This window comes from Lissotriton vulgaris, chromosome 8 (genome assembly GCF_964263255.1).
Source record: "Lissotriton vulgaris chromosome 8, aLisVul1.2, whole genome shotgun sequence".
Lineage (NCBI taxonomy): Eukaryota > Metazoa > Chordata > Amphibia > Caudata > Salamandridae > Lissotriton > Lissotriton vulgaris.
Window position 1 is genome coordinate 646,839,140 of NC_141696.1, and position 70,342 is coordinate 646,909,481.

Below are 70,342 nucleotides of genomic sequence, written 5' to 3' on the forward strand. Positions count from 1 at the left end.
GAGGTGTGATGATGTTGCGTTTTGCGCTGTTTCCTGTCGCAGGCTATAGGCAGACCCAGGCAAGTGAGGTACCATTTATTTCGAGAGACATGGGGGAATGCTGGGTGGGTGGACATTTGTTGATCCACGCAGATTCCAGAACTTTCCTCCACAGAAGTGTGAGGAAAATGCGTTTTTTTGTCAATTTGTTTAGCTTTGCAAGGGATTCTGGGTAACAGAACCTGGTGGGAGGCAGTCGAGTCACCCTATCTTGAATTTCCCTGGGTGTGTAGTTTTCAAAAATGTATAGGTTTGCTATGTTTCCCTATGTGCTGGCAGAGCTAGGGTTCAAATATGAAAGGTAGGCTCTTTGCCAAAAAAGGGCACTTTTCACTGCAAAATTGAGGTGCGACCACGTTGCATTTTGTGATGTTTCCTGTCGCAGGCACTAGGCAGACCCAGGCAAGTGAGGTACCATTTTTTTCAGGAGACCTGGGGGAACGCTGGGTCGGTGGAAATTTGTTGATCCACGTAGATTCCAGAACTTTCTACCACAGAAATGTGAGGAAAATGCAGTTTTTGTCAATTGTTTAGCTTTGCAAGGGATTCTGGGTAACAGAACCTGGGGGAAGCAGTCGAATCACCCCATCCTGAATACCCCTGGGTGTGTAGTTTTTAAAAATGTATAGGTTTGCTAGGTTTCCCTAGGTTCCGGCAGAGCTAGGGTTCAAAAACGAAAGGTAGGCTCTTTGCCAAAAAAGGGCACAGTTTTACTGCAAAATTGAGCTGCGACCACGTTGAGTTTTGCGCTGTTTCCTGTCCCAGGCACTAGGCATACCCAGGCAAGTGAGGTATCATTTTTTTGGGAGACCTGGGGGAACGCTGGGTGGGTGGAAAGTTGTTGATCCACGCAGATTCCAGAACTTTCCACCACAGAAATGTGAGGAAAATGCAATTTTTTTGTCAATTTGTTTAGATTTGCAAGGGATTCTGGGTAACAGAACCTGGTGGGAGGCAGTTGAATCACCCCATCCTGAATTCCCCTGGGTGTGTAGTTTTCAAAAATGCATAGGTTTGCTAGGTTTCCCTAGGTGCCGGCAGAGCTAGGCTTCAAAAACGAAAGGTAGGCTGTATGCCTAAAAAGGGCACATTTTCACTGTGAAATTGAGGAGCGATGATGTTGCGTTTTGTGCTGTTTCCTGTCGCAGGCACTAGGCAGACCCAGGAAAGTGAGGTACCATTTATTTCTGGAGACCTGGGGGAATGCTGGGTGGGTGGAAATTTGTTGATCCACGCAGATTCCAGAACTCTCCTCCACTGAAATGTGAGGAAAATGCTTTTTTTTGTAAATTTGTTTAGCTTTGCAAGGGATTCTGGGTAACAGAACCTGGTGGGAGGCAGTCAAGTCACCGCATCTGGAATTCCCCTGGGTGTGTAGTTTTCAAAAATGTTTAGGTTTGCTAGGTTTCCCTAGGTGCCGGCAGAGCTAGGGTTCAAAAACGAAAGGTAGGCTCTTTGCCAAAAAAGGGCACTTTTTCACTGTAAAATTGAGGTGCGACCACGTTGCGTTTTGCGCTGTTTCCTGTCACAGGCACTAGGCAGACCCAGGCAAGTGAGGTACCATTTTTTTTTGGGAGACCTGGGGGAACGCTCGGTGGGTGGGAATTCGTTAATCCGCGCAGATTCCAGAACTTTCCTTCACAGAAATGTGAGGAAAATGCGTTTTTTTTGTCAATTTGTTTAGCTTTGCAAGGGATTCTGGGTAACAGAACCTGGTGGGAGGCAGTCGAATCACCCCATCCTGAATTCCCCTGGGTGTGTAGTTTTCAAAAATGCATAGGTTTGCTAGGTTTCCCTAGGTGCCGGCAGAGCTAGGCTTCAAAAACGAAAGGTAGGCTGTATGCCTAAAAAGGGCACATTTTCACTGTGAAATTGAGGAGCGATGATGTTGCGTTTTGTGCTGTTTCCTGTCGCAGGCACTAGGCAGACCCAGGAAAGTGAGGTACCATTTATTTCTGGAGACCTGGGGGAATGCTGGGTGGGTGGAAATTTGTTGATCCACGCAGATTCCAGAACTCTCCTCCACTGAAATGTGAGGAAAATGCTTTTTTTTGTAAATTTGTTTAGCTTTGCAAGGGATTCTGGGTAACAGAACCTGGTGGGAGGCAGTCAAGTCACCGCATCCGGAATTCCCCTGGGTGTGTAGTTTTCAAAAATGTTTAGGTTTGCTAGGTTTCCCTAGGTGCCGGCAGAGCTAGGGTTCAAAAACGAAAGGTAGGCTCTTTGCCAAAAAAGGGCACTTTTTCACTGTAAAATTGAGGTGCGACCACGTTGCGTTTTGCGCTGTTTCCTGTCACAGGCACTAGGCAGACCCAGGCAAGTGAGGTACCATTTTTTTTTGGGAGACCTGGGGGAACGCTCGGTGGGTGGGAATTCGTTAATCCGCGCAGATTCCAGAACTTTCCTTCACAGAAATGTGAGGAAAAAGCGTTTTTTTTGTCAATTTGTTTAGCTTTGCAAGGGATTCTGGGTAACAGAACCTGGTGAGAGGCAGTCGAGTCACCGCATCCTGAATTCCCCTGGGTGTGTAGTTTTCAAAAATGTTTAGGTTTGCTAGGTTTACCTAGGTGCCGGGAGAGCTAGGGTTCAAAAACGAAAGGTAGGCTCTTTGCCAAAAAAGGGCACGTTTTCACTGCGAAATTGAGGTGCGATGATGTTGCGCTTTGCACTGTTTCCTGTCCCAGGCACTAGGCAGACCCAGGCAAGTGAGGTACCATTTTTTTGGGAGACCTGGGGGAACTCTGGGTTGGTGGAAAGTTGTTGATCCACGCAGATTCCAGAACTTTCCACCACAGAAATGTGAGGAAAATGCGTTTTTTGGTCAATTTATGAGCTTTGCAAGGGATTCTGGGTAACAGAACCTGGTGGGAGGCAGTCGAGTCACCCCATCCTGAATTTCCCTGGGTCTGTAGTTTTCAAAAATGTATGGGTTTGCTGGGTTTCCCTAGGTGCCGGCAGAGCTAGGGTTCAAAAACGAAAGGCAGGGTCTTTGCCAAAAAAGGGCACGTTTTTACTGCAAAATTGAGGTGCGACCACTTTGAGTTTTGCGCTGTTTCCTGTCACAGGCACTAGGCAGACCCAGGCAAGTGAGGTACCATTTTTTTTGGGAGACCTGGGGGAACGCTCGGTGGGTGGGAATTCGTTAATCCGCGCAGATTCCAGAACTTTCCTTCACAGAAATGTGAGGAAAATGCGTTTTTTTTGTCAATTTGTTTAGCTTTGCAAGGGATTCTGGCTAACAGGACCTGGTGAGAGGCAGTCGAGTCACCGCATCCTGAATTCCTCTGGGTGTGTAGTTTTCAAAAATGTTTAGGTTTGCTAGGTTTACCTAGGTGCCGGGAGAGCTAGGGTTCAAAAACGAAAGGTAGGCTCTTTGCCAAAAAAGGGCACGTTTTCACTGCGAAATTGAGGTGCGATGATGTTGCGTTTTGCGCTGTTTCCTGTCCCAGGCACTAGGCAGACCCAGGCAAGTGAGGTATCATTTTTTTGGGAGACCTGGGGGAACTCTGGGTTGGTGGAAAGTTGTTGATCCACGCAGATTCCAGAACTTTCCACCACAGAAATGTGAGGAAAATGCGTTTTTTGGTCAATTTATGAGCTTTGCAAGGGATTCTGGGTAACAGAACCTGGTGGGAGGCAGTCGAGTCACCCCATCCTGAATTTCCCTGGGTCTGTAGTTTTCAAAAATGTATAGGTTTGCTGGGTTTCCCTAGGTGCCGGCAGAGCTAGGGTTCAAAAACAAAAGGCAGGGTCTTTGCCAAAAAAGGGCACATTTTTACTGCAAAATTGAGGTGCGACCACTTTGAGTTTTGCGCTGTTTCCTGTCCCAGGCACTAGGCAGACCCAGGCAAATGAGGTACCATTTTTTTGGGAGACCTGAGGGAACGCTGGGTGGGTGGAAAGTTGTTGATCCACGCAGATTCCAGAACTTTCCACCACAGAAATGTGAGGAAAATGCATTTTTTGTCAATCTTTTTGCTTTGCAAGGGATTCTGGGTAACAGAACCTGGTGGGAGGCAGTTGAATCACCCCATCCTGAATTCCCCTGGGTGTGTAGTTTTAAAAAATGTATAGGTTTGCTAGGTTTCCCTAGGTGCCGGCAGAGCTAGGGTTAAAAAACGGAAGGTCGGCTCTTTGCCAAAAAAGGGCACCTTTTCACTGCGAAATTGAGGTGTGATGATGTTGCGTTTTGCGCTGTTTCCTGTCGCAGGCTATAGGCAGACCCAGGCAAGTGAGGTACCATTTATTTCGAGAGACATGGGGGAATGCTGGGTGGGTGGACATTTGTTGATCCACGCAGATTCCAGAACTTTCCTCCACAGAAGTGTGAGGAAAATGCGTTTTTTTGTCAATTTGTTTAGCTTTGCAAGGGATTCTGGGTAACAGAACCTGGTGGGAGGCAGTCGAGTCACCCTATCTTGAATTTCCCTGGGTGTGTAGTTTTCAAAAATGTATAGGTTTGCTATGTTTCCCTATGTGCTGGCAGAGCTAGGGTTCAAATATGAAAGGTAGGCTCTTTGCCAAAAAAGGGCACTTTTCACTGCAAAATTGAGGTGCGACCACGTTGCATTTTGTGATGTTTCCTGTCGCAGGCACTAGGCAGACCCAGGCAAGTGAGGTACCATTTTTTTCAGGAGACCTGGGGGAACGCTGGGTCGGTGGAAATTTGTTGATCCACGTAGATTCCAGAACTTTCTACCACAGAAATGTGAGGAAAATGCAGTTTTTGTCAATTGTTTAGCTTTGCAAGGGATTCTGGGTAACAGAACCTGGGGGAAGCAGTCGAATCACCCCATCCTGAATACCCCTGGGTGTGTAGTTTTTAAAAATGTATAGGTTTGCTAGGTTTCCCTAGGTTCCGGCAGAGCTAGGGTTCAAAAACGAAAGGTAGGCTCTTTGCCAAAAAAGGGCACAGTTTTACTGCAAAATTGAGCTGCGACCACGTTGAGTTTTGCGCTGTTTCCTGTCCCAGGCACTAGGCATACCCAGGCAAGTGAGGTATCATTTTTTTGGGAGACCTGGGGGAACGCTGGGTGGGTGGAAAGTTGTTGATCCACGCAGATTCCAGAACTTTCCACCACAGAAATGTGAGGAAAATGCAATTTTTTTGTCAATTTGTTTAGATTTGCAAGGGATTCTGGGTAACAGAACCTGGTGGGAGGCAGTTGAATCACCCCATCCTGAATTCCCCTGGGTGTGTAGTTTTCAAAAATGCATAGGTTTGCTAGGTTTCCCTAGGTGCCGGCAGAGCTAGGCTTCAAAAACGAAAGGTAGGCTGTATGCCTAAAAAGGGCACATTTTCACTGTGAAATTGAGGAGCGATGATGTTGCGTTTTGTGCTGTTTCCTGTCGCAGGCACTAGGCAGACCCAGGAAAGTGAGGTACCATTTATTTCTGGAGACCTGGGGGAATGCTGGGTGGGTGGAAATTTGTTGATCCACGCAGATTCCAGAACTCTCCTCCACTGAAATGTGAGGAAAATGCTTTTTTTTGTAAATTTGTTTAGCTTTGCAAGGGATTCTGGGTAACAGAACCTGGTGGGAGGCAGTCAAGTCACCGCATCTGGAATTCCCCTGGGTGTGTAGTTTTCAAAAATGTTTAGGTTTGCTAGGTTTCCCTAGGTGCCGGCAGAGCTAGGGTTCAAAAACGAAAGGTAGGCTCTTTGCCAAAAAAGGACACTTTTTCACTGTAAAATTGAGGTGCGACCACGTTGCGTTTTGCGCTGTTTCCTGTCACAGGCACTAGGCAGACCCAGGCAAGTGAGGTACCATTTTTTTTTGGGAGACCTGGGGGAACGCTCGGTGGGTGGGAATTCGTTAATCCGCGCAGATTCCAGAACTTTCCTTCACAGAAATGTGAGGAAAATGCGTTTTTTTTGTCAATTTGTTTAGCTTTGCAAGGGATTCTGGGTAACAGAACCTGGTGAGATGCAGTCGAATCACCGCATCCTGAATTCCCCTGGGTGTGTAGTTTTCAAAAATGTTTAGGTTTGCTAGGTTTACCTAGGTGCCGGGAGAGCTAGGGTTCAAAAACGAAAGGTAGGCTCTTTGCCAAAAAAGGGCACATTTTCACTGCGAAATTGAGGTGCGATGATGTTGCGCTTTGCACTGTTTCCTGTCCCAGGCACTAGGCAGACCCAGGCAAGTGAGGTACCATTTTTTTGGGAGACCTGGGGGAACTCTGGGTTGGTGGAAAGTTGTTGATCCACGCAGATTCCAGAACTTTCCACCACAGAAATGTGAGGAAAATGCGTTTTTTGGTCAATTTATGAGCTTTGCAAGGGATTCTGGGTAACAGAACCTGGTGGGAGGCAGTCGAGTCACCCCATCCTGAATTTCCCTGGGTCTGTAGTTTTCAAAAATGTATGGGTTTGCTGGGTTTCCCTAGGTGCCGGCAGAGCTAGGGTTCAAAAACGAAAGGCAGGGTCTTTGCCAAAAAAGGGCACGTTTTTACTGCAAAATTGAGGTGCGACCACTTTGAGTTTTGCGCTGTTTCCTGTCACAGGCACTAGGCAGACCCAGGCAAGTGAGGTACCATTTTTTTTGGGAGACCTGTGGGAACGCTCGGTGGGTGGGAATTCGTTAATCCGCGCAGATTCCAGAACTTTCCTTCACAGAAATGTGAGGAAAATGCGTTTTTTTTGTCAATTTGTTTAGCTTTGCAAGGGATTCTGGGTAACAGGACCTGGTGAGAGGCAGTCGAGTCACCGCATCCTGAATTCCTCTGGGTGTGTAGTTTTCAAAAATGTTTAGGTTTGCTAGGTTTACCTAGGTGCCGGGAGAGCTAGGGTTCAAAAACGAAAGGTAGGCTCTTTGCCAAAAAAGGGCACGTTTTCACTGCGAAATTGAGGTGCGATGATGTTGCGTTTTGCGCTGTTTCCTGTCCCAGGCACTAGGCAGACCCAGGCAAGTGAGGTATCATTTTTTTGGGAGACCTGGGGGAACTCTGGGTTGGTGGAAAGTTGTTGATCCACGCAGATTCCAGAACTTTCCACCACAGAAATGTGAGGAAAATGCGTTTTTTGGTCAATTTATGAGCTTTGCAAGGGATTCTGGGTAACAGAACCTGGTGGGAGGCAGTCGAGTCACCCCATCCTGAATTTCCCTGGGTCTGTAGTTTTCAAAAATGTATAGGTTTGCTGGGTTTCCCTAGGTGCCGGCAGAGCTAGGGTTCAAAAACAAAAGGCAGGGTCTTTGCCAAAAAAGGGCACATTTTTACTGCAAAATTGAGGTGCGACCACTTTGAGTTTTGCGCTGTTTCCTGTCCCAGGCACTAGGCAGACCCAGGCAAATGAGGTACCATTTTTTTGGGAGACCTGAGGGAACGCTGGGTGGGTGGAAAGTTGTTGATCCACGCAGATTCCAGAACTTTCCACCACAGAAATGTGAGGAAAATGCATTTTTTGTCAATCTTTTTGCTTTGCAAGGGATTCTGGGTAACAGAACCTGGTGGGAGGCAGTTGAATCACCCCATCCTGAATTCCCCTGGGTGTGTAGTTTTAAAAAATGTATAGGTTTGCTAGGTTTCCCTAGGTGCCGGCAGAGCTAGGGTTAAAAAACGGAAGGTCGGCTCTTTGCCAAAAAAGGGCACATTTTCACTGCGAAATTGAGGTGTGATGATGTTGCGTTTTGCGCTGTTTCCTGTCGCAGGCTATAGGCAGACCCAGGCAAGTGAGGTACCATTTATTTCGGGAGACATGGGGGAATGCTGGGTGGGTGGACATTTGTTGATCCACGCAGATTCCAGAACTTTCCTCCACAGAAGTGTGAGGAAAATGCGTTTTTTTGTCAATTTGTTTAGCTTTGCAAGGGATTCTGGGTAACAGAACCTGGTGGGAGGCAGTCGAGTCACCCTATCTTGAATTTCCCTGGGTGTGTAGTTTTCAAAAATGTATAGGTTTGCTATGTTTCCCTATGTGCTGGCAGAGCTAGGGTTCAAATATGAAAGGTAGGCTCTTTGCCAAAAAAGGGCACTTTTCACTGCAAAATTGAGGTGCGACCACGTTGCATTTTGTGATGTTTCCTGTCGCAGGCAAGAGGCAGACCCAGGCAAGTGAGGTACCATTTTTTTCAGGAGACCTGGGGGAACGCTGGGTCGGTGGAAATTTGTTGATCCACGTAGATTCCAGAACTTTCTACCACAGAAATGTGAGGAAAATGCAGTTTTTGTCAATTGTTTAGCTTTGCAAGGGATTCTGGGTAACAGAACCTGGGGGAAGCAGTCGAATCACCCCATCCTGAATACCCCTGGGTGTGTAGTTTTTAAAAATGTATAGGTTTGCTAGGTTTCCCTAGGTTCCGGCAGAGCTAGGGTTCAAAAACGAAAGGTAGGCTCTTTGCCAAAAAAGGGCAAGTTTTACTGCAAAATTGAGCTGCGACCACGTTGAGTTTTGCGCTGTTTCCTGTCCCAGGCACTAGGAATACCCAGGCAAGTGAGGTATCATTTTTTTGGGAGACCTGGGGGAACGCTGGGTGGGTGGAAAGTTGTTGATCCACGCAGATTCCAGAACTTTCCACCACAGAAATGTGAGGAAAATGCAGTTTTTTTGTCAATTTGTTTAGATTTGCAAGGGATTCTGGGTAACAGAACCTGGTCGGAGGCAGTTGAATCACCCCATCCTGAATTCCCCTGGGTGTGTAGTTTTCAAAAATGCATAGGTTTGCTAGGTTTCCCTAGGTGCCGGCAGAGCTAGGCTTCAAAAACGAAAGGTAGGCTGTATGCCTAAAAAGGGCACGTTTTCACTGTGAAATTGAGGTGCGATGATGTTGCGTTTTGCGCTGTTTCCTGTCACAGGCACTAGGCAGACCCAGGAAAGTGAGGTACCATTTATTTCTGGAGACCTGGGGGAATGCTGGGTGGGTGGAAATTTGTTGATCCACGCAGATTCCAGAACTTTCCTCCACTGAAATGTGAGGAAAATGCTTTTTTTTGTAAATTTGTTTAGCTTTGCAAGGGATTCTGGGTAACAGAACCTGGTGGGAGGCAGTCAAGTCACCTATCCTGAATTCCCCTGGGTGTGTAGTTTTCAAAAATGTTTAGGTTTGCTAGGTTTCCCTAGGTGCCGGCAGAGCTAGGGTTCAAAAACGAAAGGTAGGCTCTTTGCCAAAAAAGGGCACTTTTTCACTGTAAAATTGAGGTGCGACCACGTTGCGTTTTGCGCTGTTTCCTGTCACAGGCACTAGGCAGACCCAGGCAAGTGAGGTACCATTTTTTTTGGGAGACCTGGGGGAACGCTCAGTGGGTGGGAATTCTTTAATCCGCACAGATTCCAGAACTTTCCTTCACATAAATGTGAGGAAAATGCGTTTTTTTTGTCAATTTGTTTAGCTTTGCAAGGAATTCTGGGTAACAGAACCTGGTGAGAGGCAGTCGAGTCACCACATCCTGAATTCCCCTGGGTGTGTAGTTTTCAAAAATGTTTAGGTTTGCTAGGTTTACCTAGGTGCCGGGAGAGCTAGGGTTCAAAAACGAAAGGTAGGCTCTTTGCCAAAAAAGGGCAAGTTTTCACTGCGAAATTGAGGTGCGATGATGTTGCGTTTTGCGCTGTTTCCTGTCCCAGGCACTAGGCAGACCCAGGCAAGTGATGTACCATTTTTTTGGGAGACCTGGGGGAACTCTGGGTTGGTGGAAAGTTGTTGATCCACGCAGATTCCAGAACTTTCCACCACAGAAATGTGAGGAAAATGCGTTTTTTGGTCAATTTATGAGCTTTGCAAGGGATTCTGGGTAACAGAACCTGGTGGGAGGCGGTCGAGTCACCCCATCCTGAATTTCCCTGGGTCTGTAGTTTTCAAAAATGTATAGGTTTGCTAGGTTTCCCTAGGTGCCGGCAGAGCTAGGGTTCAAAAACAAAAGGCAGGCTCTTTGCCAAAAAAGGGCACGTTTTTACTGCAAAATTGAGGTGCGACCACTTTGAGTTTTGCGCTGTTTCCTGTCCCAGGCACTAGGCAGACCCAGGAAAGTGAGGTACCATTTTTTTGGGAGACCTGGGGGAATGCTGGGTGGGTGGAAAGTTGTTGATCCATGCAGATTCCAGAACTTTCCACCACAGAAATGTGAGGAAAATGCGTTTTTTTTGTCAATTTGTTTAGATTTGCAAGGGATTCTGGGTAACAGAACCTGGTGGGAGGCAGTTGAATCACCCCACCCTGAATTCCCCTGGGTGTGTAGGTTTCAAAAATGTATAGGTTTGCTATGTTTCCCTAGGTCCTGGCAGAGCTAGGGTTCAAATATGAAAGGTAGGCTCTTTGCCAAAAAAGGGCACGTTTTCACTGCAAAATTGAGGTGCGACCACGTTGCGTTCTGTGCTGTTTCCTGTCGCAGGCACTAGGCAGACCCAGGCAAGTGAGGTACCATTTTTTTCAGGAGACCCGGGGAAACGCTGGGTCGGTAGAAATTCATTGATCCCCGTAGATTCCAGAACTTTCCACCACAGAAATGTGAGGAAAATGCATTTTTTGTCAATTGTTTAGCTTTGCAAGGGATTCTGGGTAACAGAACCTAGGGGAAGCAGTCGAATCACCCCATCCTGAATTCCCCTGGGTGTGTAGTTTTCAAAAATTTATAGGTTTGCTAGGTTTCCCTAGGTTCCGGCAGAGGTAGGGTTCAAAAATGAAAGGTAGGCTCTTTGCCAAAAAAGGGTACGTTTTCACTGCGAAATTGAGGTGCGATGATGTTGCGTTTTGCGCTGTTTCCTGTCCCAGGCACTAGGCAGACCCAGGCAAATGAGGTACCATTTTTTTGGGAGACCTGAGGGAACGCTGGGTGGGTGGAAAGTTGTTGATCCACGCAGATTCCAGAACTTTCCACCACAGAAATGTGAGGAAAATGCATTTTTTGTCAATCTTTTTGCTTTGCAAGGGATTCTGGGTAACAGAACCTGGTGGGAGGCAGTCGAGTCACCCCATCCTGAATTCCCCTGGGTGTGTAGTTTTCAAAAATGTATAGGTTTGCTAGGTTTCCCTAGGTGCCGGCAGAGCTAGGGTTCAAAAACAAAAGGTAGGCTCCTTGCAAAAAAGGGCACGTTTTCACTGCAAAATTGAGGTGCGACCACGTTGAGTTTTGCACTGTTTCCTGTCGCAGGCACTAGGCAGACCCAGGCAAGTGAGGTGCCATTTTTGTTGGGAGACCTGGGGGAACGCTCGTGGGTGGGAATTTGTTGATCCACGCAGATTCCAGAACTTTCCTTCACAGAAATGTGAGGAAAACTCATTTTTTGTCAATCTATTTGCTTTGCAAGGGATTCTGGGTAACAGAACCTGGTGGGAGGCAGTTGAGTCACCCCATCCTGAATTCCCCTGGGTGTGTAATTTTCAAAAATGTATAGGTTTGCTAGGTTTCCCTAGGTGCCGGCAGAGCTAGGGTTCAAAAATGAAAGGTAGGCTCTTTGCCAAAAAAGGGCACATTTTTACTGCAAAATTGAGGTGCGACCACTTTGAGTTTTGCGCTGTTTCCTGTCCCAGGCACTAGGCAGACCCAGGAAAGTGAGGTATCATTTTTTTGGGAGACCTGGTGGAATGCTGGGTGGGTGGAAAGTTGTTGATCCACGCAGATTCCAGAACTTTCCACCACAGAAATGTGAGGAAAATGCGTTTTTTTGTCAATTTGTTTAGATTTGCAAGGGATTCTGGGTAACAGAACCTGGTGGGAGGCAGTTGAATCACCCCATCCTGAATTCCCCTGGGTGTTTAGTTTTCAAAAATGTATAGGTTTGCTATGTTTCCCTAGGTGCTGGCAGAGCTAGGGTTCAAATACGAAAGGTAGGCTCTTTGCCAAAAAAGGGCACATTTCACTGCAAAATTGAGGTGTTTCCACGTTGCGTTCTGTGCTGTTTCCTGTTGCAGGCACTAGACAGACCCAGGCAAGTGAGGTACCATTTTTTTCAGGAGACCTGGGGGAACGCTGGGTTGGTAGAAATTTGTTGATCCACGCAGATTCCAGAACTTTCCACCACAGAAATGTGAGGTAAATGCGTTTTTTTTGTCAATTTGTTTAGCTTTGCAAGGGATTCTGGGTAACATAACCTGGTGGAAGGCAGTCGAATCACCCCGTCCTAAATTCCCCTGGGTGTGTAGTTTTCAAAAATGTATAGGTTTGCTAGGTTTCCCTAAGTGCCGGCAGAGCTAGGGTTCAAAAACGAAAGGTAGGCTCTTTGCCAAAAAAGGGCACTTTTTCACTGTAAAATTGAGGTGCGACCACGTTGCGTTTTGCGCTGTTTCCTGTCACAGGCACTAGGCAGACCCAGGCAAGTGAGGTACCATTTTTTTTGGGAGACCTGGGGGAACGCTCGGTGGGTCGGAATTCGTTAATCCGCGCAGATTCCAGAACTTTCCTTCACAGAAATGTGAGGAAAATGCATTTTTTTTGTCAATTTGTTTGGCTTTGCAAGGGATTCTGGGTAACAGAACCTGGTGAGAGGCAGTCGAGTCACCACATCCTGAATTCCCCTGGGTGTGTAGTTTTAAAAAATGTTTAGGTTTGCTAGGTTTACCTAGGTGCCGGGAGAGCTAGGGTTCAAAAATGAAAGGTAGGCTCTTTGCCAAAAAAGGGCACGTTTTCACTGCGAAATTGAGGTGCGATGATGTTGCGTTTTGCGCTGTTTCCTGTCCCAGGCACTAGGCAGACCCAGGCAAGTGAGGTACCATTTTTTTGGGAGACCTGGGGCAACTCTGGGTTGGTGGAAAGTTGTTGATCCACGCAGATTCCAGAACTTTCCACCACAGAAATGTGAGGAAAATGCGTTTTTTGGTCAATTTATGAGCTTTGCAAGGGATTCTGGGTAACAGAACCTAGTGGGAGGCAGTCGAGTCACCCCATCCTGAATTTCCCTGGGTCTGTAGTTTTCAAAAATGTATAGGTTTGCTAGGTTTCCCTAGGTGCCGGCAGAGCTAGGGTTCAAAAACGAAAGGCAGGCTCTTTGCCAAAAAAGGGCACATTTTTACTGCAAAATTGAGGTGCGACCACTTTGAGTTTTACGCTGTTTCCTGTCCCAGGCACTAGGCAGACCCAGGAAAGTGAGGTACCATTTTTTTGGGAGACCAGGGGGAATGCTGGGTGGGTGGAAAGTTGTTGATCCATGCAGATTCCAGAACTTTCCACCACAGAAATGTGAGGAAAATGCATTTTTTTTGTCAATTTGTTCAGATTTGCAAGGGATTCTGGGTAACAGAACCTGGTGGGAGGCAGTTGAATCACCCCACCCTGAATTCCCCTGGGTGTGTAGTTTTTAAAAATGTGTAGGTTTGCTATGTTTCCCTAGGTCCTGGCAGAGCTAGGGTTCAAATACGAAAGGTAGGCTCTTTGCCAAAAAAGGGCACGTTTTCACTGCAAAATTGAGGTGCGACCACGTTGCGTTCTGTGCTGTTTCCTGTCGCAGGCACTAGGCAGACCCAGGCAAGTGAGGTACCAATTTTTTCAGGAGACCCGGGGAAACGCTGGGTCGGTGGAAATTCGTTGATCCCCGTAGATTCCAGAACTTTCCACCACAGAAATGTGAGGAAAATGCGAAATTGAGGTTTGTTATGATGTTGCGTTTTGCGCTGTTTCCTGTCCCAGGCACTAGGCAGACCCAGGCAAATGAGGTACCATTTTTTTGGGAGACCTGAGGGAACGCTGGGTGGGTGGAAAGTTGTTGATCCACGCAGATTCTAGAACTTTCCACCACAGAAATGTGAGGAAAATGCATTTTTTTGTCAATCATTTTGCTTTGCAAGGGATTCTGGGTAACAGAACCTGGTGGGAGGCAGTCGAGTCACCCCATCCTGAATTCCCCTGGGTGTGTAGTTTTCAAAAATGTATAGGTTTGCTAGGTTTCCCTAGGTGCCGGCAGAGCTAGGGTTCAAAAACAAAAGGTAGGCTCCTTGCAAAAAAGGGCACATTTTCACTGCAAAATTGAGGTGCGACCACGTTGAGTTTTGCACTGTTTCCTGTCGCAGGCACTAGGCAGACCCAGGCAAGTGAGGTGCCACTTTTTTTGGGAGACCTGGGGGAACGCTCGGTGGGTGGGAATTTGTTGATCCACGCAGATTCCAGAACTTTCCTTCACAGAAATGTGAGGAAAACTCATTTTTTGTCAATCTATTTGCTTTGCAAGGGATTCTGGGTAACAGAACCTGGTGGGAGGCAGTCGAGCCACCCCATCCTGAATTCCCCTGGGTGTGTAGTTTTCAAAAATATATAGGTTTGCTAGGTTTCCCTAGGTGCCGGCAGAGCTAGGGTTCAAAAACGAAAGGTAGGCTCTTTGCCAAAAAAGGGCACTTTTCACTGCAAAATTGAGGTTCGACCACGTTGCGTTTTGCGCTGTTTCCTGTCGCAGGCACTAGGCAGACCCAGGCAAGTGAGGTACCATTTTTTTGGGAGACCTGGGGGAACGCTGGGTGGGTGGAAAGTTGTTGATCCACGCAGATTCCAGAACTTTCCACCACAGAAATGTGAGGAAAATGCGTTTTTTTGTCAATTTGTTTAGATTTGCAAGGGATTCTGGGTAACAGAACCTGGTGGGAGGCAGTTGAATCACCCCATCCTGAATTACCCTGGGTGTGTAGTTTTCAAAAATGTATAGGTTTGCTAGGTTTCCCTAGGTGCCGGCAGAGCTAGGGTTAAAAAAACGAAAGGTCGGCTCTTTGCCAAAAAAGGGTACAATTTCACTGCAAAATTGAGGTGCGATGATGTTGCGTTTTGCGCTGTTTCCTGTCGCAGGCTATAGGCAGACCCAGGCAAGTGAGGTACCATTTATTTCGGGAGACATGGGGGAATGCTGGGTGGGGGGAAATTTGTTGATCCACGCAGATTCCAGAACTTTCCTCCACAGAAGTGTGAGGAAAATGCGTTTTTTTGTCAATTTGTTTAGCTTTGCAAGGGATTCTGGGTAACAGAACCTGGTGGGAGGCAGTCGAGTCACCCTATCTTGAATTTCCCTGGGTGTGTAGTTTTCAAAATTGTATAGGTTTGCTATGTTTCCCTAGGTGCTGGCAGAGCTAGGGTTCAAATATGAAAGGTAGTCTCTTTGCCAAAAAAGGGCACTTTTCACTGCAAAATTGAGGTGCGACCACGTTGCATTTTGTGATGTTTCCTGTCGCAGGCACTAGGCAGACCCAGGCAAGTGAGGTACCATTTTTTTCAGGAGACCTGGGGGAACGCTGGGTTGGTGGAAATTTGTTGATCCACGTAGATTCCAGAACTTTCCACCACAGAAATGTGAGGAAAATGCATTTTTTTGTCAATCTTTTTGCTTTGCAAGGGATTCTGGGTAACAGAACCTGGTGGGAGGCAGTCGAGTCACCCCATTCTGAATTCCCCTCGGTGTGTAGTTTTCAGAAATGTATAGGTTTGCTAGGTTTCCCTAGGTGCCGGCAGAGCTAGGGTTCAAAAACAAAAGGTAGGCTCTTTGCCAAAAAAGGGCACTTTTCACTGCAAAATTGAGGTTCGACCACGTTGCGTTTTGCGCTGTTTCCTGTCGCAGGCACTAGGCAGACCCAGGCAAGTGAGGTACCATTTTTTTGGGAGACCTGGGGGAACGCTCGGTGGGTGGGAATTTGTTGATGCACGCAGATTCCAGAACTTTCCTTCACAGAAATGTGAGGAAAATGCATTTTTTTGTCAATGTTTTTGCTTTGCAAGGGATTCTGGGTAACAGAACCTGGTGGGAGTCAGTCAAATCACCCCTTCCTGAATTCCCCTGGGTGTGTAGTTTTAAAAAATGTATAGGTTTGCTAGGTTTCCCTAGGTACCGGCAGAGCTAGGGTTCAAAAACGAAACATAGGCTCTTTGCCAAAAAAGGGCACTGTTTTACTGCAAAATTGAGCTGTGACCACGTTGCGTTTTGCGCTGTTTCCTGTCACAGGCACTAGGCAGACCCAGGCAAGTGAGGTACCATTTTTTTTGGGAGACATGGGGGAACGCTCGGTGGGTGGGAATTCGTTGATCCGCGCAGATTCCAGAACTTTCCTTCACAGAAATGTGAGGAAAATGCGTTTTTTTTGTCAATTTGTTTAGCTTTGCAAGTGATTCTGGGTAACAGAACCTGGTGAGAGGCAGTCGAATCACTGCATCTTGAATTCCCCTGGGTGTGTAGTTTTAAAAAATGTTTAGGTTTGCTAGGTTTACCTAGGTGCCGGGAGAGTTAGGGTTCAAAAACGAAAGGTAGGCTCCTTGCAAAAAAGGGCTCTTTTCACTGCAAAATTGAGGTGCGACCACGTTGAGTTTTGCTCTGTTTCCTGTTGCAGGCACTAGGCAGACCCAGGCAAGTGAGGTACCATTTTTTTTGGGAGACCTGGGGAAACGCTCGGTGGGTGGGAATTTGTTGATCCACGCAGATTCCAGAACTTTCCTTCACAGAAATGTGAGGAAAACTCATTTTTTGTCAATCTATTTGCTTTGCAAGGGATTCTGGGTAACAGAACCTGGTGGGAGGTAGTTGAGTCACCCCATCCTGAATTCCCCTGGGTGTGTAATTTTCAAAAATGTATAGGTTTGCTAGGTTTCCCTAGGTGCCGGCAGAGCTAGGGTTCAAAAACGAAAGGCAGGCTCTTTGCCAAAAAAGGGCACGTTTTTACTGCAAAATTGAGGTGCGATCACTTTGAGTTTTGCGCTGTTTCCTGTCCCAGGCACTAGGCAGACCCAGGAAAGTGAGGTACCATTTTTTGGGGAGACCTGGGGGAATGCTGGGTGGGTGGAAAGTTGTTGATCCACGCAGATTCCAGAACTTTCCACCACAGAAATGTGAGGAAAATGCGTTTTTTTGTCAATTTGTTTAGATTTGCAAGGGATTCTGGGTAACAGAACCTGGTGGGAGGCAGTTGAATCACCCCATCCTGAATTCCCCTGGGTGTGTAGTTTTCAAAAATGTATAGGTTTGCTATGTTTCCCTAGATGCTGGCAGAGCTAGGGTTCAAATACGAAAGGTAGGCTCTTTGCCAAAAAAGGGCACATTTTTACTGCAAAATTGAGGTGTTTCCATGTTGCGTTCTGTGCTGTTTCCTGTCGCAGGCACTAGGCAGACCCAGGCAAGTGAGGTACCATTTTTTTCAGGAGATGTGGGGGAACGCTGGGTCGGTGGAAATTTGTTGATCCACGTAGATTCCAGAACTTTCCACCACAGAAATGTGAGGAAAATGCGGTTTTTGGTCAACTTTTGAGATTTGCAAGGAATTCTGGGTAACAGAACCTGGGGGAAGCAGTCGAGCCACCACATCCTGAATTCCCCTGGGTGTGTAGTTTTCAAAAATGTATAGGTTTGCTAGGTTTCCCTAGGTTCCGGCAGATTTAGGGTTCAAATACGAAAGGTAGGCTCTTTGCCAAAAAAGGGCAAGTTTTCACTGCGAAATTGAGGTGCGATGATGTTGCGTTTTGCGCTGTTTCCTGTCCCAGGCACTAGGCAGACCCAGGCAAATGAGGTACCATTTTTCTGGGAGACCTGGGGGAACGCTGGGTGGGTGGAAAGTTGTTGATCCACGCAGATTCCAGAACTTTCCACCACAGACATGTGAGGAAAATGCAATTTTTTGTCAATTTGTTTAGATTTGCAAGGGATTCTGGGTAACAGAACCTGGTCGGAGGCAGTGGATTCACCCCATCCTGAATTCCCCTGGGTGTGTAGTTTTCAAAAATGTTTAGGTTTGCTCGGTTTCCCTAGGTGCCGGCAGAGCTAGGGTTCAAAAACGAAAGGTAGGCTCTTTGCCAAAAAGGGCACATTTTCACTGCGAAATTGAGGTGCGATGAAGTTGTGTTTTGCGCTGTTTCCTGTCCCAGGCACTAGGCAGACCCAGGCAAGTGAGGTACCATTTTTTTTGGGAGACCTGGGGGAACGCTCGGTGGGTGGGAATTCGTTGATCCGCGCAGATTCCAGAACTTTCCTTCACAGAAATGTGAGGAAAATGCGTTTTTTTTGTCAATTTGTTTAGCTTTGCAAGGGATTCTGGGTAACAGAACCTGGTGAGATGCAGTCGAATCACCGCATCCTGAATTCCCCTGGGTGTGTAGTTTTTAAAAATGTTTAGGTTTGCTAGGTTTACCTAGGTGCCGGGAGAGCTAGGGTTCAAAAACGAAAGGTAGGCTCTTTGCCAAAAAAGGGCACCTTTTCACTGCGAAATTGAGGTGCGATGATGTTGCGTTTTGCGCTGTTTCCTGTCCCAGGCACTAGGCAGACCCAGGCAAGTGAGGTACCATTTTTTTGGGAGACCTGGGGGAACTCTGGGTTGGTGGAAAGTTGTTGATCCACGCAGATTCCAGAACTTTCCACCACAGAAATGTGAGGAAAATGCGTTTTTTGGTCAATTTATGAGCTTTGCAAGGGATTCTGGGTAACAGAACCTGGTGGGAGGCAGTCGAGTCACCCCATCCTGAATTTCCCTGGGTGTGTAGTTTTCAAAAATGTATAGGTTTGCTAGGTTTCCCTAGGTGCCGGCAGAGCTAGGGTTCAAAAACGAAAGGTAGGCTCTTTGCCAAAAAAGGGCACGTTTTTACTGCAAAATTGAGGTGCAACCACTTTGAGTGTTGCGCTGTTTCCTGTCCCAGGCACTAGGCAGACCCAGGAAAGTGAGGTACCATTTTTTTGGGAGACCTGGGGGAATGCTGGGTGGGTGGAAAGTTGTTGATCCATGCAGATTCCAGAACTTTCCACCACAGAAATGTTTGGAAAATGCGTTTTTTTGTCATTTTGTTTAGATTTGCAAGGGATTCTGGGTGACAGAACCTGGTGGGAGGCAGTTGAATCACCCCATCCTGAATTCCCCTGGCTGTGTAGTTTTCAAAAATGTATAGGTTTGCTAGGTTTCCCTAGGTTCCGGCAGAGCCAGGGTTCAAAAATGAAAGGTAGGCTCTTTGCCAAAAAAGGGAAAGTTTTCACTGCGAAATTGAGGTGCGATGATGTTGCGTTTTGCGCTGTTTCCTGTCCCAGGCACTAGGCAGACCCAGGCAAATGAGGTACCATTTTTTTGGGAGACCTGAGGGAACGCTGGGTGGGTGGAAAGTTGTTGATCCACGCAGATTCCAGAACTTTCCACCACAGAAATGTGAGGAAAATGCATTTGTTTGTCAATCTTTTTGCTTTGCAAGGGATTCTGGGTAACAGAACCTGGTGGGAGGCAGTCGAGCCACCCCATCCTGAATTCCCCTGGGTGTGTAGTTTTCAAAAATATATAGGTTTGCTAGGTTTCCCTAGGTGCCGGCAGAGCTAGGGTTCAAAAACGAAAGGTAGGCTCTTTGCCAAAAAGGGCACTTTTCACTGCAAAATTGAGGTTCGACCACGTTGCGTTTTGCGCTGTTTCCTGTCGCAGGCACTAGGCAGACCCAGGCAAGTGAGGTACCATTTTTTTGGGAGAGCTGGGGGAACGCTGGGTGGGTGGAAAGTTGTTGATCCACGCAGATTCCAGAACTTTCCACCACAGAAATGTGAGGAAAATGCGTTTTTTTGTCAATTTGTTTAGATTTGCAAGGGATTCTGGGTAACAGAACCTGGTGGGAGGCAGTTGAATCACCCCACCCTGAATTCCCCTGGGTGTGCAGTTTTCAAAAATGTATAGGTTTGCTATGTTTCCCTAGGTCCTGGCAGAGCTAGGGTTCAAATACGAAAGGTAGGCTCTTTGCCAAAAAAGGGCACATTTTCACTGCAAAATTGAGGTGCGACCACGTTGCGTTCTGTGCTGTTTCCTGTCGCAGGCACTAGGCAGACCCAGGCAAGTGAGGTACCATTTTTTTCAGGAGACCCGGGGGAACGCTGGGTTGGTGGAAATTCGTTGATCCCCGTAGATTCCAGAACTTTCCACCACAGAAATGTGAGGAAAATGCGTTTTTTGTCAATTGTTTAGCTTTTCAAGGGATTTTGGGTAACAGAACCTGGGGGAAGCAGTCGAATCACCCCATCCTAAATTCCCCTGGGTGTTTAGTTTTCAAAAATGTATAGGTTTGCTAAGTTTCCCTAGGTTCCGAAAGAGCTAGGGTTCAAAAACGAAAGGTAGGCTCTTTGCCAAAAAAGGGCACATTTTCACTGCGAAATTGAGGTGCGATGATGTTGCGTTTTGCGCTGTTTCCTGTCCCAGGCACTAGGCAGACCCAGGCAAATGAGGTACCATTTTTTTGGGAGACCTGAGGGAACGCTGGGTGGGTGGAAACTTGTTGATTCACGCAGATTCCAGAACTTTCCACCACAGAAATGTGAGGAAAATGTATTTTTTTGTCAATCTTTTTGCTTTGCAAGGGATTCTGGGTAACAGAACCTGGTGGGAGGCAGTCAAGTCACCCCATCCTGAATTTCCCTGGGTGTGTAGTTTTCAAAAATGTACAGGTTTGCTAGGTTTCCCTAGGTGCCGGCAGAGCTAGGGTTAAAAAACGAAAGGTAGGCTCCTTGCAAAAAAGGGCTCTTTTCACTGCAAAATTGAGGTGCGACCACGTTGAGTTTTGCTCTGTTTCCTGTGGCAGGCACTAGGCAGACCCAGGCAAGTGAGGTACCATTTTTTTTGGGAGACCTGGGGAAACGCTCGGTGGGTGGGAATTTGTTGATCCACGCAGATTCCAGAACTTTCCTTCACAGAAATGTGAGGAAAACTCATTTTTTGTCAATCTATTTGCTTTGCAAGGGATTCTGGGTAACAGAACCTGGTGGGAGGTAGTTGAGTCACCCCATCCTGAATTCCCCTGGGTGTGTAATTTTCAAAAATGTATAGGTTTGCTAGGTTTCCCTAGGTGCCGGCAGAGCTAGGGTTCAAAAATGAAAGGTAGGCTCTTTGCCAAAAAAGGGCACATTTTTACTGCAAAATTGAGGTGCGACCACTTTGAGTTTTGCGCTGTTTCCTGTCCCAGGCACTAGGCAGACCCAGGAAAGTGAGGTACCATTTTTTTGGGAGACCTGGGGGAATGCTGGGTGGGTGGAAAGTTGTTGATCCACGCAGATTCCAGAACTTTCCACCACAGAAATGTGAGGAAAATGCGTTTTTTTGTCAATTTGTTTAGATTTGCAAGGGATTCTGGGTAACAGAACCTGGTGGGAGGCAGTTGAATCACCCCATCCTGAATTCCCCTGGGTGTGTAGTTTTCAAAAATGTATAGGTTTGCTATGTTTCCCTAGATGCTGGCAGAGCTAGGGTTCAAATACGAAAGGTAGGCTCTTTGCCAAAAAAGGGCACATTTTTACTGCAAAATTGAGGTGTTTCCATGTTGCGTTCTGTGCTGTTTCCTGTCGCAGGCACTAGGCAGACCCAGGCAAGTGAGGTACCATTTTTTTCAGGAGATGTGGGGGAACGCTGGGTCGGTGGAAATTTGTTGATCCACGTAGATTCCAGAACTTTCCACCACAGAAATGTGAGGAAAATGCGGTTTTTGGTCAACTTTTGAGATTTGCAAGGAATTCTGGGTAACAGAACCTGGGGGAAGCAGTCGAGCCACCACATCCTGAATTCCCCTGGGTGTGTAGTTTTCAAAAATGTATAGGTTTGCTAGGTTTCCCTAGGTTCCGGCAGAGCTAGGGTTCAAATACGAAAGGTAGGCTCTTTGCCAAAAAAGGGCAAGTTTTCACTGCGAAATTGAGGTGCGATGATGTTGCGTTTTGCGCTGTTTCCTGTCCCAGGCACTAGGCAGACCCAGGCAAATGAGGTACCATTTTTCTGGGAGACCTGGGGGAACGCTGGGTGGGTGGAAAGTTGTTGATCCACGCAGATTCCAGAACTTTCCACCACAGACATGTGAGGAAAATGCAATTTTTTGTCAATTTGTTTAGATTTGCAAGGGATTCTGGGTAACAGAACCTGGTCGGAGGCAGTGGATTCACCCCATCCTGAATTCCCCTGGGTGTGTAGTTTTCAAAAATGTTTAGGTTTGCTCGGTTTCCCTAGGTGCCGGCAGAGCTAGGGTTCAAAAACGAAAGGTAGGCTCTTTGCCAAAAAGGGCACATTTTCACTGCGAAATTGAGGTGCGATGAAGTTGTGTTTTGCGCTGTTTCCTGTCCCAGGCTCTAGGCAGACCCAGGCAAGTGAGGTACCATTTTTTTCAGGAGACCTGGGGGAACGATGGGTCGGTGGAAATTTGTTGATCCACGCAGATTCCAGAACTTTCCACCACAGAAATGTGAGGTAAATGCGTTTTTTTTTGTCAATTTGTTTAGCTTTGCAAGGGATTCTGGGTAACATAACCTGGTGGAAGGCAGTCGAATCACCCCGTCCTAAATTCCCCTGGGTGTGTAGTTTTCAAAAATGTATAGGTTTGCTAGGTTTCCCTAGGTGCCGGCAGAGCTAGGGTTCAAAAACGAAAAGTAGGCTCTTTGCCAAAAAAGGGCACTTTTTCACTGTAAAATTGAGGTGCGACCACGTTGCGTTTTGCGCTGTTTCCTGTCACAGGCACTAGGCAGACCCAGGCAAGTGAGGTACCATTTTTTTTGGGAGACCTGGGGGAACGCTCGGTGGGTGGGAATTCGTTGATCCGCGCAGATTCCAGAACTTTCCTTCACAGAAATGTGAGGAAAATGCGTTTTTTTTGTCAATTTGTTTAGCTTTGCAAGGGATTCTGGGTAACAGAACCTGGTGAGATGCAGTCGAATCACCGCATCCTGAATTCCCCTGGGTGTGTAGTTTTTAAAAATGTTTAGGTTTGCTAGGTTTACCTAGGTGCCGGGAGAGCTAGGGTTCAAAAACGAAAGGTAGGCTCTTTGCCAAAAAAGGGCACCTTTTCACTGCGAAATTGAGGTGCGATGATGTTGCGTTTTGCGCTGTTTCCTGTCCCAGGCACTAGGCAGACCCAGGCAAGTGAGGTACCATTTTTTTGGGAGACCTGGGGGAACTCTGGGTTGGTGGAAAGTTGTTGATCCACGCAGATTCCAGAACTTTCCACCACAGAAATGTGAGGAAAATGCGTTTTTTGGTCAATTTATGAGCTTTGCAAGGGATTCTGGGTAACAGAACCTGGTGGGAGGCAGTCGAGTCACCCCATCCTGAATTTCCCTGGGTGTGTAGTTTTTAAAAATGTATAGGTTTGCTAGGTTTCCCTAGGTGCCGGCAGAGCTAGGGTTCAAAAACAAAAGGTAGGCTCTTTGCCAAAAAAGGGCACGTTTTTACTGCAAAATTGAGGTGCAACCACTTTGAGTGTTGCGCTGTTTCCTGTCCCAGGCACTAGGCAGACCCAGGAAAGTGAGGTACCATTTTTTTGGGAGACCTGGGGGAATGCTGGGTGGGTGGAAAGTTGTTGATCCATGCAGATTCCAGAACTTTCCACCACAGAAATGTTTGGAAAATGCGTTTTTTTGTCATTTTGTTTAGATTTGCAAGGGATTCTGGGTGACAGAACCTGGTGGGAGGCAGTTGAATCACCCCATCCTGAATTCCCCTGGCTGTGTAGTTTTCAAAAATGTATAGGTTTGCTAGGTTTCCCTAGGTTCCGGCAGAGCCAGGGTTCAAAAATGAAAGGTAGGCTCTTTGCCAAAAAAGGGAAAGTTTTCACTGCGAAATTGAGGTGCGATGATGTTGCGTTTTGCGCTGTTTCCTGTCCCAGGCACTAGGCAGACCCAGGCAAATGAGGTACCATTTTTTTGGGAGACCTGAGGGAACGCTGGGTGGGTGGAAAGTTGTTGATCCACGCAGATTCCAGAACTTTCCACCACAGAAATGTGAGGAAAATGCATTTGTTTGTCAATCTTTTTGCTTTGCAAGGGATTCTGGGTAACAGAACCTGGTGGGAGGCAGTCGAGCCACCCCATCCTGAATTCCCCTGGGTGTGTAGTTTTCAAAAATATATAGGTTTGCTAGGTTTCCCTAGGTGCCGGCAGAGCTAGGGTTCAAAAACGAAAGGTAGGCTCTTTGCCAAAAAGGGCACTTTTCACTGCAAAATTGAGGTTCGACCACGTTGCGTTTTGCGCTGTTTCCTGTCGCAGGCACTAGGCAGACCCAGGCAAGTGAGGTACCATTTTTTTGGGAGAGCTGGGGGAACGCTGGGTGGGTGGAAAGTTGTTGATCCACGCAGATTCCAGAACTTTCCACCACAGAAATGTGAGGAAAATGCGTTTTTTTGTCAATTTGTTTAGATTTGCAAGGGATTCTGGGTAACAGAACCTGGTGGGAGGCAGTTGAATCACCCCATCCTGAATTCCCCTGGGTGTGTAGTTTTAAAAAATGTATAGGTTTGCTAGGTTTCCCTAAGTGCCGGCAGAGCTAGGGTTAAAAAAAGAAAGGTCGTCTCTTTGCCAAAAAAGGGCACAATTTCACTGCGAAATTGAGGTGCGATGATGTTGCGTTTTGCGCTGTTTCCTGTCGCAGGCTATAGGCAGACCCAGGCAAGTGAGGTACCATTTATTTCGGGAGACATGGGGGAATGCTGGGTGGGGGGAAATTTGTTGATCCACGCAGATTCCAGAACTTTCCTCCACAGAAGTGTGAGGAAAATGCGTTTTTTTGTCAATTTGTTTAGCTTTGCAAGGGATTCTGGGTAACAGAACCTGGTGGGAGGCAGTCGAGTCACCCTATCTTGAATTTCCCTGGGTGTTTAGTTTTCAAAATTGTATAGGTTTGCTATGTTTCCCTAGGTGCTGGCAGAGCTAGGGTTCAAATATGAAAGGTAGTCTCTTTGCCAAAAAAGGGCACTTTTCACTGCAAAATTGAGGTGCGACCACGTTGCATTTTGTGATGTTTCCTGTCGCAGGCACTAGGCAGACCCAGGCAAGTGAGGTACCATTTTTTTCAGGAGACCTGGGGGAACGCTGGGTTGGTGGAAATTTGTTGATCCACGGAGATTCCAGAACTTTCCACCACAGAAATGTGAGGAAAATGCATTTTTTTGTCAATCTTTTTGCTTTGCAAGGGATTCTGGGTAACAGAACCTGGTGGGAGGCAGTCGAGTCACCCCATTCTGAATTCCCCTGGGTGTGTAGTTTTCAGAAATGTATAGGTTTTCTAGGTTTCCCTAGGTACCGGCAGAGCTAGGGTTCAAAAACGAAACATAGGCTCTTTGCCAAAAAAGGGCACTGTTTTACTGCAAAATTGAGCTGTGACCACATTGCGTTTTGCGCTGTTTCCTGTCACAGGCACTAGGCAGACCCAGGCAAGTGAGGTACCATTTTTTTTGGGAGACATGGGGGAACGCTCGGTGGGTGGGAATTCGTTGATCCGCGCAGATTCCAGAACTTTCCTTCACAGAAATGTGAGGAAAATGCGTTTTTTTTGTCAATTTGTTTAGCTTTGCAAGTGATTCTGGGTAACAGAACCTGGTGAGAGGCAGTCGAATCACTGCATCCTGAATTCCCCTGGGTGTGTAGTTTTAAAAAATGTTTAGGTTTGATAGGTTTACCTAGGTGCCGGGAGAGCTAGGGTTCAAAAACGAAAGGTAGGCTCTTTGCCAAAAAAGGGCACGTTTTCACTGCGAAATTGAGGTGCGATGATGTTGCGTTTTGCTCTGTTTCCTGTCCCAGGCACTAGGCAGACCCAGGCAAGTGAGGTACCATTTTTTTGGGAGACCTGGGGGAACTCTGGGTTGGTGGAAAGTTGTTGATCCACGCAGATTCCAGAACTTTCCACCACAGAAATGTGAGGAAAATGTGTTTTTTGGTCAATTTATGAGCTTTGCAAGGGATTCTGGGTAACAGAACCTGGTGGGAGGCAGTCGAGTCACCTCATCCTGAATTTCCCTGGGTGTGTAGTTTTCAAAAATGTATAGGTTTGCTAGGTTTCCCTAGGTGCCGGCAGAGCTAGGGTTCAAAAACGAAAGGCAGGCTCTTTGCCAAAAAAGGGCACGTTTTTACTGCAAAATTGAGGTGCGATCACTTTGAGTTTTGCGCTGTTTCCTGTCCCAGGCACTAGGCAGACCCAGGAAAGTGAGGTACCATTTATTGGGGAGACCTGGGGGAATGCTGGGTGGGTGGAAAGTTGTTGATCAATGCAGATTCCAGAACTTTCCACCACAGAAATGTGAGGAAAATGCGTTTTTTTGTCAATTTGTTTAGATTTGCAAGGGATTCTGGGTAACAGAACCTGGTGGGAGGCAGTTGAATCACCCCACCCTGAATTCCCCTGGGTGTGCAGTTTTCAAAAATGTATAGGTTTGCTATGTTTCCCTAGGTCCTGGCAGAGCTAGGGTTCAAATACGAAAGGTAGGCTCTTTGCCAAAAAAGGGCACGTTTTCACTGCAAAATTGAGGTGCGACCACTTGCGTTCTGTGCTGTTTCCTGTCGCAGGCACTAGGCAGACCCAGGCAAGTGAGGTACCATTTTTTTCAGGAGACCTGGGGGAACGCTGGGTCGGTGGAAATTTGTTGATCCACGTAGATTCCAGAACTTTCCACCACAGAAATGTGAGGAAAATGCGGTTTTTGGTCAACTTTTGAGATTTGCAAGGAATTCTGGGTAACAGAACCTGGGGGAAGCAGTCAAATCACCACATCCTGAATTCCCCTGGGTGTGTAGTTTTCAAAAATGTATAGGTTTGCTAGGTTTCCCTAGGTTCTGGCAGAGCTAGGGTTCAAATACGAAATGTAGGCTCTTTGCCAAAAAAGGGCAAGTTTTCACCGCGAAATTGAGGTGCGATGATGTTGCGTTTTGCGCTGTTTCCTGTCCCAGGCACTAGGCAGACCCAGGCAAATGAGGTACCATTTTTCTGGGAGACCTGGGGGAACGCTGGGTGGGTGGAAAGTTGTTGATCCACGCAGATTCCAGAACTTTCCACCACAGACATGTGAGGAAAATGCAATTTTTTGTCAATTTGTTTAGATTTGCAAGGGATTCTGGGTAACAGAACCTGGTCGGAGGCAGTGGATTCACCCCATCCTGAATTCCCCTGGGTGTGTAGTTTTCAAAAATGTTTAGGTTTGCTCGGTTTCCCTAGGTGCCGGCAGAGCTAGGGTTCAAAAACGAAAGGTAGGCTCTTTGCCAAAAAGGGCACATTTTCACTGCGAAATTGAGGTGCGATGAAGTTGTGTTTTGCGCTGTTTCCTGTCCCAGGCACTAGGCAGACCCAGGCAAGTGAGGTACCATTTTTTTCAGGAGACCTGGGGGAACGATGGGTCGGTGGAAATTTGTTGATCCACGCAGATTCCAGAACTTTCCACCACAGAAATGTGAGGAAAATGCGTTTTTGTTTGTCAATTTGATTAGCTTTGCAAGGGATTCTGGGTAACAGAACCTGGTGGGAGGCAGTCGAGTCACCCCATCCTGAATTCCCCTGGGTGTGTAGTTTTCAAAAATGTTTAGGTTTGCTAGGTTTCCCTAGGTGCCGGCAGAGCTAGGGTTCAAATACGAAAGGTAGGCTCTTTGCCAAAAAAGGGCAAGTTTTCACTGCGAAATTGAGGTGCGATGATGTTGCGTTTTGCGCTGTTTCCTGTCCCAGGCACTAGGCAGACCCAGGCAAATGAGGTACCATTTTTCTGGGAGACCTGGGGGAAAGCTGGGTGGGTGGAAATTTGTTGATCCACTCAGATTCCAGAACTTTCCACCACAGAAATGTGAGGTAAATGCGTTTTTTTTTGTCAATTTGTTTAGCTTTGCAAGGGATTCTGGGTAACATAACCTGGTGGAAGGCAGTCGAATCACCCCGTCCTAAATTCCCCTGGGTGTGTAGTTTTCAAAAATGTATAGGTTTGCTAGGTTTCCCTAGGTGCCGGCAGAGCTAGGGTTCAAAAACTAAAGGTAGGCTCTTTGCCAAAAAAGGGCACTTTTTCACTGTAAAATTGAGGTGCGACCACGTTGCGTTTTGCTCTGTTTCCTGTCACAGGCACTAGGCAGACCCAGGCAAGTGAGGTACCATTTTTTTTGGGAGACCTGGGGGAACGCTCGGTGGGTGGGAATTCGTTGATCCACGCAGATTCCAGAACTTTCCTTCACAGAAATGTGAGGAAAATGCGTTTTTTCTGTCAATTTGTTTAGCTTTGCAAGGGATTCTGGGTAACAGAACCTGGTGAGATGCAGTCGAATCACCGCATCCTGAATTCCCCTGGGTGTGTAGTTTTTAAAAATGTTTAGGTTTGCTAGGTTTACCTAGGTGCCGGGAGAGCTAGGGTTCAAAAACGAAAGGTAGGCTCTTTGCCAAAAAAGGGCACCTTTTCACTGCGAAATTGAGGTGCGATGATGTTGCGTTTTGCGCTGTTTCCTGTCCCAGGCACTAGGCAGACCCAGGCAAGTGAGGTACCATTTTTTTGGGAGACCTGGGGGAACTCTGGGTTGGTGGAAAGTTGTTGATCCACGCAGATTCCAGAACTTTCCACCACAGAAATGTGAGGAAAATGCGTTTTTTGGTCAATTTATGAGCTTTGCAAGGGATTCTGGGTAACAGAACCTGGTGGGAGGCAGTCGAGTCACCCCATCCTGAATTTCCCTGGGTGTGTAGTTTTCAAAAATGTATAGGTTTGCTAGGTTTCCCTAGGTGCCGGCAGAGCTAGGGTTCAAAAACGAAAGGTAGGCTCTTTGCCAAAAAAGGGCACGTTTTTACTGCAAAATTGAGGTGCAACCACTTTGAGTGTTGCGCTGTTTCCTGTCCCAGGCACTAGGCAGACCCAGGAAAGTGAGGTACCATTTTTTTGGGAGACCTGGGGGAATGCTGGGTGGGTGGAAAGTTGTTGATCCATGCAGATTCCAGAACTTTCCACCACAGAAATGTTTGGAAAATGCGTTTTTTTGTCATTTTGTTTAGATTTGCAAGGGATTCTGGGTGACAGAACCTGGTGGGAGGCAGTTGAATCACCCCATCCTGAATTCCCCTGGCTGTGTAGTTTTCAAAAATGTATAGGTTTGCTAGGTTTCCCTAGGTTCCGGCAGAGCCAGGGTTCAAAAACGAAAGGTAGGCTCTTTGCCAAAAAAGGGAAAGTTTTCACTGCGAAATTGAGGTGCGATGATGTTGCGTTGTGCGCTGTTTCCTGTCCCAGGCACTAGGCAGACCCAGGCAAATGAGGTACCATTTTTTTGGGAGACCTGAGGGAACGCTGGGTGGGTGGAAAGTTGTTGATCCAAGCAGATTCCAGAACTTTCCACCACAGAAATGTGAGGAAAATGCATTTGTTTGTCAATCTTTTTGCTTTGCAAGGGATTCTGGGTAACAGAACCTGGTGGGAGGCAGTCGAGCCACCCCATCCTGAATTCCCCTGGGTGTGTAGTTTTCAAAAATATATAGGTTTGCTAGGTTTCCCTAGGTGCCGGCAGAGCTAGGGTTCAAAAACGAAAGGTAGGCTCTTTGCCAAAAAGGGCACTTTTCACTGCAAAATTGAGGTTCGACCACGTTGCGTTTTGCGCTGTTTCCTGTCGCAGGCACTAGGCAGACCCAGGCAAGTGAGGTACCATTTTTTTGGGAGACCTGGGGGAACGCTGGGTTGGTGGAAAGTTGTTGATCCACGCAGATTCCAGAACTTTCCACCACAGAAATGTGAGGAAAATGTGTTTTTTGGTCAATTTATGAGCTTTGCAAGGGATTCTGGGTAACAGAACCTGGTGGGAGGCAGTCGAGTCACCCCATCCTGAATTTCCCTGGGTGTGTAGTTTTCAAAAATGTATAGGTTTGCTAGGTTTCCCTAGGTGCCGGCAGAGCTAGGGTTCAAAAACGAAAGGCAGGCTCTTTGCCAAAAAAGGGCACGTTTTTACTGCAAAATTGAGGTGCGATCACTTTGAGTTTTGCGCTGTTTCCTGTCCCAGGCACTAGGCAGACCCAGGAAAGTGAGGTACCATTTTTTGGGGAGACCTGGGGGAATGCTGGGTGGGTGGAAAGTTGTTGATCAATGCAGATTCCAGAACTTTCCACCACAGAAATGTGAGGAAAATGCGTTTTTTTGTCAATTTGTTTAGATTTGCAAGGGATTCTGGGTAACAGAACCTGGTGGGAGGCAGTTGAATCACCCCACCCTGAATTCCCCTGGGTGTGCAGTTTTCAAAAATGTATAGGTTTGCTATGTTTCCCTAGGTCCTGGCAGAGCTAGGGTTCAAATACGAAAGGTAGGCTCTTTGCCAAAAAAGGGCACATTTTCACTGCAAAATTGAGGTGCGACCACGTTGCGTTCTGTGCTGTTTCCTGTCGCAGGCACTAGGCAGACCCAGGCAAGTGAGGTACCATTTTTTTCAGGAGACCCGGGGGAACGCTGGGTTGGTGGAAATTCGTTGATCCCCGTAGATTCCAGAACTTTCCACCACAGAAATGTGAGGAAAATGCGTTTTTTGTCAATTGTTTAGCTTTGCAAGGGATTTTGGGTAACAGAACCTGGGGGAAGCAGTCGAATCACCCCATCCTAAATTCCCCTGGGTGTTTAGTTTTCAAAAATGTATAGGTTTGCTAAGTTTCCCTAGGTGCCGGCAGAGCTAGGGTTCAAAAACGAAAGGTAGGCTCCTTGCAAAAAAGGGCTCTTTTCACTGCAAAATTGAGGTGCGACCACGTTGAGTTTTGCTCTGTTTCCTGTCGCAGGCACTAGGCAGACCCAGGCAAGTGAGGTACCATTTTTTTTGGGAGACCTGGGGGAACGCTCGGTGGGTGGGAATTTGTTGATCCACGCAGATTCCAGAACTTTCCTTCACAGAAATGTGAGGAAAACTCATTTTTTGTCAATCTATTTGCTTTGCAAGGGATTCTGGGTAACAGAACCTGGTGGGAGGTAGTTGAGTCACCCCATCCTGAATTCCCCTGGGTGTGTAATTTTCAAAAATGTATAGGTTTGCTAGGTTTCCCTAGGTGCCGGCAGAGCTAGGGTTCAAAAATGAAAGGTAGGCTCTTTGCCAAAAAAGGGCACATTTTTACTGCAAAATTGAGGTGCGACCACTTTGAGTTTTGCGCTGTTTCCTGTCCCAGGCACTAGGCAGACCCAGGAAAGTGAGGTACCATTTTTTTGGGAGACCTGGGGGAATGCTGGGTGGGTGGAAAGTTGTTAATCCACGCAGATTCCAGAACTTTCCACCACAGAAATGTGGGGAAAATGCGTTTTTTTTTGTCAATTTGTTTAGATTTGCAAGGGATTCTGGGTAACAGAACCTGGTGGGAGGCAGTTGAATCACCCCATCCTGAATTCCCCTGGGTGTGTAGTTTTCAAAAATGTATAGGTTTGCTATGTTTCCCTAGATGCTGGCAGAGCTAGGGTTCAAATACGAAAGGTAGGCTCTTTGCCAAAAAAGGGCACATTTTTACTGCAAAATTGAGGTGTTTCCATGTTGCGTTCTGTGCTGTTTCCTGTCGCAGGCACTAGGCAGACCCAGGCAAGTGAGGTACCATTTTTTTCAGGAGACCTGGGGGAACGCTGGGTCGGTGGAAATTTGTTGATCCACGTAGATTCCAGAACTTTCCACCACAGAAATGTGAGGAAAATGCGGTTTTTGGTCAACTTTTGAGATTTGCAAGGAATTCTGGGTAACAGAACCTGGGGGAAGCAGTCAAATCACCACATCCTGAATTCCCCTGGGTGTGTAGTTTTCAAAAATGTATAGGTTTGCTAGGTTTCCCTAGGTTCCGGCAGAGCTAGGGTTCAAATACGAAAGGTAGGCTCTTTGCCAAAAAAGGGCAAGTTTTCACTGCGAAATTGAGGTGCGATGATGTTGCGTTTTGCGCTGTTTCCTGTCCCAGGCACTAGGCAGACCCAGGCAAATGAGGTACCATTTTTCTGGGAGACCTGGGGGAACGCTGGGTGGGTGGAAAGTTGTTGATCCACGCAGATTCCAGAACTTTCCACCACAGACATGTGAGGAAAATGCAATTTTTTGTCAATTTGTTTAGATTTGCAAGGGATTCTGGGTAACAGAACCTGGTCGGAGGCAGTGGATTCACCCCATCCTGAATTCCCCTGGGTGTGTAGTTTTCAAAAATGTTTAGGTTTGCTCGGTTTCCCTAGGTGCCGGCAGAGCTAGGGTTCAAAAACGAAAGGTAGGCTCTTTGCCAAAAAGGGCACATTTTCACTGCGAAATTGAGGTGCGATGAAGTTGTGTTTTGCGCTGTTTCCTGTCCCAGGCACTAGGCAGACCCAGGCAAGTGAGGTACCATTTTTCTGGGAGACCTGGGGGAAAGCTGGGTGGGTGGAAATTTGTTGATCCACTCAGATTCCAGAACTTTCCACCACAGAAATGTGAGGTAAATGCGTTTTTTTTGTCAATTTGTTTAGCTTTGCAAGGGATTCTGGGTAACATAACCTGATGGAAGGCAGTCGAATCACCCCGTCCTAAATTCCCCTGGGTGTGTAGTTTTCAAAAATGTATAGGTTTGCTAGGTTTCCCTAGGTGCCGGCAGAGCTAGGGTTCAAAAACGAAAGGTAGGCTCTTTGCCAAAAAAGGGCACTTTTTCACTGTAAAATTGAGGTGCGACCACGTTGCGTTTTGCGCTGTTTCCTGTCACAGGCACTAGGCAGACCCAGGCAAGTGAGGTACCATTTTTTTTGGGAGACCTGGGGGAACGCTCGGTGGGTGGGAATTCGTTGATCCGCGCAGATTCCAGAACTTTCCTTCACAGAAATGTGAGGAAAATGCGTTTTTTTTGTCAATTTGTTTAGCTTTGCAAGGGATTCTGGGTAACAGAACCTGGTGAGATGCAGTCGAATCACCGCATCCTGAATTCCCCTGGGTGTGTAGTTTTAAAAAATGTTTAGGTTTGCTAGGTTTACCTAGGTGCCGGGAGAGCTAGGGTTCAAAAACGAAAGGTAGGCTCTTTGCCAAAAAAGGGCACCTTTTCACTGCGAAATTGAGGTGCGATGATGTTGCATTTTGCGCTGTTTCCTGTCCCAGGCACTAGGCAGACCCAGGCAAGTGAGGTACCATTTTTTTGGGAGACCTGGGGGAACTCTGGGTTGGTGGAAAGTTGTTGATCCACGCAGATTCCAGAACTTTCCACCACAGAAATGTGAGGAAAATGCGTTTTTTGGTCAATTTAAGAGCTTTGCAAGGGATTCTGGGTAACAGAACCTGGTGGGAGGCAGTCAAATCACCCCATCCTGAATTTCCCTGGGTGTGTAGTTTTCAAAAATGTATAGGTTTGCTAGGTTTCCCTAGGTGCCGGCAGAGCTAGGGTTCAAAAACGAAAGGTAGGCTCTTTGCCAAAAAAGGGCACGTTTTTACTGCAAAATTGAGGTGCAACCACTTTGAGTGTTGCGCTGTTTCCTGTCCCAGGCACTAGGCAGACCCAGGAAAGTGAGGTACCATTTTTTTGGGAGACCTGGGGGAATGCTGGGTGGGTGGAAAGTTGTTGATCCATGCAGATTCCAGAACTTTCCACCACAGAAATGTTTGGAAAATGTGTTTTTTTGTCATTTTGTTTAGATTTGCAAGGGATTCTGGGTGACAGAACCTGGTGGGAGGCAGTTGAATCACCCCATCCTGAATTCCCCTGGCTGTTTAGTTTTCAAAAATGTATAGGTTTGCTAGGTTTCCCTAGGTTCCGGCAGAGCCAGGGTTCAAAAACGAAAGGTAGGCTCTTTGCCAAAAAAGGGAAAGTTTTCACTGCGAAATTGAGGTGCGATGATGTTGCGTTTTGCGCTGTTTCCTGTCCCAGGCACTAGGCAGACCCAGGCAAATGAGGTACCATTTTTTTGGGAGACCTGAGGGAACGCTGGGTGGGTGGAAAGTTGTTGATCCACGCAGATTCCAGAACTTTCCACCACAGAAATGTGAGGAAAATGCATTTGTTTGTCAATCTTTTTGCTTTGCAAGGGAATCTGGGTAACAGAACCTGGTGGGAGGCAGTCGAGCCACCCCATCCTGAATTCCCCTGGGTGTGTAGTTTTCAAAAATATATAGGTTTGCTAGGTTTCCCTAGGTGCCGGCAGAGCTAGGGTTCAAAAACGAAAGGTAGGCTCTTTGCCAAAAAGGGCACTTTTCACTGCAAAATTGAGGTTCGACCACGTTGCGTTTTGCGCTGTTTCCTGTCGCAGGCACTAGGCAGACCCAGGCAAGTGAGGTACCATTTTTTTGGGAGACCTGGGGGAACGCTGGGTGGGTGGAAAGTTGTTGATCCACGCAGATTCCAGAACTTTCCACCACAGAAATGTGAGGAAAATGCGTTTTTTTGTCAATTTGTTTAGATTTGCAAGGGATTCTGGGTAACAGAACCTGGTGGGAGGCAGTTGAATCACCCCATCCTGAATTCCCCTGGGTGTGTAGTTTTCAAAAATGTATAGGTTTGCTAGGTTTCCCTAAGTGCCGGCAGAGCTAGGGTTAAAAAAAGAAAGGTCGGCTCTTTGCCAAAAAAGGGCACAATTTCACTGCGAAATTGAGGTGCGATGATGTTGCGTTTTGCGCTGTTTCCTGTCGCAGGCTATAGGCAGACCCAGGCAAGTGAGGTACCATTTATTTTGGGAGACATGGGGGAATGCTGGGTGGGGGGAAATTTGTTGATCCACGCAGATTCCAGAACTTTCCTCCACAGAAGTGTGAGGAAAATGCGTTTTTTTGTCAATTTGTTTAGCTTTGCAAGGGATTCTGGGTAACAGAACCTGGTGGGAGGCAGTCGAGTCACCCTATCTTGAATTTCCCTGGGTGTTTAGTTTTCAAAATTGTATAGGTTTGCTATGTTTCCCTAGGTGCTGGCAGAGCTAGGGTTCAAATATGAAAGGTAGTCTCTTTGCCAAAAAAGGGCACTTTTCACTGCAAAATTGAGGTGCGACCACGTTGCATTTTGTGATGTTTCCTGTCGCAGGCACTAGGCAGACCCAGGCAAGTGAGGTACCATTTTTTTCAGGAGACCTGGGGGAACGCTGGGTTGGTGGAAATTTGTTGATCCACAGAGATTCCAGAACTTTCCACCACAGAAATGTGAGGAAAATGCATTTTTTGTCAATCTTTTTGCTTTGCAAGGGATTCTGGGTAACAGAACCTGGTGGGAGGCAGTCGAGTCACCCCATTCTGAATTCCCCTGGGTGTGTAGTTTTCAGAAATGTATAGGTTTGCTAGGTTTCCCTAGGTACCGACAGAGCTAGGGTTCAAAAATGAAACATAGGCTCTTTGCCAAAAAAGGGCACTGTTTTACTGCAAAATTGAGCTGTGACCACGTTGCGTTTTGCGCTGTTTCCTGTCACAGGCACTAGGCAGACCCAGGCAAGTGAGGTACCATTTTTTTTGGGAGACATGGGGGAACGCTGGGTTGGTGGGAATTCGTTGATCCCCGTAGATTCCAGAACTTTCCACCACAGAAATGTGAGGAAAATGCGTTTTTTGTCAATTGTTTAGCTTTGCAAGGGATTTTGGGTAACAGAACCTGGGGAAGCAGTCGAATCACCCCATCCTAAATTCCCCTGGGTGTTTAGTTTTCAAAAATGTATAGGTTTGCTAAGTTTCCCTAGGTTCCGAAAGAGCTAGGGTTCAAAAACGAAAGGTAGGCTCTTTGCCAAAAAAGGGCACATTTTCACTGCGAAATTGAGGTGCGATGATGTTGCGTTTTGCGCTGTTTCCTGTCCCAGGCACTAGGCAGACCCAGGCAAATGAGGTACCATTTTTTTGGGAGACCTGAGGGAACGCTGGGTGGGTGGAAAGTTGTTGATTCACGCAGATTCCAGAACTTTCCACCACAGAAATGTGAGGAAAATGTATTTTTTTGTCAATCTTTTTGCTTTGCAAGGGATTCTGGGTAACAGAACCTGGTGGGAGGCAGTCAAGTCACCCCATCCTGAATTTCCCTGGGTGTGTAGTTTTCAAAAATGTACAGGTTTGCTAGGTTTCCCTAGGTGCCGGCAGAGCTAGGGTTCAAAAACGAAAGGTAGGCTCCTTGCAAAAAAGGGCTCTTTTCACTGCAAAATTGAGGTGCGACCACGTTGAGTTTTGCTCTGTTTCCTGTCGCAGGCACTAGGCAGACCCAGGCAAGTGAGGTACCATTTTTTTTGGGAGACCTGGGGGAACGCTCGGTGGGTGGGAATTTGTTGATCCACGCAGATTCCAGAACTTTCCTTCACAGAAATGTGAGGAAAACTCATTTTTTGTCAATCTATTTGCTTTGCAAGGGATTCTGGGTAACAGAACCTGGTGGGAGGTAGTTGAGTCACCCCATCCCGAATTCCCCTGGGTGTGTAATTTTCAAAAATGTATAGGTTTGCTAGGTTTCCCTAGGTGCCGGCAGAGCTAGGGTTCAAAAATGAAAGGTAGGCTCTTTGCCAAAAAAGGGCACATTTTTACTGCAAAATTGAGGTGCGACCACTTTGAGTTTTGCGCTGTTTCCTGTCCCAGGCACTAGGCAGACCCAGGAAAGTGAGGTACCATTTTTTTGGGAGACCTGGGGGAATGCTGGGTGGGTGGAAAGTTGTTGATCCACGCAGATTCCAGAACTTTCCACCACAGAAATGTGAGGAAAATGCGTTTTTTTGTCAATTTGTTTAGATTTGCAAGGGATTCTGGGTAACAGAACCTGGTGGGAGGCAGTTGAATCACCCCATCCTGAATTCCCCTGGGTGTGTAGTTTTCAAAAATGTATAGGTTTGCTATGTTTCCCTAGATGCTGGCAGAGCTAGGGTTCAAATACGAAAGGTAGGCTCTTTGCCAAAAAAGGGCACATTTTTACTGCAAAATTGAGGTGTTTCCATGTTGCGTTCTGTGCTGTTTCCTGTCGCAGGCACTAGGCAGACCCAGGCAAGTGAGGTACCATTTTTTTCAGGAGACCTGGGGGAACGCTGGGTCGGTGGAAATTTGTTGATCCACGTAGATTCCAGAACTTTCCACCACAGAAATGTGAGGAAAATGCGGTTTTTGGTCAACTTTTGAGATTTGCAAGGAATTCTGGGTAACAGAACCTGGGGGAAGCAGTCAAATCACCACATCCTGAATTCCCCTGGGTGTGTAGTTTTCAAAAATGTATAGGTTTGCTAGGTTTCCCTAGGTTCTGGCAGAGCTAGGGTTCAAATACGAAAGGTAGGCTCTTTGCCAAAAAAGGGCAAGTTTTCACCGCGAAATTGAGGTGCGATGATGTTGCGTTTTGCACTGTTTCCTGTCCCAGGCACTAGGCAGACCCAGGCAAATGAGGTACCATTTTTCTGGGAGACCTGGGGGAACGCTGGGTGGGTGGAAAGTTGTTGATCCACGCAGATTCCAGAACTTTCCACCACAGACATGTGAGGAAAATGCAATTTTTTGTCAATTTGTTTAGATTTGCAAGGGATTCTGGGTAGCAGAACCTGGTCGGAGGCAGTGGATTCACCCCATCCTGAATTCCCCTGGGTGTGTAGTTTTCAAAAATGTTTAGGTTTGCTCGGTTTCCCTAGGTGCCGGCAGAGCTAGGGTTCAAAAACGAAAGGTAGGCTCTTTGCCAAAAAGGGCACATTTTCACTGCGAAATTGAGGTGCGATGAAGTTGTGTTTTGCGCTGTTTCCTGTCCCAGGCACTAGGCAGACCCAGGCAAGTGAGGTACCATTGTTTTCAGGAGACCTGGGGGAACGATGGGTCGGTGGAAATTTGTTGATCCACGCAGATTCCAGAACTTTCCACCACAGAAATGTGAGGAAAATGCGTTTTTGTTTGTCAATTTGATTAGCTTTGCAAGGGATTCTGGGTAACAGAACCTGGTGGGAGGCAGTCGAGTCACCCCATCCTGAATTCCCCTGGGTGTGTAGTTTTCAAAAATGTTTAGGTTTGCTAAGTTTCCCTAGGTGCCGGCAGAGCTAGGGTTCAAATACGAAAGGTAGGCTCTTTGCCAAAAAAGGGCAAGTTTTCACTGCGAAATTGAGGTGCGATGATGTTGCGTTTTGCGCTGTTTCCTGTCCCAGGCACTAGGCAGACCCAGGCAAATGAGGTACCATTTTTCTGGGAGACCTGGGGGAAAGCTGGGTGGGTGGAAATTTGTTGATCCACTCAGATTCCAGAACTTTCCACCACAGAAATGTGAGGTAAATGCGTTTTTTTTTGTCAATTTGTTTAGCTTTGCAAGGGATTCTGGGTAACATAACCTGGTGGAAGGCAGTCGAATCACCCCGTCCTAAATTCCCCTGGGTGTGTAGTTTTCAAAAATGTATAGGTTTGCTAGGTTTCCCTAGGTGCCGGCAGAGCTAGGGTTCAAAAACGAAAGGTAGGCTCTTTGCCAAAAAAGGGCACTTTTTCACTGTAAAATTGAGGTGCGACCACGTTGCGTTTTGCGCTGTTTCCTGTCACAGGCACTAGGCAGACCCAGGCAAGTGAGGTACCATTTTTTTTGGGAGACCTGGGGGAACGCTCGGTGGGTGGGAATTCGTTGATCCGCGCAGATTCCAGAACTTTCCTTCACAGAAATGTGAGGAAAATGCGTTTTTTTTGTCAATTTGTTTAGCTTTGCAAGGGATTCTGGGTAACAGAACCTGGTGAGATGCAGTCGAATCACCGCATCCTGAATTCCCCTGGGTGTGTAGTTTTTAAAAATGTTTAGGTTTGCTAGGTTTACCTAGGTGCCGGGAGAGCTAGGGTTCAAAAACGAAAGGTAGGCTCTTTGCCAAAAAAGGGCACCTTTTCACTGCGAAATTGAGGTGCGATGATGTTGCGTTTTGCGCTGTTTCCTGTCCCAGGCACTAGGCAGACCCAGGCAAGTGAGGTACCATTTTTTTGGGAGACCTGGGGGAACTCTGGGTTGGTGGAAAGTTGTTGATCCACGCAGATTCCAGAACTTTCCACCACAGAAATGTGAGGAAAATGCGTTTTTTGGTCAATTTATGAGCTTTGCAAGGGATTCTGGGTAACAGAACCTGGTGGGAGGCAGTCGAGTCACCCCATCCTGAATTTCCCTGGGTGTGTAGTTTTCAAAAATGTATAGGTTTGCTAGGTTTCCCTAGGTGCCGGCAGAGCTAGGGTTCAAAAACGAAAGGTAGGCTCTTTGCCAAAAAAGGGCACGTTTTTACTGCAAAATTGAGGTGCAACCACTTTGAGTGTTGCGCTGTTTCCTGTCCCAGGCACTAGGCAGACCCAGGAAAGTGAGGTACCATTTTTTTGGGAGACCTGGGGGAATGCTGGGTGGGTGGAAAGTTGTTGATCCATGCAGATTCCAGAACTTTCCACCACAGAAATGTTTGGAAAATGCGTTTTTTTGTCATTTTGTTTAGATTTGCAAGGGATTCTGGGTGACAGAACCTGGTGGGAGGCAGTTGAATCACCCCATCCTGAATTCCCCTGGCTGTGTAGTTTTCAAAAATGTATAGGTTTGCTAGGTTTCCCTAGGTTCCGGCAGAGCCAGGGTTCAAAAACGAAAGGTAGGCTCTTTGCCAAAAAAGGGAAAGTTTTCACTGCGAAATTGAGGTGCGATGATGTTGCGTTTTGCGCTGTTTCCTGTCCCAGGCACTAGGCAGACCCAGGCAAATGAGGTACCATTTTTTTGGGAGACCTGAGGGAACGCTGGGTGGGTGGAAAGTTGTTGATCCAAGCAGATTCCAGAACTTTCCACCACAGAAATGTGAGGAAAATGCATTTGTTTGTCAATCTTTTTGCTTTGCAAGGGATTCTGGGTAACAGAATCTGGTGGGAGGCAGTCGAGCCACCCCATCCTGAATTCCCCTGGGTGTGTAGTTTTCAAAAATATATAGGTTTGCTAGGTTTCCCTAGGTGCCGGCAGAGCTAGGGTTCAAAAACGAAAGGTAGGCTCTTTGCCAAAAAGGGCACTTTTCACTGCAAAATTGAGGTTCGACCACGTTGCGTTTTGCGCTGTTTCCTGTCGCAGGCACTAGGCAGACCCAGGCAAGTGAGGTACCATTTTTTTGGGAGACCTGGGGGAACGCTGGGTGGGTGGAAAGTTGTTGATCCACGCAGATTCCAGAACTTTCCACCACAGAAATGTGAGGAAAATGCGTTTTTTTGTCAATTTGTTTAGATTTGCAAGGGATTCTGGGTAACAGAACCTGGTGGGAGGCAGTTGAATCACCCCATCCTGAATTCCCCTGGGTGTGTAGTTTTCAAAAATGTATAGGTTTGCTAGGTTTCCCTAAGTGCCGGCAGAGCTAGGGTTAAAAAAAGAAAGGTCGGCTCTTTGCCAAAAAAGGGCACAATTTCACTGCGAAATTGAGGTGCGATGATGTTGCGTTTTGCGCTGTTTCCTGTCGCAGGCTATAGGCAGACCCAGGCAAGTGAGGTACCATTTATTTCGGGAGACATGGGGGAATGCTGGGTGGGGGGAAATTTGTTGATCCACGCAGATTCCAGAACTTTCCTCCACAGAAGTGTGAGGAAAATGCATTTTTTTGTCAATTTGTTTAGCTTTGCAAGGGATTCTGGGTAACAGAACCTGGTGGGAGGCAGTCGAGTCACCCTATCTTGAATTTCCCTGGGTGTTTAGTTTTCAAAATTGTATAGGTTTGCTATGTTTCCCTAGGTGCTGGCAGAGCTAGGGTTCAAATATGAAAGGTAGTCTCTTTGCCAAAAAAGGGCACATTTTCACTGCAAAATTGAGGTGCGACCACGTTGCATTTTGTGATGTTTCCTGTCGCAGGCACTAGGCAGACCCAGGCAAGTGAGGTACCATTTTTTTCAGGAGACCTGGGGGAACGCTGGGTTGGTGGAAATTTGTTGATCCACGGAGATTCCAGAACTTTCCACCACAGAAATGTGAGGAAAATGCATTTTTTTGTCAATCTTTTTGCTTTGCAAGGGATTCTGGGTAACAGAACCTGGTGGGAGGCAGTCGAGTCACCCCATTCTGAATTCCCCTGGGTGTGTAGTTTTCAGAAATGTATAGGTTTGCTAGGTTTCCCTAGGTACCGGCAGAGCTAGGGTTCAAAAACGAAACATAGGCTCTTTGCCAAAAAAGGGCACTGTTTTACTGCAAAATTGAGCTGTGACCACGTTGCGTTTTGCGCTGTTTCCTGTCACAGGCACTAGGCAGACCCAGGCAAGTGAGGTACCATTTTTTTTGGGAGACATGGGGGAACGCTCGGTGGGTGGGAATTCGTTGATCCGCGCAGATTCCAGAACTTTTCTTCACAGAAATGTGAGGAAAATGCGTTTTTTTTGTCAATTTGTTTAGCTTTGCAAGTGATTCTGGGTAACAGAACCTGGTGAGAGGCAGTCGAATCACCGCATCCTGAATTCCCCTGGGTGTGTAGTTTTCAAAAATGTTTAGGTTTGCTAGGTTTACCTAGGTGCCGGGAGAGCTAGGGTTCAAAAACGAAAGGTAGGCTCTTTGCCAAAAAAGGGCACGTTTTCACTGCGAAATTGAGGTGCGATGATGTTGCGTTCTGCTCTGTTTCCTGTCCCAGGCACTAGGCAGACCCAGGCAAGTGAGGTACCATTTTTTTGGGAGACCTGGGGGAACTCTGGGTTGGTGGAAAGTTGTTGATCCACGCAGATTCCAGAACTTTCCACCACAGAAATGTGAGGAAAATGTGTTTTTTGGTCAATTTATGAGCTTTGCAAGGGATTCTGGGTAACAGAACCTGGTGGGAGGCAGTCGAGTCACCGCATCCTGAATTTCCCTGGGTGTGTAGTTTTCAAAAATGTATAGGTTTGCTAGGTTTCCCTAGGTGCCGGCAGAGCTAGGGTTCAAAAACGAAAGGCAGGCTCTTTGCCAAAAAGGGCACATTTTTACTGCAAAATTGAGGTGCGATCACTTTGAGTTTTGCGCTGTTTCCTGTCCCAGGCACTAGGCAGACCCAGGAAAGTGAGGTACCATTTTTTGGGGAGACCTGGGGGAATGCTGGGTGGGTGGAAAGTTGTTGATCAATGCAGATTCCAGAACTTTCCACCACAGAAATGTGAGGAAAATGCGTTTTTTTGTCAATTTGTTTAGATTTGCAAGGGATTCTGGGTAACAGAACCTGGTGGGAGGCAGTTGAATCACCCCACCCTGAATTCCCCTGGGTGTGCAGTTTTCAAAAATGTATAGGTTTGCTATGTTTCCCTAGGTCCTGACAGAGCTAGGGTTCAAATACGAAAGGTAGGCTCTTTGCCAAAAAAGGGCACTTTTCACTGCAAAATTGAGGTGCGACCACGTTGCGTTCTGTGCTGTTTCCTGTCGCAGGCACTAGGCAGACCCAGGCAAGTGAGGTACCATTTTTTTCAGGAGACCCGGGGGAATGCTGGGTTGGTGGAAATTCGTTGATCCCCGTAGATTCCAGAACTTTCCACCACAGAAATGTGAGGAAAATGCGTTTTTTGTCAATTGTTTAGATTTGCAAGGGATTTTGGGTAACAGAACCTGGGGGAAGCAGTCGAATCACCCCATCCTGAATTCCCCTGGGTGTTTAGTTTTCAAAAATGTATAGGTTTGCTAAGTTTCCCTAGGTTCCGAAAGAGCTAGGGTTCAAAAACGAAAGGTAGGCTCTTTGCCAAAAAAGGGTAAATTTTCACTGCGAAATTGAGGTGCGATGATGTTGCGTTTTGCGCTGTTTCCTGTCCCAGGCACTAGGCAGACCCAGGCAAATGAGGTACCATTTTTTTGGGAGACCTGAGGGAACGCTGGGTGGGTGGAAAGTTGTTGATTCACTCAGATTCCAGAACTTTCCACCACAGAAATGTGAGGAAAATGTATTTTTTTGTCAATCTTTTTGCTTTGCAAGGGATTCTGGGTAACAGAACCTGGTGGGAGGCAGTCAAGTCACCCCATCCTGAATTTCCCTGGGTGTGTAGTTTTCAAAAATGTACAGGTTTGCTAGGTTTCCCTAGGTGCCGGCAGAGCTAGGGTTCAAAAACGAAAGGTAGGCTCCTTGCAAAAAAGGGCTCTTTTCACTGCAAAATTGAGGTGCGACCACGTTGAGTTTTGCGCTGTTTCCTGTTGCAGGCACTAGGCAGACCCAGGCAAGTGAGGTACCATTTTTTTTGGGAGACCTGGGGGAACGCTCGGTGGGTGGGAATTTGTTGATCCACGCAGATTCCAGAACTTTCCTTCACAGAAATGTGAGGAAAACTCATTTTTTGTCAATCTATTTGCTTTGCAAGGGATTCTGGGTAACAGAACCTGGTGGGAGGTAGTTGAGTCACCCCATCCTGAATTCCCCTGGGTGTGTAATTTTCAAAAATGTATAGGTTTGCTAGGTTTCCCTAGGTGCCGGCAGAGCTAGGGTTCAAAAATGAAAGGTAGGCTCTTTGCCAAAAAAGGGCACATTTTTACTGCAAAATTGAGGTGCGACCACTTTGAGTTTTGCGCTGTTTCCTGTCCCAGGCACTAGGCAGACCCAGGAAAGTGAGGTACCATTTTTTTGGGAGACCTGGGGGAATGCTGGGTGGGTGGAAAGTTGTTGATCCACGCAGATTCCAGAACTTTCCACCACAGAAATGTGAGGAAAATGCGTTTTTTTGTCAATTTGTTTAGATTTGCAAGGGATTCTGGGTAACAGAACCTGGTGGGAGGCAGTTGAATCACCCCATCCTGAATTCCCCTGGGTGTGTAGTTTTCAAAAATGTATAGGTTTGCTATGTTTCCCTAGGTGCTGGCAGAGCTAGGGTTCAAATACGAAAGGTAGGCTCTTTGCCAAAAAAGGGCACATTTTTACTGCAAAATTGAGGTGTTTCCATGTTGCGTTCTGTGCTGTTTCCTGTCGCAGGCACTAGGCAGACCCAGGCAAGTGAGGTACCATTTTTTTCAGGAGACCTGGGGGAACGCTGGGTCGGTGGAAATTTGTTGATCCACGCAGATTCCAGAACTTTCCTCCACAGAAGTGTGAGGAAAATGCGTTTTTTTGTCAATTTGTTTAGCTTTGCAAGGGATTCTGGGTAACAGAACCTGGTGGGAGGCAGTCGAGTCACCCTATCTTGAATTTCCCTGGGTGTTTAGTTTTCAAAATTGTATAGGTTTGCTATGTTTCCCTAGGTGCTGGCAGAGCTAGGGTTCAAATATGAAAGGTAGTCTCTTTGCCAAAAAAGGGCACATTTTTACTGCAAAATTGAGGTGTTTCCATGTTGCGTTCTGTGCTGTTTCCTGTCGCAGGCACTAGGCAGACCCAGGCAAGTGAGGTACCATTTTTTTCAGGAGACCTGGGGGAACGCTGGGTCGGTGGAAATTTGTTGATCCACGTAGATTCCAGAACTTTCCACCACAGAAATGTGAGGAAAATGCGGTTTTTGGTCAACTTTTGAGATTTGCAAGGAATTCTGGGTAACAGAACCTGGGGGAAGCAGTCAAATCACCACATCCTGAATTCCCCTGGGTGTGTAGTTTTCAAAAATGTATAGGTTTGCTAGGTTTCCCTAGGTTCTGGCAGAGCTAGGGTTCAAATACGAAAGGTAGGCTCTTTGCCAAAAAAGGGCAAGTTTTCACCGCGAAATTGAGGTGCGATGATGTTGCGTTTTGCGCTGTTTCCTGTCCCAGGCACTAGGCAGACCCAGGCAAATGAGGTACCATTTTTCTGGGAGACCTGGGGGAACGCTGGGTGGGTGGAAAGTTGTTGATCCACGCAGATTCCAGAACTTTCCACCACAGACATGTGAGGAAAATGCAATTTTTTGTCAATTTGTTTAGATTTGCAAGGGATTCTGGGTAGCAGAACCTGGTCGGAGGCAGTGGATTCACCCCATCCTGAATTCCCCTGGGTGTGTAGTTTTCAAAAATGTTTAGGTTTGCTCGGTTTCCCTAGGTGCCGGCAGAGCTAGGGTTCAAAAACGAAAGGTAGGCTCTTTGCCAAAAAGGGCACATTTTCACTGCGAAATTGAGGTGCGATGAAGTTGTGTTTTGCGCTGTTTCCTGTCCCAGGCACTAGGCAGACCCAGGCAAGTGAGGTACCATTTTTTTCAGGAGACCTGGGGGAACGATGGGTTGGTGGAAATTTGTTGATCCACGCAGATTCCAGAACTTTCCACCACAGAAATGTGAGGAAAATGCGTTTTTGTTTGTCAATTTGATTAGCTTTGCAAGGGATTCTGGGTAACAGAACCTGGTGGGAGGCAGTCGAGTCACCCCATCCTGAATTCCCCTGGGTGTGTAGTTTTCAAAAATGTTTAGGTTTGCTAGGTTTCCCTAGGTGCCGGCAGAGCTAGGGTTCAAATACGAAAGGTAGGCTCTTTGCCAAAAAAGGGCAAGTTTTCACTGCGAAATTGAGGTGCGATGAAGTTGTGTTTTGCGCTGTTTCCTGTCCCAGGCACTAGGCAGACCCAGGCAAATGAGGTACCATTTTTCTGGGAGACCTGGGGGAAAGCTGGGTGGGTGGAAATTTGTTGATCCACTCAGATTCCAGAACTTTCCACCACAGAAATGTGAGGTAAATGCGTTTTTTTTTGTCAATTTGTTTAGCTTTGCAAGGGATTCTGGGTAACATAACCTGGTGGAAGGCAGTCGAATCACCCCGTCCTAAATTCCCCTGGGTGTGTAGTTTTCAAAAATGTATAGGTTTGCTAGGTTTCCCTAGGTGCCGGCAGAGCTAGGGTTCAAAAACGAAAGGTAGGCTCTTTGCCAAAAAAGGGCACTTTTTCACTGTAAAATTGAGGTGCGACCACGTTGCGTTTTGCGCTGTTTCCTGTCACAGGCACTAGGCAGACCCAGGCAAGTGAGGTACCATTTTTTTTGGGAGACCTGGGGGAACGCTCGGTGGGTGGGAATTCGTTGATCCGCGCAGATTCCAGAACTTTTCTTCACAGAAATGTGAGGAAAATGCGTTTTTTTTGTCAATTTGTTTAGCTTTGCAAGGGATTCTGGGTAACAGAACCTGGTGAGATGCAGTCGAATCACCACATCCTGAATTCCCCTGGGTGTGTAGTTTTTAAAAATGTTTAGGTTTGCTAGGTTTACCTAGGTGCCGGGAGAGCTAGGGTTCAAAAACGAAAGGTAGGCTCTTTGCCAAAAAAGGGCACCTTTTCACTGCGAAATTGAGGTGCGATGATGTTGCGTTTTGCGCTGTTTCCTGTCCCAGGCACTAGGCAGACCCAGGCAAGTGAGGTACCATTTTTTTGGGAGACCTGGGGGAACTCTGGGTTGGTGGAAAGTTGTTGATCCACGCAGATTCCAGAACTTTCCACCACAGAAATGTGAGGAAAATGCATTTTTTGGTCAATTTATGAGCTTTGCAAGGGATTCTGGGTAACAGAACCTGGTGGGAGGCAGTCGAGTCACCCCATCCTGAATTTCCCTGGGTGTGTAGTTTTCAAAAATGTATAGGTTTGCTAGGTTTCCCTAGGTGCCGGCAGAGCTAGGGTTCAAAAACGAAAGGTAGGCTCTTTGCCAAAAAAGGGCACGTTTTTACTGCAAAATTGAGGTGCAACCACTTTGAGTGTTGCGCTGTTTCCTGTCCCAGGCACTAGGCAGACCCAGGAAAGTGAGGTACCATTTTTTTGGGAGACCTGGGGGAATGCTGGGTGGGTGGAAAGTTGTTGATCCATGCAGATTCCAGAACTTTCCACCACAGAAATGTTTGGAAAATGCGTTTTTTTGTCATTTTGTTTAGATTTGCAAGGGATTCTGGGTGACAGAACCTGGTGGGAGGCAGTTGAATCACCCCATCCTGAATTCCCCTGGCTGTGTAGTTTTCAAAAATGTATAGGTTTGCTAGGTTTCCCTAGGTTCCGGCAGAGCCAGGGTTCAAAAACGAAAGGTAGGCTCTTTGCCAAAAAAGGGAAAGTTTTCACTGCGAAATTGAGGTGCGATGATGTTGCGTTTTGAGCTGTTTCCTGTCCCAGGCACTAGGCAGACCCAGGCAAATGAGGTACCATTTTTTTGGGAGACCTGAGGGAACGCTGGGTGGGTGGAAAGTTGTTGATCCAAGCAGATTCCAGAACTTTCCACCACAGAAATGTGAGGAAAATGCATTTGTTTGTCAATCTTTTTGCTTTGCAAGGGATTCTGGGTAACAGAATCTGGTGGGAGGCAGTCGAGCCACCCCATCCTGAATTCCCCTGGGTGTGTAGTTTTCAAAAATATATAGGTTTGCTAGGTTTCCCTAGGTGCCGGCAGAGCTAGGGTTCAAAAACGAAAGGTAGGCTCTTTGCCAAAAAGGGCACTTTTCACTGCAAAATTGAGGTTCGACCACGTTGCGTTTTGCGCTGTTTCCTGTCGCAGGCACTAGGCAGACCCAGGCAAGTGAGGTACCATTTTTTTGGGAGACCTGGGGGAACGCTGGGTGGGTGGAAAGTTGTTGATCCACGCAGATTCCAGAACTTTCCACCACAGAAATGTGAGGAAAATGCGTTTTTTTGTCAATTTGTTTAGATTTGCAAGGGATTCTGGGTAACAGAACCTGGTGGGAGGCAGTTGAATCACCCCATCCTGAATTCCCCTGGGTGTGTAGTTTTCAAAAATGTATAGGTTTGCTAGGTTTCCCTAAGTGCCGGCAGAGCTAGGGTTAAAAAAAGAAAGGTCGGCTCTTTGCCAAAAAAGGGCACAATTTCACTGCGAAATTGAGGTGCGATGATGTTGCGTTTTGCGCTGTTTCCTGTCGCAGGCTATAGGCAGACCCAGGCAAGTGAGGTACCATTTATTTCGGGAGACATGGGGGAATGCTGGGTGGGGGGAAATTTGTTGATCCACGCAGATTCCAGAACTTTCCTCCACAGAAGTGTGAGGAAAATGCATTTTTTTGTCAATTTGTTTAGCTTTGCAAGGGATTCTGGGTAACAGAACCTGGTGGGAGGCAGTCGAGTCACCCTATCTTGAATTTCCCTGGGTGTTTAGTTTTCAAAATTGTATAGGTTTGCTATGTTTCCCTAGGTGCTGGCAGAGCTAGGGTTCAAATATGAAAGGTAGTCTCTTTGCCAAAAAAGGGCACTTTTCACTGCAAAATTGAGGTGCGACCACGTTGCATTTTGTGATGTTTCCTGTCGCAGGCACTAGGCAGACCCAGGCAAGTGAGGTACCATTTTTTTCAGGAGACCTGGGGGAACGCTGGGTTGGTGGAAATTTGTTGATCCACGGAGATTCCAGAACTTTCCACCACAGAAATGTGAGGAAAATGCATTTTTTTGTCAATCTTTTTGCTTTGCAAGGGATTCTGGGTAACAGAACCTGGTGGGAGGCAGTCGAGTCACCCCATTCTGAATTCCCCTGGGTGTGTAGTTTTCAGAAATGTATAGGTTTGCTAGGTTTCCTTAGGTACCGGCAGAGCTAGGGTTCAAAAACGAAACATAGGCTCTTTGCCAAAAAAGGGCACTGTTTTACTGCAAAATTGAGCTGTGACCACGTTGCGTTTTGCGCTGTTTCCTGTCACAGGCACTAGGCAGACCCAGGCAAGTGAGGTACCATTTTTTTTGGGAGACATGGGGGAACGCTCGGTGCGTGAGAATTCGTTGATCCGCGCAGATTCCAGAACTTTTCTTCACAGAAATGTGAGGAAAATGCGTTTTTTTTGTCAATTTGTTTAGCTTTGCAAGTGATTCTGGGTAACAGAACCTGGTGAGAGGCAGTCGAATCACCGCATCCTGAATTCCCCTGGGTGTGTAGTTTTCAAAAATGTTTAGGTTTGCTAGGTTTACCTAGGTGCCGGGAGAGCTAGGGTTCAAAAACGAAAGGTAGGCTCTTTGCCAAAAAAGGGCACTTTTTCACTGCGAAATTGAGGTGCGATGATGTTGCGTTTTGCTCTGTTTCCTGTCCCAGGCACTAGGCAGACCCAGGCAAGTGAGGTACCATTTTTTTGGGAGACCTGGGGGAACTCTGGGTTGGTGGAAAGTTGTTGATCCACGCAGATTCCAGAACTTTCCACCACAGAAATGTGAGGAAAATGTGTTTTTTGGTCAATTTATGAGCTTTGCAAGGGATTCTGGGTAACAGAACCTGGTGGGAGGCAATCGAGTCACCGCATCCTGAATTTCCCTGGGTGTGCAGTTTTCAAAAATGTATAGGTTTGCTATGTTTCCCTAGGTCCTGACAGAGCTAGGGTTCAAATACGAAAGGTAGGCTCTTTGCCAAAAAAGGGCACTTTTTCACTGCAAAATTGAGGTGCGACCACGTTGCGTTCTGTGTTGTTTCCTGTCGCAGGCACTAGGCAGACCCAGGCAAGTGAGGTACCATTTTTTTCAGGAGACCCGGGGGAATGCTGGGTTGGTGGAAATTCGTTGATCCCCGTAGATTCCAGAACTTTCCACCACAGAAATGTGAGGAAAATGCGTTTTTTGTCAATTGTTTAGCTTTGCAAGGGATTTTGGGTAACAGAACCTGGGGGAAGCAGTCGAATCACCCCATCCTGAATTCCCCTGGGTGTTTAGTTTTCAAAAATGTATAGGTTTGCTAAGTTTCCCTAGGTTCCGAAAGAGCTAGGGTTCAAAAACGAAAGGTAGGCTCTTTGCCAAAAAAGGGTAAATTTTCACTGCGAAATTGAGGTGCGATGATGTTGCGTTTTGCGCTGTTTCCTGTCCCAGGCACTAGGCAGACCCAGGCAAGTGAGGTACCATTTTTTTGGGAGACCTGGGGGAACTCTGGGTTGGTGGAAAGTTGTTGATCCACGCAGATTCCAGAACTTTCCACCACAGAAATGTGAGGAAAATGCGTTTTTTGGTCAATTTATGAGCTTTGCAAGGGATTCTGGGTAACAGAACCTGGTGGGAGGCAGTCGAGTCACCCCATCCTGAATTTCCCTGGGTGTGTAGTTTTCAAAAATGTATAGGTTTGCTAGGTTTCCCTAGGTGCCGGCAGAGCTAGGGTTCAAAAACGAAAGGTAGGCTCTTTGCCAAAAAAGGGCACGTTTTTACTGCAAAATTGAGGTGCAACCACTTTGAGTGTTGCGCTGTTTCCTGTCCCAGGCACTAGGCAGACCCAGGAAAGTGAGGTACCATTTTTTTGGGAGACCTGGGGGAATGCTGGGTGGGTGGAAAGTTGTTGATCCATGCAGATTCCAGAACTTTCCACCACAGAAATGTTTGGAAAATGCGTTTTTTTGTCATTTTGTTTAGATTTGCAAGGGATTCTGGGTGACAGAACCTGGTGGGAGGCAGTTGAATCACCCCATCCTGAATTCCCCTGGCTGTGTAGTTTTCAAAAATGTATAGGTTTGCTAGGTTTCCCTAGGTTCCGGCAGAGCCAGGGTTCAAAAACGAAAGGTAGGCTCTTTGCCAAAAAAGGGAAAGTTTTCACTGCGAAATTGAGGTGCGATGATGTTGCGTTTTGCGCTGTTTCCTGTCCCAGGCACTAGGCAGACCCAGGCAAATGAGGTACCATTTTTTTGGGAGACCTGAGGGAACGCTGGGTGGGTGGAAAGTTGTTGATCCAAGCAGATTCCAGAACTTTCCACCACAGAAATGTGAGGAAAATGCATTTGTTTGTCAATCTTTTTGCTTTGCAAGGGATTCTGGGTAACAGAACCTGGTGGGAGGCAGTCGAGCCACCCCATCCTGAATTCCCCTGGGTGTGTAGTTTTCAAAAATATATAGGTTTGCTAGGTTTCCCTAGGTGCCGGCAGAGCTAGGGTTCAAAAACGAAAGGTAGGCTCTTTGCCAAAAAGGGCACTTTTCACTGCAAAATTGAGGTTCGACCACGTTGCGTTTTGCGCTGTTTCCTGTCGCAGGCACTAGGCAGACCCAGGCAAGTGAGGTACCATTTTTTTGGGAGACCTGGGGGAACGCTGGGTTGGTGGAAAGTTGTTGATCCACGCAGATTCCAGAACTTTCCACCACAGAAATGTGAGGAAAATGTGTTTTTTGGTCAATTTATGAGCTTTGCAAGGGATTCTGGGTAACAGAACCTGGTGGGAGGCAGTCGAGTCACCCCATCCTGAATTTCCCTGGGTGTGTAGTTTTCAAAAATGTATAGGTTTGCTAGGTTTCCCTAGGTGCCGGCAGAGCTAGGGTTCAAAAACGAAAGGCAGGCTCTTTGCCAAAAAAGGGCACGTTTTTACTGCAAAATTGAGGTGCGATCACTTTGAGTTTTGCGCTGTTTCCTGTCCCAGGCACTAGGCAGACCCAGGAAAGTGAGGTACCATTTTTTGGGGAGACCTGGGGGAATGCTGGGTGGGTGGAAAGTTGTTGATCAATGCAGATTCCAGAACTTTCCACCACAGAAATGTGAGGAAAATGCGTTTTTTTGTCAATTTGTTTAGATTTGCAAGGGATTCTGGGTAACAGAACCTGGTGGGAGGCAGTTGAATCACCCCACCCTGAATTCCCCTGGGTGTGCAGTTTTCAAAAATGTATAGGTTTGCTATGTTTCCCTAGGTCCTGGCAGAGCTAGGGTTCAAATACGAAAGGTAGGCTCTTTGCCAAAAAAGGGCACGTTTTCACTGCAAAATTGAGGTGCGACCACGTTGCGTTCTGTGCTGTTTCCTGTCGCAGGCACTAGGCAGACCCAGGCAAGTGAGGTACCATTTTTTTCAGGAGACCCGGGGGAACGCTGGGTTGGTGGAAATTCGTTGATCCCCGTAGATTCCAGAACTTTCCACCACAGAAATGTGAGGAAAATGCGTTTTTTTGTCAATTTGTTTAGATTTGCAAGGGATTCTGGGTAACAGAACCTGGTGGGAGGCAGTTGAATCACCCCATCCTGAATTCCCCTGGGTGTGTAGTTTTCAAAAATGTATAGGTTTGCTATGTTTCCCTAGATGCTGGCAGAGCTAGGGTTCAAATACGAAAGGTAGGCTCTTTGCCAAAAAAGGGCACATTTTTACTGCAAAATTGAGGTGTTTCCATGTTGCGTTCTGTGCTGTTTCCTGTCGCAGGCACTAGGCAGACCCAGGCAAGTGAGGTACCATTTTTTTCAGGAGACCTGGGGGAACGCTGGGTCGGTGGAAATTTGTTGATCCACGTAGATTCCAGAACTTTCCACCAAAGAAATGTGAGGAAAATGCGGTTTTTGGTCAACTTTTGAGATTTGCAAGGAATTCTGGGTAACAGAACCTGGGGGAAGCAGTCAAATCACCACATCCTGAATTCCCCTGGGTGTGTAGTTTTCAAAAATGTATAGGTTTGCTAGGTTTCCCTAGGTTCTGGCAGAGCTAGGGTTCAAATACGAAAGGTAGGCTCTTTGCCAAAAAAGGGCAAGTTTTCACCGCGAAATTGAGGTGCGATGATGTTGCGTTTTGCACTGTTTCCTGTCCCAGGCACTAGGCAGACCCAGGCAAATGAGGTACCATTTTTCTGGGAGACCTGGGGGAAAGCTGGGTGGGTGGAAAGTTGTTGATCCACGCAGATTCCAGAACTTTCCACCACAGACATGTGAGGAAAATGCAATTTTTTGTCAATTTGTTTAGATTTGCAAGGGATTCTGGGTAGCAGAACCTGGTCGGAGGCAGTGGATTCACCCCATCCTGAATTCCCCTGGGTGTGTAGTTTTCAAAAATGTTTAGGTTTGCTCGGTTTCCCTAGGTGCCGGCAGAGCTAGGGTTCAAAAACGAAAGGTAGGCTCTTTGCCAAAAAGGGCACATTTTCACTGCGAAATTGAGGTGCGATGAAGTTGTGTTTTGCGCTGTTTCCTGTCCCAGGCACTAGGCAGACCCAGGCAAGTGAGGTACCATTGTTTTCAGGAGACCTGGGGGAACGATGGGTCGGTGGAAATTTGTTGATCCACGCAGATTCCAGAACTTTCCACCACAGAAATGTGAGGAAAATGCGTTTTTGTTTGTCAATTTGATTAGCTTTGCAAGGGATTCTGGGTAACAGAACCTGGTGGGAGGCAGTCAAGTCACCCCATCCTGAATTCCCCTGGGTGTGTAGTTTTCAAAAATGTTTAGGTTTGCTAAGTTTCCCTAGGTGCCGGCAGAGCTAGGGTTCAAATACGAAAGGTAGGCTCTTTGCCAAAAAAGGGCAAGTTTTCACTGCGAAATTGAGGTGCGATGATGTTGCGTTTTGCGCTGTTTCCTGTCCCAGGCACTAGGCAGACCCAGGCAAATGAGGTACCATTTTTCTGGGAGACCTGGGGGAAAGCTGGGTGGGTGGAAATTTGTTGATCCACTCAGATTCCAGAACTTTCCACCACAGAAATGTGAGGTAAATGCGTTTTTTTTTGTCAATTTGTTTAGCTTTGCAAGGGATTCTGGGTAACATAACCTGGTGGAAGGCAGTCGAATCACCCCGTCCTAAATTCCCCTGGGTGTGTAGTTTTCAAAAATGTATAGGTTTGCTAGGTTTCCCTAGGTGCCGGCAGAGCTAGGGTTCAAAAACGAAAGGTAGGCTCTTTGCCAAAAAAGGGCACTTTTTCACTGTAAAATTGAGGTGCGACCACGTTGCGTTTTGCGCTGTTTCCTGTCACAGGCACTAGGCAGACCCAGGCAAGTGAGGTACCATTTTTTTTGGGAGACCTGGGGGAACGCTCGGTGGGTGGGAATTCGTTGATCCGCGCAGATTCCAGAACTTTCCTTCACAGAAATGTGAGGAAAATGCGTTTTTTTTGTCAATTTGTTTAGCTTTGCAAGGGATTCTGGGTAACAGAACCTGGTGAGATGCAGTCGAATCACCGCATCCTGAATTCCCCTGGGTGTGTAGTTTTTAAAAATGTTTAGGTTTGCTAGGTTTACCTAGGTGCCGGGAGAGCTAGGGTTCAAAAACGAAAGGTAGGCTCTTTGCCAAAAAAGGGCACCTTTTCACTGCGAAATTGAGGTGCGATGATGTTGCGTTTTGCGCTGTTTCCTGTCCCAGGCACTAGGCAGACCCAGGCAAGTGAGGTACCATTTTTTTGGGAGACCTGGGGGAACTCTGGGTTGGTGGAAAGTTGTTGATCCACGCAGATTCCAGAACTTTCCACCACAGAAATGTGAGGAAAATGCGTTTTTTGGTCAATTTATGAGCTTTGCAAGGGATTCTGGGTAACAGAACCTGGTGGGAGGCAGTCGAGTCACCCCATCCTGAATTTCCCTGGGTGTGTAGTTTTCAAAAATGTATAGGTTTGCTAGGTTTCCCTAGGTGCCGGCAGAGCTAGGGTTCAAAAACGAAAGGTAGGCTCTTTGCCAAAAAAGGGCACGTTTTTACTGCAAAATTGAGGTGCAACCACTTTGAGTGTTGCGCTGTTTCCTGTCCCAGGCACTAGGCAGACCCAGGAAAGTGAGGTACCATTTTTTTGGGAGACCTGGGGGAATGCTGGGTGGGTGGAAAGTTGTTGATCCATGCAGATTCCAGAACTTTCCACCACAGAAATGTTTGGAAAATGCGTTTTTTTGTCATTTTGTTTAGATTTGCAAGGGATTCTGGGTGACAGAACCTGGTGGGAGGCAGTTGAATCACCCCATCCTGAATTCCCCTGGCTGTGTAGTTTTCAAAAATGTATAGGTTTGCTAGGTTTCCCTAGGTTCCGGCAGAGCCAGGGTTCAAAAACGAAAGGTAGGCTCTTTGCCAAAAAAGGGAAAGTTTTCACTGCGAAATTGAGGTGCGATGATGTTGCGTTTTGCGCTGTTTCCTGTCCCAGGCACTAGGCAGACCCAGGCAAATGAGGTACCATTTTTTTGGGAGACCTGAGGGAACGCTGGGTGGGTGGAAAGTTGTTGATCCAAGCAGATTCCAGAACTTTCCACCACAGAAATGTGAGGAAAATGCATTTGTTTGTCAATCTTTTTGCTTTGCAAGGGATTCTGGGTAACAGAATCTGGTGGGAGGCAGTCGAGCCACCCCATCCTGAATTCCCCTGGGTGTGTAGTTTTCAAAAATATATAGGTTTGCTAGGTTTCCCTAGGTGCCGGCAGAGCTAGGGTTCAAAAACGAAAGGTAGGCTCTTTGCCAAAAAGGGCACTTTTCACTGCAAAATTGAGGTTCGACCACGTTGCGTTTTGCGCTGTTTCCTGTCGCAGGCACTAGGCAGACCCAGGCAAGTGAGGTACCATTTTTTTGGGAGACCTGGGGGAACGCTGGGTGGGTGGAAAGTTGTTGATCCACGCAGATTCCAGAACTTTCCACCACAGAAATGTGAGGAAAATGCGTTTTTTTGTCAATTTGTTTAGATTTGCAAGGGATTCTGGGTAACAGAACCTGGTGGGAGGCAGTTGAATCACCCCATCCTGAATTCCCCTGGGTGTGTAGTTTTCAAAAATGTATAGGTTTGCTAGGTTTCCCTAAGTGCCGGCAGAGCTAGGGTTAAAAAAAGAAAGGTCGGCTCTTTGCCAAAAAAGGGCACAATTTCACTGCGAAATTGAGGTGCGATGATGTTGCGTTTTGCGCTGTTTCCTGTCGCAGGCTATAGGCAGACCCAGGCAAGTGAGGTACCATTTATTTCGGGAGACATGGGGGAATGCTGGGTGGGTGGAAAGTTGTTGATCAATGCAGATTCCAGAACTTTCCACCACAGAAATGTGAGGAAAATGCGTTTTTTTGTCAATTTGTTTAGATTTGCAAGGGATTCTGGGTAACAGAACCTGGTGGGAGGCAGTTGAATCACCCCACCCTGAATTCCCCTGGGTGTGCAGTTTTCAAAAATGTATAGGTTTGCTATGTTTCCCTAGGTCCTGGCAGAGCTAGGGTTCAAATACGAAAGGTAGGCTCTTTGCCAAAAAAGGGCACTTTTTCACTGCAAAATTGAGGTGCGACCACGTTGCGTTCTGTGCTGTTTCCTGTCGCAGGCACTAGGCAGACCCAGGCAAGTGAGGTACCATTTTTTTCAGGAGACCCGGGGGAACGCTGGGTTGGTGGAAATTCGTTGATCCCCGTAGATTCCAGAACTTTCCACCACAGAAATGTGAGGAAAATGCGTTTTTTTGTCAATTTGTTTAGATTTGCAAGGGATTCTGGGTAACAGAACCTGGTGGGAGGCAGTTGAATCACCCCATCCTGAATTCCCCTGGGTGTGTAGTTTTCAAAAATGTATAGGTTTGCTATGTTTCCCTAGATGCTGGCAGAGCTAGGGTTCAAATACGAAAGGTAGGCTCTTTGCCAAAAAAGGGCACATTTTTACTGCAAAATTGAGGTGTTTCCATGTTGCGTTCTGTGCTGTTTCCTGTCGCAGGCACTAGGCAGACCCAGGCAAGTGAGGTACCATTTTTTTCAGGAGACCTGGGGGAACGCTGGGTCGGTGGAAATTTGTTGATCCACGTAGATTCCAGAACTTTCCACCACAGAAATGTGAGGAAAATGCGGTTTTTGGTCAACTTTTGAGATTTGCAAGGAATTCTGGGTAACAGAACCTGGGGGAAGCAGTCAAATCACCACATCCTGAATTCCCCTGGGTGTGTAGTTTTCAAAAATGTATAGGTTTGCTAGGTTTCCCTAGGTTCTGGCAGAGCTAGGGTTCAAATACGAAAGGTAGGCTCTTTGCCAAAAAAGGGCAAGTTTTCACCGCGAAATTGAGGTGCGATGATGTTGCGTTTTGCACTGTTTCCTGTCCCAGGCACTAGGCAGACCCAGGCAAATGAGGTACCATTTTTCTGGGAGACCTGGGGGAACGCTGGGTGGGTGGAAAGTTGTTGATCCACGCAGATTCCAGAACTTTCCACCACAGACATGTGAGGAAAATGCAATTTTTTGTCAATTTGTTTAGATTTGCAAGGGATTCTGGGTAGCAGAACCTGGTCGGAGGCAGTGGATTCACCCCATCCTGAATTCCCCTGGGTGTGTAGTTTTCAAAAATGTTTAGGTTTGCTCGGTTTCCCTAGGTGCCGGCAGAGCTAGGGTTCAAAAACGAAAGGTAGGCTCTTTGCCAAAAAGGGCACATTTTCACTGCGAAATTGAGGTGCGATGAAGTTGTGTTTTGCGCTGTTTCCTGTCCCAGGCACTAGGCAGACCCAGGCAAGTGAGGTACCATTGTTTTCAGGAGACCTGGGGGAACGATGGGTCGGTGGAAATTTGTTGATCCACGCAGATTCCAGAACTTTCCACCACAGAAATGTGAGGAAAATGCGTTTTTGTTTGTCAATTTGATTAGCTTTGCAAGGGATTCTGGGTAACAGAACCTGGTGGGAGGCAGTCGAGTCACCCCATCCTGAATTCCCCTGGGTGTGTAGTTTTCAAAAATGTTTAGGTTTGCTAAGTTTCCCTAGGTGCCGGCAGAGCTAGGGTTCAAATACGAAAGGTAGGCTCTTTGCCAAAAAAGGGCAAGTTTTCACTGCGAAATTGAGGTGCGATGATGTTGCGTTTTGCGCTGTTTCCTGTCCCAGGCACTAGGCAGACCCAGGCAAATGAGGTACCATTTTTCTGGGAGACCTGGGGGAAAGCTGGGTGGGTGGAAATTTGTTGATCCACTCAGATTCCAGAACTTTCCACCACAGAAATGTGAGGTAAGTGCGTTTTTTTTTGTCAATTTGTTTAGCTTTGCAAGGGATTCTGGGTAACATAACCTGGTGGAAGGCAGTCGAATCACCCCGTCCTAAATTCCCCTGGGTGTGTAGTTTTCAAAAATGTATAGGTTTGCTAGGTTTCCCTAGGTGCCGGCAGAGCTAGGGTTCAAAAACGAAAGGTAGGCTCTTTGCCAAAAAAGGGCACTTTTTCACTGTAAAATTGAGGTGCGACCACGTTGCGTTTTGCGCTGTTTCCTGTCACAGGCACTAGGCAGACCCAGGCAAGTGAGGTACCATTTTTTTTGGGAGACCTGGGGGAACGCTCGGTGGGTGGGAATTCGTTGATCCGCGCAGATTCCAGAACTTTCCTTCACAGAAATGTGAGGAAAATGCGTTTTTTTTGTCAATTTGTTTAGCTTTGCAAGGGATTCTGGGTAACAGAACCTGGTGAGATGCAGTCGAATCACCGCATCCTGAATTCCCCTGGGTGTGTAGTTTTTAAAAATGTTTAGGTTTGCTAGGTTTACCTAGGTGCCGGGAGAGCTAGGGTTCAAAAACGAAAGGTAGGCTCTTTGCCAAAAAAGGGCACCTTTTCACTGCGAAATTGAGGTGCGATGATGTTGCGTTTTGCGCTGTTTCCTGTCCCAGGCACTAGGCAGACCCAGGCAAGTGAGGTACCATTTTTTTGGGAGACCTGGGGGAACTCTGGGTTGGTGGAAAGTTGTTGATCCACGCAGATTCCAGAACTTTCCACCACAGAAATGTGAGGAAAATGCGTTTTTTGGTCAATTTATGAGCTTTGCAAGGGATTCTGGGTAACAGAACCTGGTGGGAGGCAGTCGAGTCACCCCATCCTGAATTTCCCTGGGTGTGTAGTTTTCAAAAATGTATAGGTTTGCTAGGTTTCCCTAGGTGCCGGCAGAGCTAGGGTTCAAAAACGAAAGGTAGGCTCTTTGCCAAAAAAGGGCACGTTTTTACTGCAAAATTGAGGTGCAACCACTTTGAGTGTTGCGCTGTTTCCTGTCCCAGGCACTAGGCAGACCCAGGAAAGTGAGGTACCATTTTTTTGGGAGACCTGGGGGAATGCTGGGTGGGTGGAAAGTTGTTGATCCATGCAGATTCCAGAACTTTCCACCACAGAAATGTTTGGAAAATGCGTTTTTTTGTCATTTTGTTTAGATTTGCAAGGGATTCTGGGTGACAGAACCTGGTGGGAGGCAGTTGAATCACCCCATCCTGAATTCCCCTGGCTGTGTAGTTTTCAAAAATGTATAGGTTTGCTAGGTTTCCCTAGGTTCCGGCAGAGCCAGGGTTCAAAAACGAAAGGTAGGCTCTTTGCCAAAAAAGGAAAAGTTTTCACTGCGAAATTGAGGTGCGATGATGTTGCGTTTTGCGCTGTTTCCTGTCCCAGGCACTAGGCAGACCCAGGCAAATGAGGTACCATTTTTTTGGGAGACCTGAGGGAACGCTGGGTGGGTGGAAAGTTGTTGATCCAAGCAGATTCCAGAACTTTCCACCACAGAAATGTGAGGAAAATGCATTTGTTTGTCAATCTTTTTGCTTTGCAAGGGATTCTGGGTAACAGAATCTGGTGGGAGGCAGTCGAGCCACCCCATCCTGAATTCCCCTGGGTGTGTAGTTTTCAAAAATATATAGGTTTGCTAGGTTTCCCTAGGTGCCGGCAGAGCTAGGGTTCAAAAACGAAAGGTAGGCTCTTTGCCAAAAAGGGCACTTTTCACTGCAAAATTGAGGTTCGACCACGTTGCGTTTTGCGCTGTTTCCTGTCGCAGGCACTAGGCAGACCCAGGCAAGTGAGGTACCATTTTTTTGGGAGACCTGGGGGAACGCTGGGTGGGTGGAAAGTTGTTGATCCACGCAGATTCCAGAACTTTCCACCACAGAAATGTGAGGAAAATGCGTTTTTTTGTCAATTTGTTTAGATTTGCAAGGGATTCTGGGTAACAGAACCTGGTGGGAGGCAGTTGAATCACCCCATCCTGAATTCCCCTGGGTGTGTAGTTTTCAAAAATGTATAGGTTTGCTAGGTTTCCCTAAGTGCCGGCAGAGCTAGGGTTAAAAAAAGAAAGGTCGGCTCTTTGCCAAAAAAGGGCACAATTTCACTGCGAAATTGAGGTGCGATGATGTTGCGTTTTGCGCTGTTTCCTGTCGCAGGCTATAGGCAGACCCAGGCAAGTGAGGTACCATTTATTTCGGGAGACATGGGGGAATGCTGGGTGGGGGGAAATTTGTTGATCCACGCAGATTCCAGAACTTTCCTCCACAGAAGTGTGAGGAAAATGCATTTTTTTGTCAATTTGTTTAGCTTTGCAAGGGATTCTGGGTAACAGAACCTGGTGGGAGGCAGTCGAGTCACCCTATCTTGAATTTCCCTGGGTGTTTAGTTTTCAAAATTGTATAGGTTTGCTATGTTTCCCTAGGTGCTGGCAGAGCTAGGGTTCAAATATGAAAGGTAGTCTCTTTGCCAAAAAAGGGCACATTTTCACTGCAAAATTGAGGTGCGACCACGTTGCATTTTGTGATGTTTCCTGTCGCAGGCACTAGGCAGACCCAGGCAAGTGAGGTACCATTTTTTTCAGGAGACCTGGGGGAACGCTGGGTTGGTGGAAATTTGTTGATCCACGGAGATTCCAGAACTTTCCACCACAGAAATGTGAGGAAAATGCATTTTTTTGTCAATCTTTTTGCTTTGCAAGGGATTCTGGGTAACAGAACCTGGTGGGAGGCAGTCGAGTCACCCCATTCTGAATTCCCCTGGGTGTGTAGTTTTCAGAAATGTATAGGTTTGCTAGGTTTCCCTAGGTACCGGCAGAGCTAGGGTTCAAAAACGAAACATAGGCTCTTTGCCAAAAAAGGGCACTGTTTTACTGCAAAATTGAGCTGTGACCACGTTGCGTTTTGCGCTGTTTCCTGTCACAGGCACTAGGCAGACCCAGGCAAGTGAGGTACCATTTTTTTTGGGAGACATGGGGGAACGCTCGGTGGGTGGGAATTCGTTGATCCGCGCAGATTCCAGAACTTTTCTTCACAGAAATGTGAGGAAAATGCGTTTTTTTTGTCAATTTGTTTAGCTTTGCAAGTGATTCTGGGTAACAGAACCTGGTGAGAGGCAGTCGAATCACCGCATCCTGAATTCCCCTGGGTGTGTAGTTTTCAAAAATGTTTAGGTTTGCTAGGTTTACCTAGGTGCCGGGAGAGCTAGGGTTCAAAAACGAAAGGTAGGCTCTTTGCCAAAAAAGGGCACGTTTTCACTGCGAAATTGAGGTGCGATGATGTTGCGTTCTGCTCTGTTTCCTGTCCCAGGCACTAGGCAGACCCAGGCAAGTGAGGTACCATTTTTTTGGGAGACCTGGGGGAACTCTGGGTTGGTGGAAAGTTGTTGATCCACGCAGATTCCAGAACTTTCCACCACAGAAATGTGAGGAAAATGTGTTTTTTGGTCAATTTATGAGCTTTGCAAGGGATTCTGGGTAACAGAACCTGGTGGGAGGCAGTCGAGTCACCGCATCCTGAATTTCCCTGGGTGTGTAGTTTTCAAAAATGTATAGGTTTGCTAGGTTTCCCTAGGTGCCGGCAGAGCTAGGGTTCAAAAACGAAAGGCAGGCTCTTTGCCAAAAAGGGCACATTTTTACTGCAAAATTGAGGTGCGATCACTTTGAGTTTTGCGCTGTTTCCTGTCCCAGGCACTAGGCAGACCCAGGAAAGTGAGGTACCATTTTTTGGGGAGACCTGGGGGAATGCTGGGTGGGTGGAAAGTTGTTGATCAATGCAGATTCCAGAACTTTCCACCACAGAAATGTGAGGAAAATGCGTTTTTTTGTCAATTTGTTTAGATTTGCAAGGGATTCTGGGTAACAGAACCTGGTGGGAGGCAGTTGAATCACCCCACCCTGAATTCCCCTGGGTGTGCAGTTTTCAAAAATGTATAGGTTTGCTATGTTTCCCTAGGTCCTGACAGAGCTAGGGTTCAAATACGAAAGGTAGGCTCTTTGCCAAAAAAGGGCACTTTTCACTGCAAAATTGAGGTGCGACCACGTTGCGTTCTGTGCTGTTTCCTGTCGCAGGCACTAGGCAGACCCAGGCAAGTGAGGTACCATTTTTTTCAGGAGACCCGGGGGAATGCTGGGTTGGTGGAAATTCGTTGATCCCCGTAGATTCCAGAACTTTCCACCACAGAAATGTGAGGAAAATGCGTTTTTTGTCAATTGTTTAGATTTGCAAGGGATTTTGGGTAACAGATCCTGGGGGAAGCAGTCGAATCACCCCATCCTGAATTCCCCTGGGTGTTTAGTTTTCAAAAATGTATAGGTTTGCTAAGTTTCCCTAGGTTCCGAAAGAGCTAGGGTTCAAAAACGAAAGGTAGGCTCTTTGCCAAAAAAGGGTAAATTTTCACTGCGAAATTGAGGTGCGATGATGTTGCGTTTTGCGCTGTTTCCTGTCCCAGGCACTAGGCAGACCCAGGCAAATGAGGTACCATTTTTTTGGGAGACCTGAGGGAACGCTGGGTGGGTGGAAAGTTGTTGATTCACTCAGATTCCAGAACTTTCCACCACAGAAATGTGAGGAAAATGTATTTTTTTGTCAATCTTTTTGCTTTGCAAGGGATTCTGGGTAACAGAACCTGGTGGGAGGCAGTCAAGTCACCCCATCCTGAATTTCCCTGGGTGTGTAGTTTTCAAAAATGTACAGGTTTGCTAGGTTTCCCTAGGTGCCGGCAGAGCTAGGGTTCAAAAACGAAAGGTAGGCTCCTTGCAAAAAAGGGCTCTTTTCACTGCAAAATTGAGGTGCGACCACGTTGAGTTTTGCGCTGTTTCCTGTTGCAGGCACTAGGCAGACCCAGGCAAGTGAGGTACCATTTTTTTTGGGAGACCTGGGGGAACGCTCGGTGGGTGGGAATTTGTTGATCCACGCAGATTCCAGAACTTTCCTTCACAGAAATGTGAGGAAAACTCATTTTTTGTCAATCTATTTGCTTTGCAAGGGATTCTGGGTAACAGAACCTGGTGGGAGGTAGTTGAGTCACCCCATCCTGAATTCCCCTGGGTGTGTAATTTTCAAAAATGTATAGGTTTGCTAGGTTTCCCTAGGTGCCGGCAGAGCTAGGGTTCAAAAATGAAAGGTAGGCTCTTTGCCAAAAAAGGGCACATTTTTACTGCAAAATTGAGGTGCGACCACTTTGAGTTTTGCGCTGTTTCCTGTCCCAGGCACTAGGCAGACCCAGGAAAGTGAGGTACCATTTTTCTGGGAGACCTGGGGGAATGCTGGGTGGGTGGAAAGTTGTTGATCCACGCAGATTCCAGAACTTTCCACCACAGAAATGTGAGGAAAATGCGTTTTTTTGTCAATTTGTTTAGATTTGCAAGGGATTCTGGGTAACAGAACCTGGTGGGAGGCAGTTGAATCACCCCATCCTGAATTCCCCTGGGTGTGTAGTTTTCAAAAATGTATAGGTTTGCTATGTTTCCCTAGGTGCTGGCAGAGCTAGGGTTCAAATACGAAAGGTAGGCTCTTTGCCAAAAAAGGGCACATTTTTACTGCAAAATTGAGGTGTTTCCATGTTGCGTTCTGTGCTGTTTCCTGTCGCAGGCACTAGGCAGACCCAGGCAAGTGAGGTACCATTTTTTTCAGGAGACCTGGGGGAACGCTGGGTCGGTGGAAATTTGTTGATCCACGCAGATTCCAGAACTTTCCTCCACAGAAGTGTGAGGAAAATGCATTTTTTTGTCAATTTGTTTAGCTTTGCAAGGGATTCTGGGTAACAGAACCTGGTGGGAGGCAGTCGAGTCACCCTATCTTGAATTTCCCTGGGTGTTTAGTTTTCAAAATTGTATAGGTTTGCTATGTTTCCCTAGGTGCTGGCAGAGCTAGGGTTCAAATATGAAAGGTAGTCTCTTTGCCAAAAAAGGGCACATTTTTACTGCAAAATTGAGGTGTTTCCATGTTGCGTTCTGTGCTGTTTCCTGTCGCAGGCACTAGGCAGACCCAGGCAAGTGAGGTACCATTTTTTTCAGGAGACCTGGGGGAACGCTGGGTCGGTGGAAATTTGTTGATCCACGTAGATTCCAGAACTTTCCACCACAGAAATGTGAGGAAAATGCGGTTTTTGGTCAACTTTTGAGATTTGCAAGGAATTCTGGGTAACAGAACCTGGGGGAAGCAGTCAAATCACCACATCCTGAATTCCCCTGGGTGTGTAGTTTTCAAAAATGTATAGGTTTGCTAGGTTTCCCTAGGTTCTGGCAGAGCTAGGGTTCAAATACGAAAGGTAGGCTCTTTGCCAAAAAAGGGCAAGTTTTCACCGCGAAATTGAGGTGCGATGATGTTGCGTTTTGCGCTGTTTCCTGTCCCAGGCACTAGGCAGACCCAGGCAAATGAGGTACCATTTTTCTGGGAGACCTGGGGGAACGCTGGGTGGGTGGAAAGTTGTTGATCCACGCAGATTCCAGAACTTTCCACCACAGACATGTGAGGAAAATGCAATTTTTTGTCAATTTGTTTAGATTTGCAAGGGATTCTGGGTAGCAGAACCTGGTCGGAGGCAGTGGATTCACCCCATCCTGAATTCCCCTGGGTGTGTAGTTTTCAAAAATGTTTAGGTTTGCTCGGTTTCCCTAGGTGCCGGCAGAGCTAGGGTTCAAAAACGAAAGGTAGGCTCTTTGCCAAAAAGGGCACATTTTCACTGCGAAATTGAGGTGCGATGAAGTTGTGTTTTGCGCTGTTTCCTGTCCCAGGCACTAGGCAGACCCAGGCAAGTGAGGTACCATTTTTTTCAGGAGACCTGGGGGAACGATGGGTTGGTGGAAATTTGTTGATCCACGCAGATTCCAGAACTTTCCACCACAGAAATGTGAGGAAAATGCGTTTTTGTTTGTCAATTTGATTAGCTTTGCAAGGGATTCTGGGTAACAGAACCTGGTGGGAGGCAGTCGAGTCACCCCATCCTGAATTCCCCTGGGTGTGTAGTTTTCAAAAATGTTTAGGTTTGCTAGGTTTCCCTAGGTGCCGGCAGAGCTAGGGTTCAAATACGAAAGGTAGGCTCTTTGCCAAAAAAGGGCAAGTTTTCACTGCGAAATTGAGGTGCGATGAAGTTGTGTTTTGCGCTGTTTCCTGTCCCAGGCACTAGGCAGACCCAGGCAAATGAGGTACCATTTTTCTGGGAGACCTGGGGGAAAGCTGGGTGGGTGGAAATTTGTTGATCCACTCAGATTCCAGAACTTTCCACCACAGAAATGTGAGGTAAATGCGTTTTTTTTTGTCAATTTGTTTAGCTTTGCAAGGGATTCTGGGTAACATAACCTGGTGGAAGGCAGTCGAATCACCCCGTCCTAAATTCCCCTGGGTGTGTAGTTTTCAAAAATGTATAGGTTTGCTAGGTTTCCCTAGGTGCCGGCAGAGCTAGGGTTCAAAAACGAAAGGTAGGCTCTTTGCCAAAAAAGGGCACTTTTTCACTGTAAAATTGAGGTGCGACCACGTTGCGTTTTGCGCTGTTTCCTGTCACAGGCACTAGGCAGACCCAGGCAAGTGAGGTACCATTTTTTTTGGGAGACCTGGGGGAACGCTCGGTGGGTGGGAATTCGTTGATCCGCGCAGATTCCAGAACTTTTCTTCACAGAAATGTGAGGAAAATGCGTTTTTTTTGTCAATTTGTTTAGCTTTGCAAGGGATTCTGGGTAACAGAACCTGGTGAGATGCAGTCGAATCACCGCATCCTGAATTCCCCTGGGTGTGTAGTTTTTAAAAATGTTTAGGTTTGCTAGGTTTACCTAGGTGCCGGGAGAGCTAGGGTTCAAAAACGAAAGGTAGGCTCTTTGCCAAAAAAGGGCACCTTTTCACTGCGAAATTGAGGTGCGATGATGTTGCGTTTTGCGCTGTTTCCTGTCCCAGGCACTAGGCAGACCCAGGCAAGTGAGGTACCATTTTTTTGGGAGACCTGGGGGAACTCTGGGTTGGTGGAAAGTTGTTGATCCACGCAGATTCCAGAACTTTCCACCACAGAAATGTGAGGAAAATGCGTTTTTTGGTCAATTTATGAGCTTTGCAAGGGATTCTGGGTAACAGAACCTGGTGGGAGGCAGTCGAGTCACCCCATCCTGAATTTCCCTGGGTGTGTAGTTTTCAAAAATGTATAGGTTTGCTAGGTTTCCCTAGGTGCCGGCAGAGCTAGGGTTCAAAAACGAAAGGTAGGCTCTTTGCCAAAAAAGGGCACGTTTTTACTGCAAAATTGAGGTGCAACCACTTTGAGTGTTGCGCTGTTTCCTGTCCCAGGCACTAGGCAGACCCAGGAAAGTGAGGTACCATTTTTTTGGGAGACCTGGGGGAATGCTGGGTGGGTGGAAAGTTGTTGATCCATGCAGATTCCAGAACTTTCCACCACAGAAATGTTTGGAAAATGCGTTTTTTTGTCATTTTGTTTAGATTTGCAAGGGATTCTGGGTGACAGAACCTGGTGGGAGGCAGTTGAATCACCCCATCCTGAATTCCCCTGGCTGTGTAGTTTTCAAAAATGTATAGGTTTGCTAGGTTTCCCTAGGTTCCGGCAGAGCCAGGGTTCAAAAACGAAAGGTAGGCTCTTTGCCAAAAAAGGGAAAGTTTTCACTGCGAAATTGAGGTGCGATGATGTTGCGTTTTGAGCTGTTTCCTGTCCCAGGCACTAGGCAGACCCAGGCAAATGAGGTACCATTTTTTTGGGAGACCTGAGGGAACGCTGGGTGGGTGGAAAGTTGTTGATCCAAGCAGATTCCAGAACTTTCCACCACAGAAATGTGAGGAAAATGCATTTGTTTGTCAATCTTTTTGCTTTGCAAGGGATTCTGGGTAACAGAATCTGGTGGGAGGCAGTCGAGCCACCCCATCCTGAATTCCCCTGGGTGTGTAGTTTTCAAAAATATATAGGTTTGCTAGGTTTCCCTAGGTGCCGGCAGAGCTAGGGTTCAAAAACGAAAGGTAGGCTCTTTGCCAAAAAGGGCACTTTTCACTGCAAAATTGAGGTTCGACCACGTTGCGTTTTGCGCTGTTTCCTGTCGCAGGCACTAGGCAGACCCAGGCAAGTGAGGTACCATTTTTTTGGGAGACCTGGGGGAACGCTGGGTGGGTGGAAAGTTGTTGATCCACGCAGATTCCAGAACTTTCTACCACAGAAATGTGAGGAAAATGCGTTTTTTTGTCAATTTGTTTAGATTTGCAAGGGATTCTGGGTAACAGAACCTGGTGGGAGGCAGTTGAATCACCCCATCCTGAATTCCCCTGGGTGTGTAGTTTTCAAAAATGTATAGGTTTGCTAGGTTTCCCTAAGTGCCGGCAGAGCTAGGGTTAAAAAAAGAAAGGTCGGCTCTTTGCCAAAAAAGGGCACAATTTCACTGCGAAATTGAGGTGCGATGATGTTGCGTTTTGCGCTGTTTCCTGTCGCAGGCTATAGGCAGACCCAGGCAAGTGAGGTACCATTTATTTCGGGAGACATGGGGGAATGCTGGGTGGGGGGAAATTTGTTGATCCACGCAGATTCCAGAACTTTCCTCCACAGAAGTGTGAGGAAAATGCATTTTTTTGTCAATTTGTTTAGCTTTGCAAGGGATTCTGGGTAACAGAACCTGGTGGGAGGCAGTCGAGTCACCCTATCTTGAATTTCCCTGGGTGTTTAGTTTTCAAAATTGTATAGGTTTGCTATGTTTCCCTAGGTGCTGGCAGAGCTAGGGTTCAAATATGAAAGGTAGTCTCTTTGCCAAAAAAGGGCACTTTTCACTGCAAAATTGAGGTGCGACCACGTTGCATTTTGTGATGTTTCCTGTCGCAGGCACTAGGCAGACCCAGGCAAGTGAGGTACCATTTTTTTCAGGAGACCTGGGGGAACGCTGGGTTGGTGGAAATTTGTTGATCCACGGAGATTCCAGAACTTTCCACCACAGAAATGTGAGGAAAATGCATTTTTTTGTCAATCTTTTTGCTTTGCAAGGGATTCTGGGTAACAGAACCTGGTGGGAGGCAGTCGAGTCACCCCATTCTGAATTCCCCTGGGTGTGTAGTTTTCAGAAATGTATAGGTTTGCTAGGTTTCCTTAGGTACCGGCAGAGCTAGGGTTAAAAAACGAAACATAGGCTCTTTGCCAAAAAAGGGCACTGTTTTACTGCAAAATTGAGCTGTGACCACGTTGCGTTTTGCGCTGTTTCCTGTCACAGGCACTAGGCAGACCCAGGCAAGTGAGGTACCATTTTTTTTGGGAGACATGGGGGAACGCTCGGTGGGTGAGAATTCGTTGATCCGCGCAGATTCCAGAACTTTTCTTCACAGAAATGTGAGGAAAATGCGTTTTTTTTGTCAATTTGTTTAGCTTTGCAAGTGATTCTGGGTAACAGAACCTGGTGAGAGGCAGTCGAATCACCGCATCCTGAATTCCCCTGGGTGTGTAGTTTTCAAAAATGTTTAGGTTTGCTAGGTTTACCTAGGTGCCGGGAGAGCTAGGGTTCAAAAACGAAAGGTAGGCTCTTTGCCAAAAAAGGGCACTTTTTCACTGCGAAATTGAGGTGCGATGATGTTGCGTTTTGCTCTGTTTCCTGTCCCAGGCACTAGGCAGACCCAGGCAAGTGAGGTACCATTTTTTTGGGAGACCTGGGGGAACTCTGGGTTGGTGGAAAGTTGTTGATCCACGCAGATTCCAGAACTTTCCACCACAGAAATGTGAGGAAAATGTGTTTTTTGGTCAATTTATGAGCTTTGCAAGGGATTCTGGGTAACAGAACCTGGTGGGAGGCAATCGAGTCACCGCATCCTGAATTTCCCTGGGTGTGCAGTTTTCAAAAATGTATAGGTTTGCTATGTTTCCCTAGGTCCTGACAGAGCTAGGGTTCAAATACGAAAGGTAGGCTCTTTGCCAAAAAAGGGCACTTTTTCACTGCAAAATTGAGGTGCGACCACGTTGCGTTCTGTGTTGTTTCCTGTCGCAGGCACTAGGCAGACCCAGGCAAGTGAGGTACCATTTTTTTCAGGAGACCCGGGGGAATGCTGGGTTGGTGGAAATTCGTTGATCCCCGTAGATTCCAGAACTTTCCACCACAGAAATGTGAGGAAAATGCGTTTTTTGTCAATTGTTTAGCTTTGCAAGGGATTTTGGGTAACAGAACCTGGGGGAAGCAGTCGAATCACCCCATCCTGAATTCCCCTGGGTGTTTAGTTTTCAAAAATGTATAGGTTTGCTAAGTTTCCCTAGGTTCCGAAAGAGCTAGGGTTCAAAAACGAAAGGTAGGCTCTTTGCCAAAAAAGGGTAAATTTTCACTGCGAAATTGAGGTGCGATGATGTTGCGTTTTGCGCTGTTTCCTGTCCCAGGCACTAGGCAGACCCAGGCAAGTGAGGTACCATTTTTTTGGGAGACCTGGGGGAACTCTGGGTTGGTGGAAAGTTGTTGATCCACGCAGATTCCAGAACTTTCCACCACAGAAATGTGAGGAAAATGCGTTTTTTGGTCAATTTATGAGCTTTGCAAGGGATTCTGGGTAACAGAACCTGGTGGGAGGCAGTCGAGTCACCCCATCCTGAATTTCCCTGGGTGTGTAGTTTTCAAAAATGTATAGGTTTGCTAGGTTTCCCTAGGTGCCGGCAGAGCTAGGGTTCAAAAACGAAAGGTAGGCTCTTTGCCAAAAAAGGGCACGTTTTTACTGCAAAATTGAGGTGCAACCACTTTGAGTGTTGCGCTGTTTCCTGTCCCAGGCACTAGGCAGACCCAGGAAAGTGAGGTACCATTTTTTTGGGAGACCTGGGGGAATGCTGGGTGGGTGGAAAGTTGTTGATCCATGCAGATTCCAGAACTTTCCACCACAGAAATGTTTGGAAAATGCGTTTTTTTGTCATTTTGTTTAGATTTGCAAGGGATTCTGGGTGACAGAACCTGGTGGGAGGCAGTTGAATCACCCCATCCTGAATTCCCCTGGCTGTGTAGTTTTCAAAAATGTATAGGTTTGCTAGGTTTCCCTAGGTTCCGGCAGAGCCAGGGTTCAAAAACGAAAGGTAGGCTCTTTGCCAAAAAAGGGAAAGTTTTCACTGCGAAATTGAGGTGCGATGATGTTGCGTTTTGCGCTGTTTCCTGTCCCAGGCACTAGGCAGACCCAGGCAAATGAGGTACCATTTTTTTGGGAGACCTGAGGGAACGCTGGGTGGGTGGAAAGTTGTTGATCCAAGCAGATTCCAGAACTTTCCACCACAGAAATGTGAGGAAAATGCATTTGTTTGTCAATCTTTTTGCTTTGCAAGGGATTCTGGGTAACAGAACCTGGTGGGAGGCAGTCGAGCCACCCCATCCTGAATTCCCCTGGGTGTGTAGTTTTCAAAAATATATAGGTTTGCTAGGTTTCCCTAGGTGCCGGCAGAGCTAGGGTTCAAAAACGAAAGGTAGGCTCTTTGCCAAAAAGGGCACTTTTCACTGCAAAATTGAGGTTCGACCACGTTGCGTTTTGCGCTGTTTCCTGTCGCAGGCACTAGGCAGACCCAGGCAAGTGAGGTACCATTTTTTTGGGAGACCTGGGGGAACGCTGGGTTGGTGGAAAGTTGTTGATCCACGCAGATTCCAGAACTTTCCACCACAGAAATGTGAGGAAAATGTGTTTTTTGGTCAATTTATGAGCTTTGCAAGGGATTCTGGGTAACAGAACCTGGTGGGAGGCAGTCGAGTCACCCCATCCTGAATTTCCCTGGGTGTGTAGTTTTCAAAAATGTATAGGTTTGCTAGGTTTCCCTAGGTGCCGGCAGAGCTAGGGTTCAAAAACGAAAGGCAGGCTCTTTGCCAAAAAAGGGCACGTTTTTACTGCAAAATTGAGGTGCGATCACTTTGAGTTTTGCGCTGTTTCCTGTCCCAGGCACTAGGCAGACCCAGGAAAGTGAGGTACCATTTTTTGGGGAGACCTGGGGGAATGCTGGGTGGGTGGAAAGTTGTTGATCAATGCAGATTCCAGAACTTTCCACCACAGAAATGTGAGGAAAATGCGTTTTTTTGTCAATTTGTTTAGATTTGCAAGGGATTCTGGGTAACAGAACCTGGTGGGAGGCAGTTGAATCACCCCACCCTGAATTCCCCTGGGTGTGCAGTTTTCAAAAATGTATAGGTTTGCTATGTTTCCCTAGGTCCTGGCAGAGCTAGGGTTCAAATACGAAAGGTAGGCTCTTTGCCAAAAAAGGGCACGTTTTCACTGCAAAATTGAGGTGCGACCACGTTGCGTTCTGTGCTGTTTCCTGTCGCAGGCACTAGGCAGACCCAGGCAAGTGAGGTACCATTTTTTTCAGGAGACCCGGGGGAACGCTGGGTTGGTGGAAATTCGTTGATCCCCGTAGATTCCAGAACTTTCCACCACAGAAATGTGAGGAAAATGCGTTTTTTGTCAATTGTTTAGCTTTGCAAGGGATTTTGGGTAACAGAACCTGGGGGAAGCAGTCGAATCACCCCATCCTAAATTCCCCTGGGTGTTTAGTTTTCAAAAATGTATAGGTTTGCTAAGTTTC